At 44.6% G+C, this 69,555-nt stretch overlaps 2 protein-coding genes across 3 annotated transcripts; one reads left to right on the top strand and one right to left on the bottom strand.

Annotated features, from left to right (window-relative positions):
* Positions 1 to 21,941: 21,941 nt before the first annotated feature.
* Positions 21,942 to 47,771, bottom strand: PPP1R10 (protein phosphatase 1 regulatory subunit 10). 2 transcript variants are annotated; one of them, XM_054977336.1, is made up of 20 exons: positions 47,748 to 47,771; positions 46,927 to 47,305; positions 36,479 to 36,598; positions 35,885 to 35,971; positions 34,054 to 34,189; positions 33,758 to 33,809; positions 33,506 to 33,583; positions 32,965 to 33,135; positions 32,668 to 32,773; positions 31,788 to 31,897; positions 31,501 to 31,601; positions 31,233 to 31,380; positions 30,812 to 30,973; positions 29,089 to 29,335; positions 26,105 to 26,180; positions 25,474 to 25,665; positions 24,498 to 24,612; positions 24,127 to 24,234; positions 23,429 to 24,004; positions 21,942 to 23,002 (listed from the first exon to the last, which is right to left on the bottom strand). In XM_054977336.1, exons 3-20 carry the CDS (start codon positions 36,583 to 36,585, stop codon positions 22,893 to 22,895), a joined length of 2,682 nt encoding a protein of 893 aa, XP_054833311.1. In that variant the 5' UTR covers positions 36,586 to 36,598; positions 46,927 to 47,305; positions 47,748 to 47,771; the 3' UTR covers positions 21,942 to 22,892. The 2 variants fall into 2 exon arrangements, with proteins under 2 accessions (XP_054833311.1, XP_054833312.1); XM_054977337.1 differs by lacking the exon at positions 25,474 to 25,665.
* A 739-nt stretch (positions 47,772 to 48,510) lies between these two features.
* On the top strand, positions 48,511 to 60,628 carry MRPS18B (mitochondrial ribosomal protein S18B). Its single transcript, XM_054975211.1, has 7 exons — positions 48,511 to 48,605; positions 51,564 to 51,714; positions 54,339 to 54,436; positions 56,164 to 56,232; positions 57,368 to 57,434; positions 59,746 to 59,805; positions 60,258 to 60,628. Exons 1-7 carry the CDS (start codon positions 48,516 to 48,518, stop codon positions 60,470 to 60,472), a joined length of 750 nt encoding a protein of 249 aa, XP_054831186.1. The 5' UTR covers positions 48,511 to 48,515; the 3' UTR covers positions 60,473 to 60,628.
* The last annotated feature ends 8,927 nt before the right edge of the window (positions 60,629 to 69,555 follow it).

Genomic DNA, 69,555 nt, shown 5'->3' with positions numbered 1-69,555 from the left:
CATGGGCAGGGCCAAAACCCATGTGATTTCTGCTCAGAGCTGCTGGAACGGCGTTCCAGGCGTTCCCCCTCCAAATGAGCCCTGGACCTAGCGATCAGCGACTTGGCTCACGTGCCCACAGGGAGGGCTCTGCGTGCCAGCTGTGGCACACGTGCCATAGGTTCGCCATCACTGGCCTAGAACCTACATGGATGTCTTTTGGTTTGTGCCTTGTAGCTGAGGTTGTCTAGACATCATACAGCCATAGTTGTAGAGCTGATCTGTGTCCTGAGCTAGATGCATACAATGGTTCTAAACTGTGCCAAGAAATCCAATGTTTATTTTAGCTATGATCCCCACTCAGCACCAAGAAACCCAGTAACAGGTGCTGTGACTGCATTTGGTACCAGCTGAAATGTAGGGCTAAGAGGAGAAGTATGAAGGAGAATTCAAAAGGAATACTGAAATCTCAAGGAGAGGGAACAGGCACTGAGTTACGTCCTTGGTCCATCAAGATCAGCATTATCTACTGCACCTGGCAGTGGCTAGTATGTGGCCGTCATCACACGGCCATAAATTTAGCACCAAACTAGCGCCATCTCCCGCTGAATGCTCACCTTATTCCGGCTGTCTTGTGATTTCGCCATTCTCCCCAATTCACGCTTTGTGACTCTTTATGTCATCTTTATCCACTTCCATGTGAATGCCCTGGATCAACTATGAACCCTTTGCAACACCAAAACGTTCACTCTCCCCGATCATCTGTCTCACGTAACACTGATTCTCCTGCCCTACACTCCCACATGTCCCAACACGACCCGCAATTAAGCCAAAGTATTTTTTTTAAAAAAGTCAGCCTTATAGCGCTATAGCGCTATTCTGCCATGGGTGGGAAACCTCTGCTTTCTATCATGGTTAGCTTTTGGGTTGGCCCAGCACAACATTGGTATAATAGAAGAGTGATATAGTGCAAATATGCAAAAAACATTTTTTTTTAAGGGGCAGGATTTTTAGGGCTCCGTTTCCGGAGGCACTTTGACCATCGAATTGCGCTTTTCCCTTTTAATGTGACTGACTGGAAGCGCAAGCAGTCGTCAAAAGATGGGAAAATCTGTTCTAATAACGATAACAAAATAAACGATGTCTAGTGCAAAACTGACGAAATAAGGGCCTGTGTGACGATGGCCAGGGTCTCAAGGTCTTTCACATCACTCACTTCTGTAACCCTTTTTAGTGGAGATGCCAGCAACTGAACTTAGGACCTTCTGTGTGTAAAGCAGATGCTCTGCCACTGAGCCACAGCCCCTGTCCTTGGAGCATCATTTTAAAAAAATTTGATCTTCATCTGTGATGGATAAAAACATTCTCTTACAAAGAGAAATGTCAAAGAGCTTCTCAGAAATGTTATAGGCAGACTGGAAATCAAATACTTCTTTTTTATGTCTTTTACGTCTTTTTTACTGTACTGTTGGAAATACTTCTTCCCTTGGAGCACTCTCTTCCTTAAGCGGATCTGTATACTGAATGTATGCTGGTATATTATTGGGAGTTCCAGCAGTAAGGGTGACCAGAGTAGTGAACTGAGAAGAAAAAGGGGTAGGGAGATGGACGGCACAAGCTTCCAAATACATGCTACCTTTCCTAACTTGCTGCCTGGGGGCACAGCTGCTTTATTTCTCAGCGCATGAAGTGTGCACTGGAAGCTGATCAAGTGAAAGAAATGGAATTGTGCTTACAGTTGTATCACAAGCAACATAATCTTATTACTGCATTAGGCTTTTAAAAAAAGAAACCTGCATGCAGGTGAATACCTGGATTAGATCCAGATATCCTTGCACAGGTCAAGCTCTTCCTCACTTCCCCCACATCTCAAGTGGTCCTTTCCAACCTTGGTAGAGAACCTGTGCGAAGTATAGCTGCAGTGACAGAAGAGGCAGGAAGGGTGATATCACCCCTTTCTCTCCTCATTGCAGTCTCCAGCCCATGTGGCTATCCACCAAATGGGTCCTGTGACCATGGGGAATCAAGAATACTGGGGTTGGAAAGTATTGCTGAGGGTGAGAGGAAAGCAGTAAAGATCAACAAAGATCGGTATCTTTTGCTGATGGATCACTGGATCCAGCCCAGTGAATTAATCTTAGTTTTACCAAAACTTAGGAAAAGATGGCTAATAGGCACTGAAGCCTCTTGCACCGCCTCCACTGAAAATAAATTCAGAGCTGAAATAGTCGCAGTGCCTTCCATCTAGGTATGGCTTTGCTATCTCTGCCATAAGCCGAGCAACCAGATGGGAAGGAGAGCTGCATTCCCGGACCTTGAGCGATCGCACAGAAGAAGGGATTTACAAAACTGCAGTGCTTATATCAGTGTTTCCCAACATTTTTTTCAGGGAAGAACTAAATTAACCTTTCAAATCCCAAGGAACCCCTAGCTATTAAAACGTTTACAGTCTAGCTAAAGTCGATGGCGAGAAGTGCAATTCAGTTACTGCTAAAGAAATTTTATTTGTAAAGAGCATATATATAAATGTCAGCTGACAATGTCCAAGGGATATTTGGAATTTTTCACGACATTGCAATTTTTTAAATTTATTCCATGATTTCTTGCAGAAGCCCTTACAAATGCAACCAGAACCCTGGTTGAGAAACACTCGTCTAAATGGGTGAGGGGGAAAAGCATTACTTGCTGAGAGCCTCTCCCGCCAGTGGAGTGTCCATTGGCCTTTGCAGGTGGCCAAAAGCCAGGTGCTACTTAGGCCCTTGGGCCAGGGTGCAGATCTCCTCTACTGCTTCCAGCCACTCCTGTGTTTTCCATGCGTTTCTCTGCCTGGTGTGCGGCCTCTTGCTTTCCTATCTCACAGAGAAGCATTGCCAAGTTGAGAGGACCTTGAAATGCAGACAGGAGCCACCCACAGAAACAGGGTCCCAGGTTTCAGCCTGCTGCCTCCCTCACTGCCTTTACCTCTATCTAAAAACACCCACAGCTTCTCCTCTAGCTGTGGTAGTGAATCCCCCCATTCACTACCCCCCCCCCGGGTGTCAGGCAGGCTTGCCCAAGGCAAAAACAGGTAGCACATGCTGCTATTCTTTCAGATCACACCAGCTTCAGTCATGAATTTAAAGGTAAAGAATTTATCCATTTGTGTAGCAGCTTGGCCCTCTGCTGTACAAGCCATTCTCTCCCCGAGATGGTACTTACTGTCCCTTAAGCCTTTTGATGTCTAATCTCCAATAGCCAAATCTTCTAACCAGCTTCCTTTCTATGATTGGTTCCTCACCCCACTGCTTGAAATGGCAGGTGGGAGGGGGTGCCTGGCCCAAGCCGTGCCTATCATCAGCTCCAAGGGATGCTGCAGAGAAGTGGAACAATGTGGAAGGTGTGTGCTTCCTCTTGTCTTGTGCTGCCACTGCCAAACCTTAGGGGGCCCTCACAGCCTGCCTTGCAGCCAATGGGGGTATCTGCAAGCCAGGTAGAATTCTTTGTGGGAGAGTGCACCTCCTTTTGTGCTGTGCTTTCACTCTATTTGGGGCAACACATAGCCAGCTTTGTGGCATGGTTTACATCAGATTAGTACATCATAAAACATAAACAAATCTTGATTGTTTATTGTACAAAATCCAGGGTGTGCAAATTTATTATTGTATATGACAGGAATCATTCCAGTAGTGGATTTCAATAAAAATAAGGTATTTACAAGATAACAAACGAAGGGGAAAGGAAGGCACTCTTGACAGTAAGAGATTATCAGGTTTACCATTGCCTTCTATGCAGTACTAACAGGGTTAGCTGTCTGTGAAAGATCCACCCCTGGTGTCACCTTCCACTACTGCTGCTGCCCAGTAACTAGCCTTTGGGAATTCCTCCACTTCCATCACCATGTGAACTGTCAATTCTCTTCTGCGGATGTGACCATTGATTCCTGAAGGGGGTGGAGGCATCTTAGTCTGGTTTCTCAGCTTTGACCATTCCACCTTGAGTAACTCTTCCTGGAGTTTAGATTCTTGACCAAGTCTGTGTTCCTGATGGTATTGCTCTCAGCCTCACTGACACACTCAAACTCTCTCACTGTGTTAAGGTGCATATTCAAGAGGGGGAATAAAAACATAAAGATCTATAAACACATACACACATGACCAGGAAGGAGGAGCAATCAGTTTCCCAAGGATACGCTGAGTGAAACTAAAAAGCCTTTACCCCCCTTTGGAGAACAATGACAGAGAAAGACAAGCAAATCTCCCAACAGATAAAGTTCCAAAGTTTTGGCTCTGCTGTATGCCGGGCTTTTTTTCAGCTGGAACGCAGTGGAACAGAGTTCCGGAACCTCTTGAAAATGGTCACATGGCTGGTGGCCCCGCCCCCTGATCTCTAGACAGAGGGGAGTTGAGATTGCCGTCCGTGCCATGGTGCAGAGGGCAATCTAAACTTCCCTCTGTCTGGAGATCAGGGGACGGGGCCACCAGCCATGTGACCATTTTCTCCAAGGGCAACCCACTGAGTTCCACCATCTCTTTTCCCAGAAAAAAAGCCCAGGCTGTATGACCAAAGCAACCCACAAGTGCCTACTCTTCCCCCCTCCTTCTGCTTGCTGGAATGCCCCTCAGGCTGCCATCCACTGAAGCTTCTTTTCGCTTTCCTTTGTAGATGAAGGAAGACTGCTCCTGCGGCTGTGGTCTATGAGGAGCCAGCTTGCTCCCTCATTTCGAGAACTTTTTCATGATACTGGTAGTGCTTCCAGTGTATAGTAACTTACATCTACATCCAATCATGTAGACTACAGCGTGGGTACTGCAAGTCGAAAAAGATTTTAGGCTAATTCTCTTGCAGTTTATAGAACTCCCTTCTTCAACTAAGAGACAAATTTTACTGTGCCCACAGCGATAATGCCTTGTGGGGCTGTTCTGTGGCCCTGTGGTATCCTTAAATTCAGATGCTACAAGGATGTCCCTGATGCTGCTAGTCTTCCTGAATCCAATCAAAGAGGGAATGCTGCAGCCTGGGATATCCGATACAAGATGCCAGTGCTTCACTACCACCTTTCTGATTTTGTCAGACAAAGGGGAGAATTCCATTGCCCATTGCACGTGATGTTCCTGCTTCCTCTCCCTAGGGGCAAATAAATCTTGTCTATTCATCCTTGAAGCCTGATCTCTAGCCCTTTACACTACACGGCTGGGATACCCCCTCCTCAAAAAATCATGACCTAAAGACCGACTATATACCAAATAGTTGGCCAGGGAAGTAGAGTTTCTTTTAATCCTTAAAAACTGGCCATAGGGGAGATTGTGCCTTAAATGCACTGAATGAAAAGTGTAAGTAAGAATTTTTATCCTCCTGCAATAGGATTAGCCTAAGATCTTTTTCAATGTGCAGCACCCACTCTGTAGTCTATGCGATTGAATGTACATGCAAGTTACTATACATTGTAAGCACCACCCGTACTGTGAGGCAGAGAATTTTGTAACATCTTCACCGTATCAGACATAGGGTCAGTGAAGCGCCACATGTTCCCCGCTTCTTGGAGCATCATAGGGATGAGAGTAAGTTTAGAATCTTGGTTCTTTATGTAGCCAAACCAGGAAATGTTAGTAAAACGGAACTCCTACAAAAAGAGGCATACTGGACATTTGACAACCAGACAGTCTTGCCCTGTCTGGTTTGAATGCCCAAATAGATTTTTCCTGTTATTTATAACTTCTACAAGAGGAATGTTAGTCTATGGTCTCATCTGTAAGCATGCCCTGAATAAGTTACAAGTAGAATGTCAGTCTCTGGATGATGAAATACAGCAGACAGATCCCTGGTTCATTGTAGCAAGACACAGGTTCTCGGTTAAATGACTTTTATTCAGAAATCAGTTCTTTCCATATTCAAATCCAAAGGTCTACTTAGAAGTAAGGTAAGCAACTAAGCAGTTCTAGCAGAAAGTTGACCAGAATGGCTACATAGGAAAGGTACATCCCTTTTCTACCTACTTTCCTTCCCCCTCCCAATTCCCAAACAACTTAGTGTTGTTCTTTCTGTGTGAGAACATTATGCATATTTGTGCTATCGGGCTAAGAGGAGAGAAGACATATCATAGTCAGGAAGAAGACTTCAAACTTGTAAACATCCGGCTACCTGGAAACGTGTGAGAACTCACTGAAATGTTAGCAACAAGAAATGGAGTTACATCTGATGATATAAGATGGAGTCACATTTGACAGAATAAAGCATATACTGGACAACAGAAATATTGGCATGAATGAATGGGTACAGTCAGACATGACATAGAGGCATCATGAAATCTTTAAGTGAATATCTTTGCCCTATCCAGTATAAACACTGAGAATTGTTTCCTCAGATATTAGTATGCCTTTAAGAAATTTCATTAGTGGAAAACCTAGTAAGCATATAATGCATCAAAGGAGGATAGGTGTTACCAAGGTGGTCTTAGTGGAGATTTTCTGTGACGAAACTGTACTAAAGAATACACGGGAGTCCATTTAAAAGACTGGAATTTTATTAACATTGCAATACTGAATGATACAGGATACAATTGTCACTTTTGATTTGAATATTGTAGCTATGGATGAGTAGAGTCTGCAGGGCATGTTCTTGAAAAAGCTCTCGAAACAAGGGAGCAAGTAGATCACAGCAGCAGGAGCACTCTTTCTTCATCTACAAAGGAAATAAAAAAGAAACAACAAGGTTTATGACATTTCAGTGCATTTTGGCTCTATAGTATTTCTTGGACTTACCTATGACATTCAACTTATTTATGAAGGTCACCAATATGGCATGATTTTTGTTCTTATTTTCTTACTTCTTTTTCATATTTATTGTATTTATGACCTTCTATTCTATTTTTATCATCTTTGCACTTATGTAACTGTATTGAGGTCTAAATGGAAGAATTGGGAAACTGCTAATAAATATGTATTTGTTAGTATATATATGTAATTTACACATGACTTAAAAAAACCTTTAATGACAATGTTACTTTTGCATATTCCGTAACCTTATTTTCATGTGATACTTTTAGTCCCCGCCATCCGTCCCTGTGAGTTGGATGCAGAGCCCCTTGAATTTGCTGGTGATGGGAGACCAGATGGGTGATGCACCCCTTTTCTGTGGCCTTCTGTAAGCTTTTCTGATATAACAGTCCCAGGTCAGCCAAGGAGGCCTGGTTACCTGGCTGAGGGCACTTCCAGCTTCCATGGATCGAAACAAACAGAATTACAGTGAAGCACTGAAAATCACATAGGAAATTCCCACCATAACCACCTTAGTTACTTGCTATCAAGGATGCTTGGGGAAGAGCAAAATGGGGACCAGGACAAAAAAGAAACAAGGGAAAGGAGTTGGGGAACTTGGCTCACCTGGCTTAAGCATCACGGCCATCTTGGTGGCTTGCGGGCTCACCTCACCAAAACTCCACCCTGAGACGACCCTATAAGGGGGGAAAAACTGTGGTAAGCAGGCAGCTCATGCACCTCCATCCACCGGCATCCTCCAGGTCTCTTCCACCCCTTCGTTACACTAACATCCACCGACTTCCGTCTGCCCACATCCACTAGCTTCAATCCATTAATAGCCGCCAGTTCCATTCATCCATCTTCATTCATCCATCAACCGTACACGCCAGTGATCATGTCGACAGCGCAGGGCGCATGCCTCCACGGGACACCCCCATTCACACCACACTCAGCCCATCACATGCACTCCCTTCCATACACAGACCCTCAGCGAGCACCGCCCAGCTTAATGGATCGGGCTCCTCATTCACTCACACTCTCACTCTCCGTCCAGACCCATCCATACACAAACACTCCCCAGCTTCCATCCACGAATATCCACCCGCTTCCGCTAGCCAACTTCCATCAGCTTCCGTCAGATCACTCATCAGGAGCTTCAGGCCGTGGTACTCCGCCAGGCTTCAAGCCGCATGTCATCACTGCCGCTTACACTACAAGTCCTCCGCTTTCGCAGGAGAACTTGCCTTATTGATCCTCTGCCATCCACAGCATCGCCCTCCTCTCTGCACGGATTCTGCTCTTCTGTTGTCGGCCTTGAACTGCCTGCGTGCCTCTCTCTGGGGGAGACACAGAGGGACAGGACTTAAGGGCCTCTCGGAGAACTCAGCCCTTTGGGTTGGGCCCTGCCAAGGCATAAGGGGCGGTCCATGTGACATCAACTACCTACAGCCATCTCTCCAGCTTGATGGCTCCTCATTGTCTGGGTGCCCCTGAGATTGGCACTCACTAAAGCTTGCAGTGTTTCCAAGGCAACAAGTGCTTTGCTGTGCTGGTATTGTCATGTCACAATAGTCCAGAGGTCAGTGTTGCCAAATGTCAAGTATATGGGCCCCTCTCCTCAGCAGCTGTTGCCTCTATGATTCATTTTCAGTGGCTTCAATGAGAACTCTTGGGGAGCATCCCCTTTTCTATTGTATCTCCCTTTTCTATTGTATCTCCCTCCCCTTCTATTTCCCCTTTCCCTTCCTTGGCTACTCCTTCAGCCTTTCCCTTTCCTTTCTTCTTCCTGTGCTTTCAACAGCCCTCTTCCCTTTGTTTGCTCCCCTCTTTTCAGCTTCCCCTCCTATCCTGCCGCTCAGTGTCTCCCCATGAAAAGCCTGGCTAAGCTATGGGCTGGCTGGCAGCCCAGGGGCAGTCCCACTGCTGTGGTGTCTACTGTACTGCCATGCTGGGCCATTTTCAGAGGGAATTGAGGCTCTAGAAGTTGTCCCGTCACTGGCAAATCTCTCATCACAGAGAGTTCCAAAGATCCGGCGGTGCCATAATGATCAAAGCACCCCTCAAGAACCGAGTCCTCCCCTCTCTCCTTCTCCTCCTTGCCGGCATGCCCCTCAGGCTGCCCTCCACTGAAGCTGCCACTGCCCCCACCCTGGTAACAAGGGCACTTGGCTGAGCTGGGACTGTGATGTCAGAAAAGCTTACAGAAGGTCATAGAAAAGGGCCCCTCCCCATCACCCATCTGGTCTCCCCTTGCCAGTAATTTCAAGGGCCTCTCCATCCATTTTTGCCTGTAAGAGGCTGAGATTGATAGCAAGGCAGAGGCGCCAGCTGCTTAAAGTGCTCAAGGACAGCCTCTGTTTTCTGGCTCCTGATTTAGAAAAACAGAATTACACTGAAGCACTGAAAATGAAGCACTGAAAATCACACAGGAAATTCCCACCATAACCACCTTAGTTACTTGCTATCAAGGATGCTTGGGGAAGAGCAAAACGGGGACCAGGACAAAAAAGAAACAAGGGAAAGGAGTTGGGGAACTTGGCTCACCAGGCTTAAGCATCACGGCCATCTTGGTGGCTTGCGGGCTCACCTCACCAAAAGTCCCCCCTGAGACGACCCTATAAGGGGGAAAAAACTGTGGTAAGCAGGCAGCTCATGCACCTCCATCCACCGGCATCCTCCAGGTCTCTTCCACCCCTTCGTTACACTAACATCCACCGACTTCCGTCTGCCCACATCCACTAGCTTCAATCCATTAATAGCCGCCAGTTCCATTCATCCATCTTCATTCATCCATCAACCGTACACGCCAGTGATCATGTCGACAGCGCAGGGCGCATGCCTCCACGGGACACCCCCATTCACACCACACTCAGCCCATCACATGCACTCCCTTCCATACACAGACCCTCAGCGAGCACCGCCCAGCTTAATGGATCGGGCTCCACATTCACTCACACTCTCACTCTCCGTCCAGACCCATCCATACACAAACACTCCCCAGCTTCCACCCACGAATATCCACCCGCTTCCGCTAGCTAACTTCCATCAGCTTCCGTCAGATCACTCATCAGGAGCTTCAGGCCGTGGTACTCCGCCAGGCTTCAAGCCGCATGTCATCACTGCCGCTTACACTACAAGTCCTCCGCTTTCGCAGGAGAACTTGCCTTCTTGATCCTCTGCCATCCACAGCATTGCCCTCCTCTCTGCACGGACGCTGCTCTTCTGTTGTCGGCCTTGAACTGCCTGCGTGCCTCTCTCTGGGGGAGACACAGAGGGACAGGACTTAAGGGCCTCTCGGAGAACTCAGCCCTTTGGGTTGGGCCCTGCCAAGGCATAAGGGGTGGTCCATGTGACATCAACTACCTACAGCCATCTCTCCAGCTTGATGGCTCCTCATTGTCTGGGTGCCCCTGAGATTGGCACTCACTAAAGCTTGCAGTGTTTCCAAGGCAACAAGTGCTTTGCTGTGCTGGTATTGTCATGTCACAATAGTCCAGAGGTCAGTGTTGCCAAATGTCAAGTATATGGCCCCTCTCCTCAGCAGCTGTTGCCTCTATGATTCATTTTCAATGGGTTCAGTGAGAACTCTTGGGGAGTTCTCTTTTCTATTGTATCTCCCTTTTCTATTGTATCTCCCTCCCCTTCTATCTCCGCTTTCCCTTCCTTGGCTACTCCTTCAGCCTTTCCCTTTCCTTCCTTCTTCCTGTGCTTTCAACAGCCCTCTTCCCTTTGTTTGCTCCCCTCTTTTCAGCTCTCCCTCCTATCCTGCCACTCAGTGTCTCCCCATGACAAGCCTGGCTAAGCTATGGGCTGGCTGCCAGCCCAGGGCCAGTCCCACTGGTGTGGTGTCTACTGTACTGCCATGCTGGGCCATTTTTGGAGGGAACTGAGGCTCTAGAAGTTGTCCCGTCACTGGCAAATCTCTCATCACAGAGAGTTCCAAAGATCCGGCTGTGCCATAATGATCAAAGCAACCCACAAGAACCGAGTCCTCCCCTCTCTCCTTCTCCTCCTTGCCGGCATGCCCCTCAGGCTGCCCTCCACTGAAGCTGCCACTGCCCCCACCCTGGTAACAAGGGCACTTGGCTGAGCTGGGACTGTGATGTCAGAAAAGCTTACAGAAGGTCATAGAAAAGGGCCCCTCCCCACCACCCATCTGGTCTCCCCTCGCCAGTAATTTCAAGGGCCTCTCCATCCATTTTTGCCTGTAAGAGGCTGAGATTGATAGCAAGGCAGAGGCGCCAGCTGCTTAAAGTGCTCAAGGACAGCCTCTGTTTTCTGGCTCCTGATTTAGAAAAACAGAATTACAGTGAAGCACTGAAAATCACATAGGAAATTCCCACCATAACCACCTTAGTTACTTGCTATCAAGGATGCTTGGGGAAGAGCAAAATGGGGACCAGGAAGGGAAGGAGTTGGGGAACTTGGCTCACCTGGCTTAAGCATCACGGCCATCTTGGTGGCTTGCGGGCTCACCTCACCAAAAGTCCCCCCTGAGATGACCCTATAAGGGGGGAAAAACTGTGGTAAGCAGGCAGCTCATGCACCTCCATCCACCGGCATCCTCCAGGTCTCTTCCACCCCTTCGTTACACTAACATCCACCGACTTCCGTCTGCCCACATCCACTAGCTTCAATCCATTAATAGCCGCCAGTTCCATTCATCCATCTTCATTCATCCATCAACCGTACACACCAGTGATCATGTCGACAGCGCAGGGCGCATGCCTCCACGGGACACCCCCATTCACACCACACTCAGCCCATCACATGCACTCCCTTCCATACACAGACCCTCAGCGAGCACCGCCCAGCTTAATGGATCGGGCTCCACATTCACTCACACTCTCACTCTCCGTCCAGACCCATCCATACACAAACACTCCCCAGCTTCCACCCACGAATATCCACCCGCTTCCGCTAGCTAACTTCCATCAGCTTCCGTCAGATCACTCATCAGGAGCTTCAGGCCGTGGTACTCCGCCAGGCTTCAAGCCGCATGTCATCACTGCCGCTTACACTACAAGTCCTCCGCTTTCGCAGGAGAACTTGCCTTATTGATCCTCTGCCATCCACAGCATCGCCCTCCTCTCTGCACGGACGCTGCTCTTCTGTTGTCGGCCTTGAACTGCCTGCGTGCCTCTCTCTGGGGGAGACACAGAGGGACAGGACTTAAGGGCCTCTCGGAGAACTCAGCCCTTTGGGTTGGGCCCTGCCAAGGCATAAGTGGCGGTCCATGTGACATCAACTACCTACAGCCATCTCTCCAGCTTGATGGCTCCTCATTGTCTGGGTGCCCCTGAGATTGGCACTCACTAAAGCTTGCAGTGTTTCCAAGGCAACAAGTGCTTTGCTGTGCTGATATTGTCATGTCACAATAGTCCAGAGGTCAGTGTTGCCAAATGCCAAGTATATGGCCCCTCTCCTCAGCAGCTGTTGCCTCTATGATTCATTTTCAATGGGTTCAGTGAGAACTCTTGGGGAGTTCTCTTTTCTATTGTATCTCCCTTTTCTATCGTATTTCTCTCCCCTTCTATCTCCGCTTTCCCTTCCTTGGCTACTCCTTCAGCCTTTCCCTTTCCTTTCTTCTTCCTGTGCTTTCAACAGCCCTCTTCCCTTTGTTTGCTCCTCTCTTTTCAGCTTCCCCTCCTATCCTGCCGCTCAGTGTCTCCCCATGAAAAGCCTGGCTAAGCTATGGGCTGGCTGGCAGCCCAGGGGCAGTCCCACTGCTGTGGTGTCTACTGTACTGCCATGCTGGGCCATTTTCAGAGGGAATTGAGGCTCTAGAAGTCGTCCCGTCACTGGCAAGAGAGAGTTCCAAAGTTCCGGCTGTGCCATAACGATCAAAGCACAACCCAGAAGAACTGAGTCCTCCCCTCTCTCCTTCTTCTCCTTGCCGGCATGCCCCTCAGGCTGCCCTCCACTGAAGCTGCCACTGCCCCCACCCTGGTAAGAAGGGCACATGGCTGAGCTGGGACTGTGATGTCATAAAAGCTTACAGAAGGTCATAGAAAAGGGCCCCTCCCCATCTCCCATCAGGTCTCCCCTCGCCAGTGTTTTCAAGGGCCTCTCCATCCATTTTTGCCTGTAAGAGGCTGAGATTGCTATCAGGGCAGAGGCGCCAGCTGTTTATAGTGCTCAAGGACAGCCTCTGTTTTCTGGCTCCTGATTTAGGTCAACTGCTTGTCACAACATAGCTTAGGGCAAACTGGGTTGATCTAACATCCCGTTCCCCAAGGGAAGAAAACACACTTCTGATTTCTCAATGGACGGCTTAGAAGCTATTCCACAGAAACATCCTGCTTTGGGAATGGAGCCCTTGGAAACACGGAATAGGCTTGGGCAATGAAATGAGCACGGAGGCCTTCCAAACATGGTCCCTGTTTTCATCTTTGCAAACTCACGGGGAGGAGTGGGGGACTAAAGCTATCACATGAAAATAAGAAGGCTGCCTGGTGTCAAGGATGCTTGGGGAAGAGCAAAACGGGGCCCGTGAGGGGAAGGAGTTGGGGAACTTGGCTCACCTGGCTTAAGCATCACGGCCATCTTGGTGGCTTGCGGGCTCACCTCACCAAAACTCCCCCCTGAGACGACCCTATAAGGGGAAAAAAACTGTGGTAAGCAGGCAGCTCATGCACCTCCATCCACCGGCATCCTCCAGGTCTCTTCCACCCCTTCGTTACACTAACATCCACCGACTTCCGTCTGCCCACATCCACTAGCTTCAATCCATTAATAGCCGCCAGTTCCATTCATCCATCTTCATTCGTCCATCAACCGTACACGCCAGTGATCATGTCGACAGCGCAGGGCGCATGCCTCCACGGGACACCCCCATTCACACCACACTCAGCCCATCACATGCACTCCCTTCCATACACAGACCCTCAGCGAGCACCGCCCAGCTTAATGGATCGGGCTCCTCATTCACTCACACTCTCACTCTCCGTCCAGACCCATCCATACACAAACACTCCCCAGCTTCCACCCACGAATATCCACCCGCTTCCGCTAGCTAACTTCCATCAGCTTCCGTCAGATCACTCATCAGGAGCTTCAGGCCGTGGTACTCCGCCAGGCTTCAAGCCGCATGTCATCACTGCCGCTTACACTACAAGTCCTCCGCTTTCGCAGGAGAACTTGCCTTCTTGATCCTCTGCCATCCACAGCATCGCCCTCCTCTCTGCACGGACTCTGCTCATCTGTTGTCGGCCTTGAATTGCCTGCGTGCCTCTCTCTGGGGGAGACACAGAGGGACAGGACTTAAGGGCCTCTCGGAGAACTCAGCCCTTTGGGTTGGGCCCTGCCAAGGCATAAGGGGCGGTCCATGTGACAGCAACTACCTACAGCCATCTCTCCAGCTTGATGGCTCCTCATTGTCTGGGTGCCCCTGAGATTGGCACTCACTAAAGCTTGCAGTGTTTCCAAGGCAACAAGTGCTTTGCTGTGCTGGTATTGTCATGTCACAATAGTCCAGAGGTCAGTGTTGCCAAATGTCAAGTATATGGGCCCCTCTCCTCAGCTGCTGTTTCAGCATCAGTTTCAATGAGTTCAATGCTGATTCAGTTTCAATGAGTTCAATGAGAACTTTTGGGAAGCATCTCATTTTCCATTGTATCTCCCTCCCCTGCTATTTCCTTTTCCCCTTCCCTGGCTACTCCTTCCTTTCTTCTCTTTCTCACTTGACAACCATCCGACTTTTATTTGCTTTCCTCTTTCAGCTTTCCCTCCTTTCCCACCCTTCATTGTCTCCCAATGAAAATCTGTCTAATCTCTATTGTGGCTACCAGCTTAGGGCCAGTCCCAGCTGAAACAAAATGTGTTGGTATTTAAACAATAACATTTGATAAAATTTGATTTATATACCATTATGGGTGGAGTCACCGCCCAGAGCCCCTGGGGATGGGCGGTATATAAATTGAATAAATAAATAAATAAATAAATAATTATTTAGGTCAACTTAATGTCACACTCAGAGTGGTTTATAAAGTGTGTTATCATTATCCTCACAACAATCACCCTGTTAGGTGTGTGGGGCTGAGAGAGCTCTGAGAGAGCTGTGACTGACCCAAGGTCACCCAGCTGGCTTCTAGCAGAGGAATAAAGAATCAAACCCAGCTCTCCAGATTAGAGTCCTGCTGCTGTTAACCAGTACACCAAACTGGCTACAAGGGGAAATTGAGGAAAACCTCTTTTCTGCTTCCATTTGAAGATTGTGGCTGTATAAGTGGGGAGGGGAAGGCAGTTTAGGTTTCTACTTACAGCTGCAGCTGCCTCCCCTCCTCCAGGCCATTGGTTCATTTTTTTTGTAAGGCTTTGCGCCAAACTATATGTGATGGCTTTCTTGAGTCCAACCTGTGGATGTAACTGCCATTTTGCCACAGGATCAGGCCTGATTCTGCCCATAGAAGGCTGAGGTGCTCTTATTCCAAATCCCACCCATGCCTTTTCAATTATTGAATTTCTTCCCAGCCTCATGGCTTAAAAAGATGGAAGGGGAGGGCAACAAAAATGCTTCATCCTGTCATGCTGCAGGACAAAACATGATTGAGCCCTTACAGAATTGTTAAATAGTTTTAAAATGGTGGCAGTCACGTAGAGTTTGCCCCCTGTCATGCTTAGATGCAAGGAATTGAACCTGGCTGGGACCTTCAGCATGTAAAGCAGGTGCTGTACCTGACAGTCTAATAGCATAAAACAAAACAAAATAAAAATGTTACCAAATAATCAGCAAACTATATGTGGTGTTTTTGGTGTATGGTAACAATTGCCCCAGTGTAGGCTGAGGTATAATTTCAGAAATGAATCACGAGTTGTTTCAGAATGAAAGGAGAATTTTTTCTTTAATGACTTAAGAGATCCTATATGTGTGTCACAAATTTGTAGTGCGTCTTCCAGAACAATGCTTTGACCCTGTTTCCATATAGCCCTTTCTTCTCAAATAACAACAACATGGGGTGTTGTCAGTCTCAACTGAGAGACAGCTATACTAGCAACCTGACTACAGCCTTCTCCTAATTTCCCCAACCTAACAACAGCTCCAAAAAGGTGGGTTTGAATGCGCTGGTAAGCATGTCTTTTTAGACACAGAAAGAGAAAGCATGAGCATCAAGCACGGGGAATGCAAAAATTATAGGGAGGTAATTTCATACATTTATGAATGTTCAAGCATCAGTTTATCAGAAATAATGACTAATTCTCAGTTAGCTTTGACAACTGTTCAATGAGTCTGTTGCTTAACTGAGGGAAGGAAGAAATTTTAGATTACCACTGAAGGTATCTGAGATAATCTGACACAGAAAAATTTAATATATTAGTAAATAGGTTTCAGAAAGAAAGGGAATGGCTTTTGCACTTAGCCTTAAGAGGTTTAGAATTCCTTGGCTCATTCTGACAATTAAAGAAAACAATATACAATGTTTTCTGCCTCAGGTTTCCTGTTTGCAACCCTGGGGGTTAAGAATGGGATGTGATATATACATGTAGCTGTTTTCTACTGCTAAGCTGTAACCCCTACTTGGAGAGAGAGAGAGAGAGAGAGAGAGAGAGAGAGAGAGAGAGAGAGAGAGAGAGAGAGAGAGAGAGAGAGAGAGAGAGAGAGAGAGAGAGGAGGCAACAGCTTCATCTTCTTGCCTATTTTTGGAGATTGCAGTTTCATTCTAGCTATGTCCTTGAAACTTGCAACTCTGCTGCTTACCAAAACAAGCAGGTGTTATGGGGGAGGTGAGGTGGTAATACCATCTGAGAGGCTCCTCCTCCATGTGCCATTCTCTCACCTCAACTGTTAAAGAAGCAGGATTCTGGCTTTGTTGAGGGTGGAGGGGTGAAGAGATGAGCCTGCCTGTTTCTTGTCTCCCAGCTGTGGTGGGTTAAAATTGTATAACTGAGCACATATACATGAGAGTCTTTGATATTTTATCCTTTTTGTGAGCACCTCTTTTTAAAAGGGTTCTAACCAAGAAGGGCCACATTAAGTGGTATTTGAAAAGTGCTTCCTATGAAATCTGAAACAATCGTCTATGGTTTTGTTGTTGTTGTTTAAAATATGGCAAATGTGACAACCCTTTAAGATAATCCTAGTACCAAAAATAAACCAGAGCCTATGTTATTTTGCTCTCCTGTTTGGTAATCTTACGGTCTAAAAAGGGACAACCTCCAGATGAGGTTTGGAGATCTCCTGGAATTACAACTGATCTCCTGGCTACAGAGATCAGGTGCCCTGGAGAAAATGACTGCCCTGCTGAGGCCCCTCCCCAGTCTATACCTCCAGATTTCCAGGAGTTTCCCAACCTGGAATTGGCAACCCTATATTCCACCCTTTCTCTGAGGAACTCTACCCCATTTTATCCTCCCAACAAATCTAAGACAGGTTGAACTAAGATGGAGTGGCTGGGCATACTCCTGCTTATTTAGTTTTGACTGCTGCAGCAGCAGTAGCAGCATGGTAGACAGTGTTCACCGACAGCTTCTACTCTTTAGCAACTTCAGCACATCCTTTTTTCCTGACCTGTACTTTCTTGGCAGTTTTTTCCTCTGATGACTAGGGTGTCCATTTGTTTTGTTTTCAACACATGCCTCCTGTTTATGGTGACATGTTTGCCTGTGCTGCACTAAGCTCACCTCTGCAGAGTTGGCCACGGTGCTGAAAGTTCTTTTCAGAATTCTAGTAAGAACAAGACCAACCACGCACACACCAAGTTAGATTTAAATAGCAAACCTTTTTATTAATCACAATAGCACGCTATATTAGCAAACAGCAAATAATCAAGTAAACAGATACAAAACATCCTGTTACCTCACCCAGAGGAACTAAGGATAATATCTGAAGCTACACGGTGGCTAACATGTAACTCCAAACAGAGTCTTCTCAGGGATGGGAAGAAGGAAGCTAGTACTTGCAGTTGTACCTAACTTTGCTCCTGCTGTGGTTGGAGAGTATAATGAGCTTGGACAATGCTTTTCTGGGTTTCTCTTTCCCTGGATTGCTTTGCACTTTCAGTGGCTAGATAGTCCATTTCTAAGGAAAACGTTTCTACTGGGAAAGTCAAAAAGTTCAGTTACACCCCACCTCTTTCTGGGCATGCTCTTAGTTTGTCCAAGACACGTATGCTTCATGTGTACATATGAAACAAAGGTTTAAACAAGATATTAGCATTTCCTAATAATTCCTGTTCCATGTTCTTCTAGATTGTTTTCATGTTTCTTCAAGGAGCAGTTTTTATTCTAAATTATTAAATTGCATAAGTTACACCCCCATTTTCCTAACATTATGCAAGAGACCCTCATAGACACCTTGGCCACTTTAACCACAATTTTCTTAACTTCTCTTTCTTGTTTTTAGATACTTACTTGAGGGTTTCTTAGCAACTGCCTCTCTCCAGTTCCTGTCGATAGCCACAACTTAGCAAATCACCTGACATGTAAGCTTTTTTACAGTTGGAAACCTTTCTTTTTCTGCTATAGCCTCAATGCTTTCAATTCCTTAGCCAAGTTGACCTGGTTCTGAGATACAGCTTCTTGAGACCCTAAATTCAGGAGTTCCATGTTATACATGTCTAGTACCAATATGACACCAGACATTGTAAATCCAGGTGGGGGAAAAAGTTGCCCAGATCAAGTTGCCCAACAGATCAAGGCTAAAATGCTTCCCATTGAAAACAGTGGGACTAACTTCCAAAGTAGACATGCACCGGATTGTGAAAGACACTAAACCCAACCTCAGGAGCCAATGCTGCAGTGAACAGAGGACTTACGTAACACCAACACTGCATCTGGATCTTGGTTATTTGTGTCAGCTTTTGCCAATCACTCTCCATAAAACTGCACCTACACCCTGCCCCCCCAGCCCCATGAGGCCTAGAGGAAGTGTGATCTTGGTGTAGTCTGCTGGAAAGACTTCTTCTTGTTCAAGACCTCCCAGAGTGTGAATATTGAAAATACTGAATTTGAAAATATTGTAGACATGACTGTAAAAATAATTTTGCCCTTCACCTTTGTAAAACCTCTCCCCTACTATTATTCTTCAGCTATATACCTCTTCCCAGTTCCCCTAATTTGCTCCATTAACATTCCACAATTAATTTTCTCACACAAATCATACCCCACTAGCTTCTAAAGCAGGAGTTTCCAAACTTGTTGAGTTTTTGGGTACTATTGGAATGCAGCGGAAGAGCAGTGGGCACCACCACAAAATGGCTGCCATGGAAGTCAGGATCACAAAATGGTTGCTCTAGGGGAACTATGACAAAATGGAAGTTCCAAGTCAAACTTCGTTTTTCAACACCAGGATTTGAATCCAGTGGCACCTTAGAGAGTATTTGAAGAAGGGAGTTTTGACTTTCAAAAGCTTATACCTTGGAAAATCTTGTTGGTCTCTAAGGTGCTCAAATCCTGCTGTTCTACTGCAGACCAACATAGCCACCCACCTGAAGCCTTCCTTTTAGAATGGAAAGCAGCTGTTTCTTAACTGGTAGTTCTTGCAGGCCCAAAGGTCATGCCTCCTCTTCCAGAGGAAAGTCTGAATTGGCTTTTTGCTGTGGGGAGGAACCAAGTGGCCACCAGGAAACACATCAGTGGGCACCATATTGGTGATCATTGGTCTAGGAACATGAACATCTCCCTCTTCAGCCTTCTTGTCTTTGCTTCAGAACCCAAGGATGGAGGACAGCTTCAGACATGATCTGCTTTCTCACAGCTAGCGTTCACTCCCATTTGTATTCAGAAGTTGGTCCCTGTGTTCTGGCCCCTAGGCCTAGATACCCTACTTAGTTGAAACACAAAGGCTATTCTTTGCTAAATATTTTTTTTTAAAAATGTATATTCATTTTTCAGATCAAATTCTGCCTTAGTGCTCTTACAAAACACAACAAAAGCAGCAGAGCCTGGCTGGGATGTTCATTTACTCTTTCAAGTGGCAAGGCTTCCTCTAGAAACTGGGGGGAGGGGCATGGACAGTTACATTGTTGGGAAATAGGTTCAGGACAGACAGAAATTCTTTACTCAAAACTAGTGAACTATAAAATTCACTGCCAGCAGAGGTAGTGATGGCCCCAGGCATAGATAGCTTGAAAAGGTGGTCAGTCAGATTTATGGAGGATAGGTCCAGCAATTGCTACTAGCCATGGTGACTGAAGGCAGCCTCCATCTACAGAGACAACAAACCTCAAAATACCAGTTCTGGAAAGCAGCAGCAGGGGAGGGCCTCTGCCTCCATGTCCTGGTTGTTTGGCCCTCCTGGGCAACTGGTTGAAGATCGTATAAAATAGTATTCTGGACTAGATGGTCTGATCCAGCAGGCTCTTATGGCAGATCTTCAAAACAAATGAAATGGCTTCCAGAGAATATCAGGGTTACTGCATGGTGAATGGACAGCAAAGTTGCAGAGCCTTGCAGCTCCTTTCAAGTACTATAGTTACACAAGACCACCTCTGCTTAATCAGACCACTGGTCCAGCATCCTGTTTCACACAAGTTGTCAAGCTAAGGCTCCTATCACACCTATTCAGAGGTTTACTCTGACTATAGTGTGCCCTTTGGTCACCATGACGAGTAGCCATTAATGGACCTATCCTTCCCAAATCTGTCTAACCCACTTTTAAAGCCATCTATGCTTTTAAGGTTACAAAAACTGTAATCCTATGCATACTTTCTGAGGAAGTAAATCCTTCCTACCACAACCCTGAAACCTTAATGGAACATTAAACTAGAATTAATACTTCAACTCTTCCTCAGCAAAAAAGTTTGGGTTCTGTGCCAGCCTCCCACCCAGCATCACAGAGATCCTATCTGGTTTACTTTTAGTAAAATGGTGTTTCTTGTCTACAAATCATCCTCTAGACAAGGGTTATTTTTTAGCCATAGCTTTTAGACTACTGGTCTGTTAGAATAACTCAGGCTTTTAACCAGGGATGTGTAGAACGAGGGGAGAGAAATTACCTTCACGTTCCTATCACTTACTGAGAGGCCTAGTAAATTACTGATTTCAGTATGTCTGACATTCACATAAGTATTTCAGGATTATAGCCAGATACCTTAAAAAGATGTGCTACACTGTTAAACTACTGTGATAAAAGTTTCTGTTTACATACTTGAGCCCTTACTACCTGTCATATTTTCAGTCTCTACAGTAAATAAGGTTAGTTACTTATGATGGGAGGAGGAGTACTAGATGCGTAATTCAGAAGAACTGTATTCCTAGCACTCAACGGCAAGACAGAATCTTTGGGAACAGGACAGTTATGCAGCAGACAATTCTGGACTGACTTTTGAAACATGCGGGTATTTGTAGCAAATTGGAAAAAGGGTTCAGAAAAGAATGGTGCAAAGCAGTGGGGTTTCTTTAACTGCAGGAAGGCTGTTAACTATGTAAATTTTTAACTATTGTGAATCAAGTAGCTCTGAGAGAAGCAAAATCACAAAAGCATCCAGAAGCTTTCTAGACATAGCTAGTGGAATCCTCTCGGGGGGGGGGGGGAAGAGGGCGAGTATCCAGTTAGGAAATATAAAGTGATCTTGTTCTCTTTCTTTGAAAAATGTTAATATTAACAGTCCTTAAAAAGGGTGTCAGGAAAAAAGGAAGCAACTATTTCCTGAAGATACATCTACTTCCCATTTTTATTTCTGGCTAGCTCCCCCACCCACCCAATACAGAACTGGGATGACAAGAACAGTTTAAGGAGCAACAAGAGGAAACAATGCGCAGAAAGAGAAAACATTACAAGAGGAGATGGGTAGTTGGTTAAGCATGGAAATGAGTACTCTGGCTTCCAATTCCTGCAGATGTTAGCAGATACTATCTGGGCTAGATGATTATGTTTAAAGCATGTGATCCAATTCACATATAAAACTAGATGTTGAACAAAGATTTCACCTATTTGTGAATTTACAGAATAAAATGAATAGTTCTAGAAGGGCAGCTGTGTTAGCCTGGAGCAGCAAAATAAAACAAGAGTCCAGGAACACCTTAAAGACTAAAAACATTTATTCCAGCATGAGTATGAGCCAGAGCTCATCAACGTTTTTGTTGGAATAACCTGTATCAGTCACTGAAGTGCCACTGGACTCCTGTTTTGTTCAGCCTGAGACAGGGTTTCCTGGTTCTCTAGGTAAAATGGCTACATTGGGGAAATTTTTTGAACCTCCCTAATCCCAATTTAGTGAAATTTAGAAGCCCTCTTTCCCTTTTAGTGAAGACAATAAAGAATAACCTAGACTACTATCATGGTTAAATTCGAGAATTCATTTTTTTCCACCATGTTTATTACTAATGTACAAAATATACAAAACACAGAGGGAAACATCCCCTCAGGAGAGGGACTGCTGCACCCACTTGGGGGGGGGGAGACAAAAGATGTAGTGAAGAGTCCACCTCTTGTGAGCCAGTTTTTTTAAAAAACCCACAGCCAACAACAATGTAATCAAGAAAACAAATGTTACCCCTCCCCGCAAAATTATTAGAGCTGAGTTTTCATAGAAAACAGTTGATGAGTTCCCCCCAATGACAGCCTTAGCACCAAGGGAAATCATATCTCTGCAGTCAGTGGGGGCACCATGGGAAGAGAGGATATTGTGCAGGTGTAGCTGCTGGAATCCTGCCCCCAACCCCATGGGGTCTTTAGGCACAGTAAAGAGCCCCCTGAACACTGCCAACCGATCCACAGGCAGCTCCTTCACGTCCATCCCTACCACACACGTTTCAAAAAAGGTAATGTTTCCTGCTGTTCCTCCAGACTGAAACAAAAGTTCTCAGTGCAGGTCTGGTGCCTGGGAATCCGCAGACAGAATGCAAACACAGAACCCCGGTAGGACTGTGTGCTGGAGTGTCCCCTCTTCCTTTGCTGGTTTTCACAGGGATATTTACACACATCTTTAAAAAAAAAATCCACAAGTTTCTTGTGCTTTCAAGTCATTGGTTGCCTCCTTGCCCCACAAGTAAGAGGAAGAAGGTTCCTCCCAGTAGTTCCTTTTCTGGGGATTGTGGCATTTCACCAGTAGCAGCAGATGTGGCAGGAGGGATCAGCCACCTTCCCTTGCCCCAAGCATTCAAAGGGCCTCACAGAAGCCATAAAATGGTGGATGCAGCAAGAGTCTGAAGCTGGGGTTCAAGTCCCCCAAGTCCACGGCATGGGAATGTGCGTTGACACCAGTTAAAAGAGAGGCAGAGAGAAATGGGTCTCTGTGACTAGGGCAAGGGTGGCCCATTCACCCCAGGATGGTAGAAGGCACAGTTGTTCTCGTATCTACAGCTGCCTTTCATCGTGAAATGACGGCACACAGGGCGCTTTGACCTGTCTGAAAGGCACAAAAGAAGGTAACAGGACAGTCAGCTGCAGCAAGAGGAAGATCTAGGAAATAATTCACATATATTGTTGCCCTCGGCATGCATGCTTCTCCCCCTTCCCCCAATTGGACTTCATCAATAACCTAGAATGCAACACAGGACCTTGCTTAAACAGTAATCAATTAATATTACTGCTTCTACTTTCCACAGGTTTAAATGGAAAATTACAATTGCCAGCATGCCTTGGTAGGGGAAGGAAGGAATCTTTCAGCCTAGAATCACTCCCTCCTTTGTATAGCCTGCCTTTAGCAGCCAAAGAAAGCAGAAGAACCCAAGTAAGATATGCAGCCCTTCCCCCCATAAAACTTCATTTTGATCCAACCCCTTTTGAAATCTCATCTCATCAGAACAGAGCAATCCACATTTCCAGTATTTACCTCCTCCATGGCCTCCTCCGTGCCCCCAGCCGTGGTCCCCTGGGTGACCTCTGCCGTGGTCCCCTGGATGTCCCCTGCCGTGGTCCCCAGGGTGGCCTCCTGGATGTCCCCTGCCGTGGTCCCCTGGATATCCCCTGCTGTGGTCCCCTGGATGGCCTCCTGGATGTCCCCTGCTGTGGTCCCCTGGATGTCCCCCTCCTCCATGACCGCCATGGCCACCACCGCCGTGTCCCCCTCCATGGCCGCCACTGCCTCCGTGTCCCCCTCCATGGCCGCCGCCCATGCTGCTGTTAGGAGGTCCACCCCTGCCATTGGGGGGGCCGCTATTACGCCCACCTCCTCGCCCACGGAAAGGGGGCTCTCGGCCACCACGTCCACGGTGGTAAGGGCCAGGACCAGGGCCAGGGCCAGGGCTGCCACCCCTCATGCCTCCATGGGGCCCTCCACGCATTCCACTATCAGGAGGGTCCCAGTATCCATCATTACACTGAGGAGGAGGTGGGCCCATAATTCGAGGCCCACTTGGAACGCCAGGGCCTGGGGGCATGTTAGGGCCACCGGGGCCTCCATGTGGACCTAAGGAAGACAGAAAAGGAACATGATGAGCATGACTCAGAATAAAGGTCCCCTCCTCACTCCAGTTCCAGCACACCATGTATCATGTTGCTATTTGTAAAATTAAAAACCTCTACACTTACCAGGCATGGGTCCTGGCCCTCCAGGAGCAAAGTGCTGCATATTCTTTGGCCCTTGTGGGAATCCATTAGGAACTGGTCCAGGTCCTGGTCCAAGGAGTCCATGTGGAACTGTAAAACAAACAGAGCACCCAAATAAATAAAGTACTCCAGAACATCTTCCCTCTGGACAATCTTGTGGCAAGTTAAGTTCATCCCACTCAGGACTCAGTTTTCATATGGAGAAAAGCAGTACTACCCTGACATGTGACAGTCTCCTGCTGGGGAGAAGCTGTGTTGTACGTCAGAGAACGGTTAATGAAAACATGCAGTTCTCAAGAGTCAGTACAGGATGGGGTGTGGGGGGCTTCAAAAAGGGACCACCATCAACTTACCTCCTGAAGGACCTGGCCCAGGCTGGCCCTGCAAGTTGCCCAGGAGATGCTTGATCTTGTCTGAATAGTCTGGTTGCTTCATTAAGTCTTCTGTTTTATGATTATTTGAGCCACCCTATTTTAAATGTTAGAAAAGCCATGACATTAGAGAGAATGTTTATGGGATATCCCTAATCTGTCCCCAATTTGCTATCCTGCATTTATTCCTACTTGGCAACGCTAGCTACGGAAAACTTATTGACAATCTAGTTAAAAAATCTTGACCTAAGCCAGGATGCCAGAAAATGGGCTTCCAAAAAGAATCCCATTCGCCTGCTTCTCTTTCTGATGCAGTATGGGAATTGAGACTGGAGCAGGAGAGAAGATTTCTAGGCCCATTAAACTACACCTACTTGATAGTAGAAAAGAGCAAAAGTCCAGTAGCATCTATAAGACTAACAAAATTTGCGTTAGGGTATTATTATTATTATTATTATTATTATTATTATTAATTATTAACATTTCTAACCTGCTCTTCCCGCAAGTGGGCTCAGGGCAAGGTACAGCAGTTATAAAAGATAATACAAATATTAAAAACAATTCATAAAACAGCTCATCATAAAATCAACAAAGAGATAATAACTGTCCCAAGATGGGGTCAATTCCAGATTCCTGGTAGGAGTTTTTGTGAGTCACAGCTCACTTCAAAACTCATACCCTACCACAAATTTAGTTAGTCTTACAGGTGCTACTGGACTCTTACTCTTTTCTACTGCTACAGACAGACTAACATGGCTACCCATCTTGATCTATTTGAAAATGCTGGGGCACAAGGAGCACAATGGGCTGACTCAGATTTGGTGTCTCTGCTGAAGGCAGGTGACAAAGGGAGCTAATGTGAACACAGGCGAGGAGGCCCCATGGGTCCCCTCTTCCCAAGTCAAATGCCATTAATTATTCTGCTGTTTAAAGACTGCCCTGTGGTAGCTCTAGTTACCATGATGGAGGTGAGGATCTCTTGTACGTTGAGGTTGGGGTTGGGGCCCTGCGGGTTCTTGCCTGCCCCCATGCTGCCCATGAGGTTGGCCAGGACCGGGGGCAGCTTGGAGCCCCCAGCTCCATCCGGAGACTGCGAGGCGGTGGCTGGATCGAGTCTCTCCTCGTAGGTAGCCTCATCCATGGAGCATTCCTGAGAGAGGTGACAGAGGAGACACAAGGAGTCAGGAGGGGTGGATACTGGGGAGCTGGCTGCTCAAACCCAGGGGGAAACTGGCAAGATGGGAGCAATAAGGGAAGGGGAAGGGCTGGCTGCTCTACTTCAGAGGTGGACTGGCTGTGCTTGTGTCCAGAATATTCCTCTTCTCCACCTTGTTTCCCCTACATAGAGGGGAAACTGAGACAGAGAGAAAGGGGGAAATGGCACAGAATACAGGATTGCTGGCATCCCTGTTTTAATGGATGCTCTTCAAGAGCAGGGAACCTAGGAGCTATCAGCTGTCCTGCTCTAAAAAAAATCCTTGTCCTGCTCCACAATGTCAAGATGATCCCTGGCTATCACTCCCACTCCTGCTGCACCCCACTAGAGTTTCTGCTCAGAACAAGGGATAGAATACAAAGGATACACTTACCTCGTCCAGAGGGATGAGCTTGGGTGGCATTGGCTCATAGGATTCTGGGTCAGGCTCATGAGGGCTGTCAGGAACACTAGAATGAGAGAAAAGAATGGCTTGGATTTAACACAAAGAGAGAGAAAATGACAGAAAATAGCCTGTTTGTCCAAGGTTAGGATAATTAAGCCTGTAATGAGGGAAGGGAGGGGGGAATCAGGAAACTTAAAATTTCAGGTGGATAGAAACAATGCCCCTAATTAGACCCTTGTCTACCTCATAAAAGAAATAGAAGATAAACATGGTGAAAACTGTCAGGGACCCAGATAACACAGTAAAAATAGATGGAGAGAAAAGCAGCATTATCCAGATCTGCCCAGAATAAGACTTAGCATATATTTCCTTTTCCCATCCTAGTTATAGTTTATTCCTGCAGCAAAAATTCTTTAGCAGGGATCCTCTGCTGCAACCAGTGTTCTCGCTAACGTGCACTTGTGCGCAATGGCGCACAAATTTTAACACCCCAGCGCACACCTGAGAAAGCCCAGCGCACAGAGGGGTGCCCTGGGCCTCCCCTTCCCTGTTTCCTGCTCCAATGGCCTGCCTGTGATGCCCTGGCCCTGCCTTGGTGCAGCCATGGCCTGATGTGCCTGGTGCAGCATCGGCCCCAGGCCCGCCCCCTGCCTTCTCTGTTTCCTGCCAGAAGGGCCTGGTGTGGCCCCAGCCATGGCGCGGAGGAAAGGGCAAGCGGCAATGGCGTGGGGCGGGCAGTCTTGGGGCCTCTTTGTTGCCCATCCACAGTGCTGGGAGCCGGAGGCAGCAGCAGCGTGAGGCAGGCAGCCTTGAGGCCTTTTCACCGCACACCCGCAGCACTAGGAGCCGGAGGCAGCGGCGGCACGAGTCAGACGGCCTTGAGGCTTCTCCACCGCACATACATTGTGCCCAGCAGTGGTGTGGGGCGGGTGGCCTTGAGGCCGCTGCATGCACACTGCACCCAGCGGTGGCAGCGGTGTGGGGCAAGCGGCCTTGAGGCCTCTCCGCCGCATGTACGCTGTGCCCGGTGGCGGCGGCAGCAGTGTGGAGAGAGCAGCCTTGAGGCCTCTTCACCGCACACCAGCAGCGCCGGGAGCCAGCAGTGGCGTGTGGCCTTGAGGCCTCTCCGACACACGCCCACAGTGCCAGGACCAGCGGCGGCATAGAGTGGGCAGCCTCGGGACATCTCCCCTGCATGCCCGCAGCTCTGGGAGCCAAAGGAGGCGGCAGCGTGATGTTCTGTTCTCCAGAAATTGGCTGACTGGAGATGGACTGCTTTGATGGACTGGATGATGGATTCTCTGATAAAGTTGGCACCATCTAACTGTGAGTGATTTAACAGTGAGGAGATGCAGGCACTAATTGGTTTTACACAACAGTTTAAAAGGAAAAAACATTAAAAATGTGGAATCTCTCTCTCTCCCTCTGATTCTAGGGATCAAACCTGGGCCCTGCATCAAGTCTGCCCCACATTGTTACCCTGGTATAAATGTTTGGGAAATTAGGTTCTCGTTGCTAATTGTTTTCAAATTTCTTCAACCCATTCCCTATTGCATTGTTCACTGACTGCCCCATTCTGTTGATTGTATTGACTCACACTGTGAAATCTGCCTTGAGTCTCAGTGAGAAAGGCTGACTATAAACACAGCAAATAAAATAAATAGCAGCCCTGCAAGGTTTTTAAGGCAAGAGATGTGCAGAGGTGGTTTGCCATTGCCTGCTACTGTGAAGCGACACTAGGCGGGGGGCACCTACTTAGCTTCAGAGATATAAGATCAGGCTATCCTGGTATGGGCTCAGGTGGTATACTACCCCTAAACATGGAGTGTTCAGTTGACCATTATGCGAAAAAACCTGTGAACAGACCTTTCATCCATACATTTCTCTAATCATTTTAAAGTCTCCAATACCCTCTAGCAGTTGCCACATCATGTTGCAGTGAATTCCGTAAATTAAAGATGCAGTCTTTAATATATGGTCAAAGAAGCTGATATATTGGAGGAGCCTGCATTTATCTGCATTGAATGGGGGTAGATATGTTTTGACATATTCCATTACATGTTTGTGAGTTTTATTAGATCCCAGCTTTCTGGTGACAATGGATGTTTGTATTTCTGATAGTACGTGGTTCAATTCATTAATAAGATGCCAAGAAGTCACATTCCTTTAGATCCAAAAGCGATTCTATTAGATTTGTTTAAATGATATATATATATATATATATATATATATATTTCTCTTCAGCTATGAAACTGGTGTTAAGCTTGACTACTGCAGCAAAAATGGTCACATTGGAAGATACGGCAAAATTCAGATAAATTCATCTGACATGCAGATAAATTTATACAGACATGCATTTTCACTGGATGGCTAGAAGCTAATAAAACTCAGAAACATTTAATGGAGTATGTCAAAACCAATCTACCTCCAATCAATGCAGGTAAATACAGGTTCATCCAATATATTAACCTCTCTAACCAACATCACCTTTGCCTTGTCTGGATTCAGTTTCCCCTTGTTTTCCCTCTATCTCTTGACCACAGTTGCCATGCAGTGGCCCAATGTGGAGATTACATATGCATAAGTGGGTGATGGCACCCAGTATCAATGCCTCAGGCAATCTAATTCAAAAGTCTTTTAATCAAATGGATTCTGGTTTTGGAAAAGGGGCGCTCACAACTTGCAAGTTGCTGCTCACAAATTGGATTTCTGGCTCACAACGCTGCACCGCTTAGAGGGAACATTGGCTGCAACCATCTTTTAATGAGAAGCAAAACCCCAATTACATTTAAAGCATGTCCTATGGAGTTGATCAATGTCCCTACTAACCTTCTACTGATAGGTCTCACACACAAAACTTCAGAGTCTCAAGAAAAAGTTTGTTCCGCAACCCCAGAGATGCCAGGGAAACAGCCCTGGCATTTTGCACGTGCAAAATATGCACTTTTAAAGCTGCAGGATGTCCCACTCACCTCTCTTTTGAAAGAAAGATCTCCTGTAGAATGCCTTTCTCACGTTCAGCTTGAGTGAATTTCTCTTGGCTGCCACTTCCTGGCTGCACTAGTGGGGTCGGCAAGTCGATGGGCTTTGGGTAGATCCAAGGGATCTTCTCCTCCATAGCATCATGGCTGAGCCGACGAGCAGTCTCAAAGGCCTCCCGGTCCTTCAGCATCTCTCGCTTGGCTGCCTCACCAAAGTCCTTGATCTTGTTCACATTGACTGTGGGAGATGAAGAGAGAGGAATTGGTCAGTGAGATATGTGATCTAGCAGATCCTTGCACAACACAGAGCTAGGAACACTCATATGCCATTCTGCTCCTGGTCTAAAAAGAAAATTAATTCTGTGTTCCCTTTCCTCTGGGCAAGGCCATCCTTACTAATCTGCATCAGAAAGAACTTTGGTACCCCTGCAAAATAGGTATCTTCAGCTTCTGAAAAGGAAAATTTCTCTGTTGAGAATTCTAGCGTTGCTGGAAGCAGAGGGGGGGAAACCAACCAAAACAATTGTTTCCTAAGCCTATCTGAAGAAATTATCTGAAGAAGGGAGCTTTGACTCTCAAAAGCTTATACCCTGAAAATCTTGTTGGTCTCTAAGGTACTCTACTGGACTCAAACCCTGCTGTTCTACTGCAGACAGCACAGCTACATACCTGAAGCTTCCCTATGATTCTGAATTGCAGTATTAACATCACTAAGTTTTGTAGATTTTGGGAGCCCTTTCCTGGTTACCTATGAGGCAGGCAGTTAAATATAGGGAAATTCTAGCTGGAATATGTGCAGAAATCTCTTTACAAGATAAAGTTAACCCTTTAGCTTTAGTACCTTTCCATGCTCTTACCTAGGCGGCTGAATCATAGTTACAAAAATTAACTGAGCTCCATAAATTAAAAATATTGTTAAAAAACCCACAGAGGTTTTTTTGGGATGGGGAGGGAGAAACTACAACGAGGCCTAAACTAGTTTGAAAGTGTACACACCCCCTCACAGACCAACAGTATTTTAAGGACTAATTGGATTATTATGGCACAAGTTCGGAAAAGCCTACTCTACCAATCATATGACTTGAATGATGGAAGAATATAATATACCTATGGAAGGAAATAACAGAGGCTGAACGAAGTCCTACAAGAATTTAAAGATAACCACATGTAAGCAGTAATACATTATGCAAATTCTGAGGTAGTGGAGAAAAACTACAGACTGGGGCACTAGGTTCAGAATTAATTTTCCTTAGAATTTCATTTTTATAACGTTTATATAAGCAAGTTTTTAGCTTTTACAATTGTGAACACATGAAATAGTGTCACAGATCCAGGAGTTAGCCATGTTAGTCTGTAGTTGCAAAATAGTAAAGACTCCAGTAGCACTTTTAAGACTAGCCAACTTTATTGTAGCATAAGCTTTCGAGAGCCACAGCTCTTCATCAGATGCAATCGAAAGCTCTTGAAAGCTTATGCTACAATAAAGTTGGTTAGTCTTAAAGGTGCTACTGGACTCTTTATTATGAAATAGTGCGCGTCCAATGCCTGCAGGGATCCTGCAAGCTAAAGTGGGGCTCAAACAGAATTTCACTGAGGTGGGATGAGGGCCAGAGCCCTATACTGATCCATCACTCGCCCACCCCAACTAGCAAAGCCAAATACACTAAGATCAGTGAACTTGCATAATTTATGCAGATTCAGAGAAGCTACTCACCACGTTCTGTTTCATCCAATTCAAAGTAGAAATACTCTCTCAGCTTACTCTCTTCAGGCCAGCTCACTGTCTTCTTCTTCTTGCCCTTCTTTGTTAGCTGTGTTGAATCAACTGGGCTCTCCGCTGGTTTGGGATCTAGCAATCCACCCTGCTCAGACGAGCCTGTAAAAGCACAAACACGAGCAAGAGTAAGTTTCAAGACTTTCAAAATCCCATGTCTCAAATAGCAGGTACTGAAAAGACAAGAAAGCTCCACCAGCCTGCCACTTATTCTGGACCAAATGGCACATTTAGCTAGGATCCCTCTCTAAGAAACCAATCTCAGGGTGACAAAGGCTTGCTGAATGAGCCCAGCAGCATGGCATGGGGAGATACCAGGCTACATGCCTCTCTTCCATTACTTTAGCTGTGCCTTCCTTACTTGTCTCCATGGGCTCAGGAACCTCCACAGCTGGTACTGGGGTGCCAGGTCTATCCACATCCATGGACTCTGATGCTGGGTTCAGTTCTGGAGAAGATGGCTTGGCAGCACTGGTCTCTGGGGCTGGCTTCCCTTCAAAAGGACTTGGCTGAGGATTGAGAAAGACACACCAAACTGTAATTTAAGAGCTAATGCCACCAGGAGGCCTTGCACCCACTCTGAAAAGTCAGAAATTCTTTGCAATACACATTTAAAAGTGCCTTCTTACCTTAGCAGCTGTTGGAGACAGGACTTTCTTTTTCTTCTTGATCTTGATCCCTGGGACAGGGGCAGAGTTTAAGGCATCCAAAAAGCCCAAGCCTTCCATTGCTGGAGAGATAATGAAAAGAGAGTTTAAAAAGCAGTTCTCTAATCCAAGCCTCTTCAACTCGATGCCCACCAGTCTCATTCAGGAAGGGCAGAATACTATTACCAACAACTCTAGCGCATGTTACTCCTTAGCTCATCTCTGAAGAACAGATCTGTGAAGATCACATCAAAAGAGAAAAAACTTACGTTGTGGGGGGATGATCTTCACTTTAATTTCTTTTGTAGAATTTGGAGTGGTGTTGAGTGGCTTGTATTTCTTCTCAGCCGGTGGGTTTTCCCCAGCTGGGATAGACGTGCTGCAGGACAGAAATGGTAAAAACAATCAAAAGGAGATAAAGGCACCAGCAGGTTGTGGGAATGGCATTCCCTTTCAGGTCGGATAATTGTAGGTCACTTCTTGATTGGACACTCAAATGAACTCAAGAGAGGAAGTTGTTATTTGAATACAAACACATCGTGCTCAAAGCACAAGTTTATGATTGTCCCATTTTAGTTTCATTGCACATGTGTGATTTCATACTATTCTCTGGGAAACATAACCTAGTGGTTTCAGGTCCCTGTCCCCAACACAGGAAACCTCACCCCAAACCAGAAGACTGGATGGTGGTGCATGAGTGTTAACTGGTGGATCAATTTGCCTGACTAATTCCAACAACAAACGAGACTCTAGCAGGCTAATTACTTATGCACCTTCCGAGAAACGTGTGTATTAATTGTTAATGTCTTTTGCTGTGGTTTATGTTTTTACTGTTTTACTTTGGAAGCTGGCTTGAGCAGGGTCTCTGGAGAGGTGACACAAAAATTTTCTAGCTAAATAGTAAACAAACTACATTCTATGTCCCACCTTTAGCCACAGCCAGGGGGTCTCTTGCTCTCACCCAAAGAGTTGTGGCTAGAACCCAGTGAAGTGCTAGTTTTGTAAATACATTCATCTCTTACAGAGGGAGAAGGGAGACAAGAGTAGTTAAGAAAGCAGCATGTTCCCAGGTTCAAATCCAACATCACTGACAAAGAACAAACAAATTTCAGTTCTTTCCTCCAAGGCCATCATTACCTATGGACCTACCTCTGTCTCTTCAGTGGTATTGGCTTGAGGTTGTATTTTTCTGAGGTGACTGCTGCACTGGCATTTTTCTTTATAGGAATGAGCGATGGAGTCTCCATTTCCAAACCTAAAAATCAGAAGTTGTAGCAAAATCCCATTTTTAACATCAACTGTACCTCAAGAAATCCAGAATGTGTAGATCACCCACCTATATAAGCACCCACCTATATAAGTAAAGCTATTTCTGGAGGTGATAAAACACTACATATTTTGCTGCAATGGACTGTATTATTCCTCCAGGCCACACAACCCACTTACCAGTTGAACGGAACTTGGCATGGCTGGGTGCCGTAGTGCGGAGAGACTTTGGCTTTTCTTTCTTTTTCTCAGGGGTCTCCTCGGGTTTGGCTTCTGATTTCGCCTCCTGAGGCTTCTCCTGAACAGCTGCTTTACTTTTACTCTCCTCCTTCCTCTTTTTCTTGTCTCGCTCTGCAAGGAAGAGACAAGGTCAGAGGCCCTATGTGCAAAAGGGGTAATCTCTTCTAGCCCTTTCAGGAGGGGCAGGGAAAGACAACTAATTCTTCAGTTCAACACCCCATCACTGCTTCGCCTTAACAGAGCTAAGAAAGGCCTCTTCCATGATTAGACTCCTAGAAAGAAGTTAATCCATCACCGTAAGGGAGCTATTTAAGACTATAACCCTCTGAGTCAGATCATCAATCACCATAAATAGGTTTAATCCAACTCTATGGTCAATATATTGTCAATAGCATCTTGCAAAAGTTGTTAATTTACTCTAGGCTTGGCTATCACAAATCTTTAAGTAACAGTATCTGCAGGAGAATACAAAGCAACTCACCTGTGGGTTGTGAGCTACTCTGAGAGCGGATAACACCCATCCAATCACTGACCAGTATGGAAGCCAGCCTGCGAAGCTCTAAAAAAAGGTAAGAGACACACAAGTGCACAATGGCATGAACAATCTCCAATATCATGGCTGTATCCCCATCCCCAAGAATGGGTAAGGCAAAACTTAACAGATGCCCAAAGATTAATATATAAATATCCACATGTAACTATTTTGAATAAACAAACAAAAATAAAATTTTACCTTCATCCTCACTGGATTTGCTGAGCTGTTTCACCAGCTTGGCAGTATTATTCTGAAACAGATGAAAGGATAAGCAACAGTTAATCATATGGAATGAAGTCACAAGACATGTACCCTTAATACCAAACTGGAAAGTCTTGGATTTGGAAAAAAGAGACATGAACATGACAGAGAAGGGAGAAAGACATGAATCAAACCCTACTAAGCCGTCCACTGTTCATCACATTTCTCCCACTCAACCTTACATTGCAAAAGAACAACTGAAGAAATGAAATGTTGTTTCTTCCTTGACTTACCTGTTTCAGATGATCTACTTTAAGGGGCAGGTGTTGCAGTGTGAGCAAGATCTGCTGAAGCAGAGGCACATTGTTAGAAGCTTTTGAGCTGGTCAGCCACGTGTTGAGGAGCTTGTAGCCACCAGTATTGATGAATCTGTGGACAGAGAGAGCGAGATTTTGTTGTGGCAATTCAGCAAGATCACCAACAACTGTGCTTGCCCTTCTTCCCATTCTTAATTTTTATCCTACCCTCCCTGCCCCTCACAACTATCCTATCAGAGAGGTTACCCAGAAAGTGACTGGCCCATGATCACTTGGTGAACATTATGGCTGAACGTGACCTTGAACCCAGGTCTCCTTTATCCTAGTCTGATACTCTCGATAACTTCCATACTGCACTCCTTCCATCTGAATAGGTTTCAATGAAAGCCCAGAACGAGACAGTAATTATAAGGCTAACTGAGCAGTGAACACAGAAACTAAAAATCTGGATCTGTTTCTACCTGTTTCTACACTGAAGCAGCATGAAACAGTAGTTTAACCAAACCAAATCAGAAACTGTTTGAGGTGCAATAATAAATACACAAACACTGATGTGAGTGAAATGAATAGTGAGTGAAATGGATGAAAGGAAGTAATTAAGTAAGTATAACAAAGAAATGAATAGCAACTGTTTACATTGCAATAAAAATCAAACGACCACTACAGCATTCTATCTCCCTAACCACTACTGATCTCCCTAGTTAAGAGCTACGCTCTCTAAATTATTTTGTGTTTCAATGCAATTTCACAACTACCTATCCAGAGCGCCAGTGGCCTTCCAGAAAGGAGCCAGCAAAATGGAAAAACAAAAAACTCCCAAACATGCTTTACTCTGAACTCTGTATGCCTTCTCTATTGATCAGGGCAATGCCCATTCAGAGGTGGAGACAAACTTCTCCAACATTTTGTTTATCCTGTTTCTTTCAAAGGAGAAAAACATGTCTTTTATGAGGTCCTCTTTATCATCACATTCTCATAAGCAAGTGCCATGGGCATCTGTCAGCTTTGCTATGACAGTGCCACAAGCTGCACTGCTAAAGAAATGTCACCGACAACTCCTTATCAACCTAGTTCCCAGACAGACCACTCTCAGCAGCTCCCAGACCATCTCTGAACTGCCAGGGTTCACAGAATCTGGCTTCCCTTCCCCAGACCAGAATCCATTTTGTTTAGTTGGATCTGGGCTGCGGGAAATCCAGGAATCACAAATTTGGCAGGACCAGATTAGTAGGAACAAGGCATGGCTGTGTCTGTTTTAGATATAAAAGTGCTCCCTGCACCAGAGCCAAATCTGGTATTCTAAAACTCCATTTTAATTTTGAAAAAAAAGCAAGTCTAGGCCTGATAATCAGGAGGAATACATGAACATCTGTGGCGAAGCATTTTAAAAACAAACGGATTCTGGCTTCAAGTTTTTCCATGGTCAGGTCAGGGCTTGTTCCCTCTGCCCTACCTGCTGTTTTCTGATTCCCATCTACATTGGTATCTATTTTCTATTTGCGTTCTTTAGTTTGTTACGTTAATAAACCCTATTCATAAAACTTTTAAAAATATTGTTTAATTTGCAGAAACAAAACCATTTCCTCCCTCAGAGTATCTACATGGACCTGAACAAAGTGACTAGCTGAAAACTGAATGGCAATATGGTAGCAGCGCAAATTAAGAATGCCGAACAGTCATTACATTCTCCTTCCAACTCTTCTCAAGCCCCACACCTCACTCCCTGTTTAACTGAATTGCACCTTCTTTTTGCCCTTGAAACTAGCAGACCCAATTCCATTCTTTTGAAATATTGACCAGCTCTTACTTTGAGAGGATGTCTTGTGTCCGGGTCTGTAACAAGATGTTCAAGTAGATACAGCGACTGACCATCTTCTGAGCATCTTTCATTAAACTAAAAGGGTGGGCGGGGGGAAGAACAAAGATACAGCATTGATTCTACTAGGGCTAGGATACCCTATTGGATGAATGTCAAGAGTCTGGCTTTTGTTAGTTCTCAGTAACTAACTTTCAACGTTCCTATGCAAAGAAAAGACTAGTCAGCTAATCTGAGTCATTTAATTATTCCCCACCTGAACAGCTGTCAATCAAGTGGGTAGGTTCTTATACCCAATACATTGCAAGCTAAAGGAGAGAGGATTGCTGGGGGAGGGGGAGAGAATTTGGGAAATTCCACTACTAAAAAAGAACAGCATTCTTCATTGGTTATTTCCAATCATCCCTCTTGCTAATTTCTCCAGAGTAGTCCACAAATTACACCATTGCTAATTTCTCCATAGTAGTCCACAAATTACACCAGCACAGTGCAATAAAAATTGTTATTGGTAACAATTAAGAGACATCTAAAACATTCTAAACTTCATCAAGCACTTTAATTAGATCCCTTATGCTAAATACCTACTTGAAAATTTTAGTGATGCCTTCATGGGTTTTGACTTCTCCATCTTTACCAAGGAAACAATCCAGCCCTTTCAGGAGTTCCTTTGGGTCTATTGGTCTGGAGCCCATGGTGGGAAGTAATCTGTTAAAATACAGGGGAGGGGAGATTACTAGTTACTAGACTCCACCCCAAAATCAAAATATAAAAGGCTAAATATATGGCACAAAAATTCCTGTACAGCTCTATGCCCTACCAAGTGCAAAGTATTACCATATTTCCATTTTTTAGTAAATCCACAGAAAACAAAGTACTTTAAAGAAGGGTTCCGGAATTGTAACCCAAAAGGTAATTTATTCTTTACTTATCAAAATGCAATCACAAACAAAATTTCTGGAATGAGCAGGCAACTCATGTTTTACAACAAAGGAGTTTTCAGTGTAGAGAAGACTCTTAAGTGAGAAAATCATAGCCTTTTGTACTGCTAAAGCTACTATCTCTACCATGTTGACACAGAAAGCCAACTGTAAACATCTTTGGGCTACTGTTAACATCTGAATCTTTATTTGGTTGTAAGTGTATTGGAATGAGTTGGCTTGTGGGTCCATATCTTATTGGTTACCTAAATTCAAAAAGCAATTATCCCCAGTATTCTGAACGTAATAAAAATGCAGTACCACCCTTAGCATAATTACACCCGTCTAAATAACCCTAATTAATATGGTGCTGTTACTTTTTCCTTTTATTAAATTTTATTATGCTAAGCCCAGTCATGTCCCTAGAATTAGTAAATAATTTGTCAGGACGGAGACAGGTTACAATGCCCTCACCAAGTATTATGTGAAATTAAACCAACAAATTTTATTGATGGCACAGCATTTGCGATATCCATATTAATTCTAAAGCAATACAGCACACAACTGTAACACACACGTGAACAGGCAAACAGCTAAAGTTCTACTATTTTGTTCTTCACTGCATTGTTGGATCTTAATAAATCCATATTGGACTTGGCTTATATTGTTGGCAAGATGAAGAGACAAGCCCCAGTACTTCATTTCTCTGCTGATGCTAAGAGAGCAAGCGGTTTCCTTCACAGGATTATGCCAGAATCCTAAGAGACTGGAGTTATAAAAGGCTCCATTCCACTGGCCCTCCTCACTTACTCCACAAATCAGCACCTCAAACTAACATTTCTAGTGATCAACTGTATGTGCCTCTATACTCCACAATAGAGTATAAAGCCAGATGGTTCAAAGGGCTTTGAAATTATGCATGTTCCCACTTAGGTGCTTGCCCCATGAAAATAATGTAGGAAAAAACAGCCTTTTTTGTGTAGTGTTATGGGGAGGGTCCAATGTGTAGAATACTGTTATACACAATTTGAGTATCAACTTTTGATTGGGTCCCTGTGTGTATGCAAGATAGACCAGTATTCAGGAATCCTGTTAAGTGTTGACTGCCTTCCCTAGTATCGACGTACTCCTTAGCGTTGCAGGTCATTTGCTCACACTGGCGATGCTGGGAAAGCTGGCTGCCTTCAAGTCCACATTAAGGGAATCACCCAGTTATATTAGAAATGGAGCTTCAGTGGCTTCACTCCGAGCAAGTTACTGCTTTAGAGCGTGTATGGAACACAATGATAAATCAACAGACTGCAAAACAGTCCTCGGCTATAGCAAAGTCCCTACTTTACCTTAGTGATTGTGCTGTGCACACACGACACTTACAGGTTTTAAAGCAGAGTACAGACCATCTCTTCTTCACACCTTTTTACAATTTCTGAAGAAAACCTGTGTATTTCACTTGCAGTGTATGCATTTGCCAATTCCATGGTATATTTTCAAGTTACTAGCCACACTGGCAAGTGCAGCTGTTGAGATACTGAAGAAACTTGCAGCTACCCCAATTGCCTTTATATTGTATTAAGCCCAGTCACTACGATTAGTGCGTAGAGATGGCTTGAGTAACTCTACTATGCATCTTGTTTCATGCAGTAAAGAACTGCCTGTGTTGCTTAATGGACCAAAGGAACACCCCCCCCCCCCCGTATTATCTTCAATTCAAATTCTGAAAGAGGTTTGATGCCTAGCAAGGACACCAGGTGATAGCACATTGCTGTTGCAGTACCACTTCACTCAGTAAATTGTATGAGCTGAATCCCATGGAAAGTCAGTCAGCATTCTATACTGCACCCCAGGAATAAAAGTCACCCCCTGGTCATCAAATAAGGAGGGGTCACCTGAATGGGCCTTCAGCTCTTACTGTAAGCAGATTGATAGCAACACAGAATCCACCCTACCTTCACATTTACAACAGAGAATCAACTCAGCCTAAATGCAGGGTGGTCCTACATTCTTGTCTTTTGAGTTCTGTTAGACTAAAAAGCAAGTGTATCTATTAACAGCAGGGTTCCATATACGTGTATTCATATGATGGGAAATAAAATCCAAGAATTGCGGACAGTTGGGTAGGAGCGAAAGCAGGCATTACCAACTTGCATCTGCTTGCAGAACAGTCTTTTTATGTGGCATCAATAAAGTTGTGAAGTATTTGCATTGAAGATTCACATGTTCATGTCCGTTCACTCTGTGGTGGAAAGGCCAGATGACCAAGTGGGCTTTGGAGACTGAACTCCTCTTTCACCCCACAATAATGGCCTGCCACATGCAAGGCTATGCACTGGTGAGGAAGACTTGAACTGAAGATGCTTGAACTCAGCTTTTGGTAGTAGAGAGGACTTCAGTCTCCATAGCTGGCAATCTGGTACTTTCCAACTACATTCCCAGGAGAGATTAAAAAACACACACACGTTACTAGGGCACAATTTAAAACAGCATAATTTGTTGTTATACGAATTGTGCAAGCAGTCCCTTGATACTCAAGACACCCACACATATGAAGTAGGAAATGGGAGTTTGGTTATCCCAGAATGATGAAAAGGTTGACCTGATAGTAGTTTCACTCCAAAATGAAGTCCCATGTCAGATCAATACATAACTTCCTCCACCCCATCCCCTCCAAAGACCAGCCCAGCTCAATCTAGCACATGAAACATTAAGTTGCTGTACCTTTTAACAGTTCATACCCCCTCAAGAGAAATAATTGGAACAGGTGGGTATATTGCCTTTAATCTCTCTGCCTTTTCATCTGCTACAAACAGGAAGTGATTTTTATAAAATTACACTCTAAAGGTAAAGCGCTTTATACAGTACTGTGGGCAACCATTTTTATAGACCACCATACACTACTTAGCAGGTTTGTACCTGGAGAAAGTCGCTAACATTTTTTAGCCTCCATAGCTACTGGTCTGTGGCAGAGTTTCCCACATCAAATTTTATTATCATTTTAGACCCTCATGAACAATTTAAATTATGTTAGTGAAATCTTGTTTTAGAACTTGCTGTAGCTATCGAGACCCTCAGGCTCCATACAAATCCCCTGTAAGCCAATATAGAGTTTTATCAGATACAGATGAAGAACAACCCTTTAAGGTGTCACAAGACTGTGTTCCTTTGGAGACCAACAAATGTATTACATCAGAAGCTTTCATGAACTAGACCCTTCTCCCTCTGCACCTGATAAAGTTGGTCTGATCGAAGTATCTGTTAGCTTTTAAGATGCCACAGGAATTGGAATTGATATAATACTGTAATACTGTTAACTCTGAAAGTTATTTAGATAAAGAAGATTACTAGTCTGGTCTCAGTGCTCAACAGACATTTGTACATGGCTATGAAACACTATCTACTCCCATTTACTATTAGATTTTGTATGTTCCTTTTTTAATACAAATGCATCTTCATTTAATTTTGTTTTCTCTTCAATTTCCTTCACATTTACAAAGCTGCAGTGTTTGCATTGTAGAAACTATACAATTAACTCTTAAGTCATTTCAGCCAAAACACTAGATGGTTGATCAAGAGCCAAGACTGCAACACAGGACCTCAACTCACAGTGTTCTTAAAAGATTAGGTACTTGGGGTTAATGGGAAGACTGAAAAATTCTCATAGCTAAAGCTCTGCTTAACATTCTTGCCTCTCATACTATGCATTTGTGCAGTTATATGGGTTGCGGCATGTTTGTCATTTATCAAGAGTAAGTGACATTCTGTAGGTGATCAGGTCACCAAGGCTAGGCAGTTATTTCTCCCACCAATTTTTTTGCCTGTTGCCTTAAACCAGATACTTTTAAACTTACTGGAAATCAATTTGGACTACTCATAAACCCACAATGTGTTATATTCTTAAAAATCAAAGTTGTAACACTCAACTCTAATTACTATTTCCCCCAATTCATTTCTCCTTCTATAACATCCCTCTATAAAATAATTTGCACAAAAGCAACATTAGGATCTATCTGTCCAAGCAAAATATAGTTAAGCCAGCTTAGTTTTTGTCATCTTTGCTACACTGGACAGATTTAACAAGTCAGGCAAGCATCTCTCTATAGACGCACTCTAGAAGAGATGCAAATTGCTCATTCAAATACAAGCTCCAAAATTACTACAATCCTATGTAGTTACTTAGGAGTAAGTCATTCTGAATTTGGTGGGACTTGCTTCTGAGTAAGCATGTGGAAGATCAGGCTGCAAAAAGACATAAACACAGCCTGAACCACCACCACCAAGCAACAAGCCAGGAAAAGATCTGGCAATGCTGTGATCCAAGTTGACACCAGCAGAAGTCTCTCTCAACCAGAGAAATTATAGTCAATAGTTTGTTACTGAATGCCAACTGTCCACTACGCTATATTGCAGGAAGCTCAGCTTCCCATGAAAACAAGGATCTAGGGTCAAAATCATGCTTCATGGGAGAAACCTGCCAATTGATTGTGTTATTTAATTGGCAATCTTCAAGCTGCTTCAGTATATAAGCTAAACAGAACCACGTATCATTCAGAAAAAGTGTAGTTAAAGGCTCAAATCAGGGTCCAAATTTCAGTTACCACCATCTGGCAACATAGTTGAAACAAGTGACCAGGCAAGCAAATCCAGCATGAAGCAAAACTGACACATCAAACCCGCTCTCTTCCAAACCAGAGAGGTCACTTCATCCCCAACTAGTTAACACAGAGGTCAACTTCTGAAATCTGAAATACTGAACTACGTCTACATGGCTTCAGGATCAAAATTTTCATTTTTAACAACTCTAAACAATTTGGGTTGGATCATGTAAACAAGATCCTCAAATGCAAATATCCCCTCTCCTTGTAAAGAAACCCTTCAATTTTCCCCGGAAGTCTCCAGCTGTCCAAGAGTAGGATTTCAGGGGAAATTTGGGGCTGCTTCAGGAGGAAAAAGTTGCACTTCTATGCATAGAATTGAGACTTGACTGCACCTGTTGTGTGCTACAGAAACACTTTTTAAAGAAGAAAATGTTTCTACTCAATAGTGCTACATGTAACTTGAAATGTGGTAGCTCTACCAAGACACCACAAAATCTGGCCTCGGATCATGCCAATTCTTTTTAAATCTACTCTCTACTTAGGAATCAAGGATTCATTTTAGCAATCCTTAACAGTAAATACATATGGCTAGACATGCTTCTAGTGAAGCACTGTATGAACAGAATGCAGCTGAAAACATTTAGCTGTCATTCCAGGCCTAACCAGTAACCATCACCCCATCAAAGTTGTCATTGAAATTAAACATACATTAATCACTCTATCAAAAAGCAAACCCTCAAACAGGCAGTCAACACACACTTAGCAGATTTTAAACAAGGGACTAATGACATTTACTGTAATTAAAAAGTTAACCAATTGTAAACACTAACATTCAATAAAAACTCCCAATTTTGCAATATAAACACTGCAGCTTATTGTACAATGTAAAGGAATAAAGCATTTTAATTTTCTGACACCTGCTAGGTATTTATACTGAACATTTTAATGCCAGTTTCATAATACAGCTAAGAGAATCAAACTACTCTCACTGAGCTGAAACAAAAGCACAAAGGGGCAGAACTGATGCAGGGAACCTCAAGCTGTTCCTAATAAGGTATCCCCATCAGAGTGCTTTGTTCAGTGCTGCCAAATGGAAGGCAATCATTGTCAGATGAAAGCCAATCACCTACAGCTGTGTTCTTCCATTATATTGCCGAGTGAATCATGCAAGGCATCTTAAAGACCTTTTCTCTCTAAAGTTTGGGCTCCCTGAAGCAGACATAACGGATAGGCAAACTGCAAAAAAAACAGGGGGGTTGCTTACAGGTGGTGGCACAGGTAAAACCACAAGCAAAGCAGTTCTAGTAATCTATTCAGCATAACCTCTTCCCAAATGCTCCAATCCACCTGAAAATAAATTCCCTAGGATTGGACTCCAGGGGGACAGTCATTTGGTACTTACAGTTTAGAGCATGGGATCAGGATTTTAATCCAATGAAGACAAGTAATCTTCATATCCTACAATCCTATTAATATATGTTAGCAAATCAGGATTTTAATCCAATGAAGACAAGTATCTTCATATCCCACAATCCTATTAATATGTTAGCAGTGTGTTTTTTTAAATGTGTTCCCAAGGGAATTACTATGGATTGAAAGTTACCATTGCATAGCCCCCTACTGCACAACAGTGCAATGAAGGCACAAGTACTCTTCATTACTGTGGCATGCTGAAGGCCTCCAAGTATTTCTTCTACTCTTTTGAGTATGGAAAAATTGAACTGTAGCAGCCAAACAATTCACTCAAGGTCAACATTTCAGAACATGTCCCAATATCCAACTGTAAAGCAATCAAATTAGTGGCAACCCCCACACACTATATCCTCTGGCTGTACAATCATACTGGTGTTTAACTGAGACCATGAAACCCCATTTCTGTGCTTTTTATGCTAACCTCTAAATTAGCTATACAGCTCTTCACACAGTACCAAGATTCCAAAGAGCATTCATGTGAGGCAAAGTCCTGAAGATGCTCTAAGTAAATCCCATTTTACTCAGACCAATTTCCAAGTAGAATCAGCTTTAGCAAGCTGTTATGTCAGATGCAGCATAGCTGCTCTTCAGTCACCTACCAGGTGTTTATGCATAATGCTGTATAAATATCTAAAATATCCCTTTCTAAAGGATGCTGGACAAATTACTCAAGCTACTCATAAGGGATAGACCACAAACCTGCTTTCTGATTTGCAGATCAGTTACTTGGAAGTTTGGGTTAATGAAAATTCCAGCGTGTTCCAAAATGCTGATTCTGTTCTTGGCTAGTGCAAACTGGACTAGCTATTTACGCACAAGGGAATACCTCTTCCCTCCCTAATTCCTCTAAGCAGAGGACCAGACTGAAGGATGTATTAACCCTCATCAAATCTGTGACAAGGTTCTTAATTCAATTGCCTGGCCTTATACAATTAGATGAAGCAAATGGGATGCCAGAGACTCGTCTTTTCATGGGAGAGTGCCCTCAACTTTCCAGCTGTTTTACACCATGCACAAGCAAGCACGCTGACCTGTTTTCCCCAAGTCTTATGACATTTCATTGCCTCACTAAAGGAGCTGACATAATAATGTAATATCCAGCAAAGGAATTAAGATACCCACCCCAAGACTCTGGGAGTACATCAAGCTGCTTAACAGGGCTGCAGCACCCAAGTTTTAGAACCTTGAACAAACCAAGATTCTAAAAGCATTGTTTTCCCTTCAAGCTAAGGGAATCTTTTGAATAATGAACTGAAGGGAACCTTTCCGTGTGCCTCCCTTTCACTTGCTTTTGAAAGTAGTTATACCACTGTTCAAGCAACTGACTCGCCACTTGTATTTTTTGCTTCCAAGCTACTGTCCCCTATACACAGCTTCAGTTTAAAGATTAGTAATAAATGTACAGCTTGAGTTTATCTACTCTGGGCTAGTCACTCAATGATGTTCACTGAAGCTGTAAAAACTATCATCCCATTTTGATTAAACTTAAGATGCAATTAAGATGGCTTGTTGTTATCTTGTGCCTATTGTGGACAGTAATGTACTATTTCCCAGAGATCACTACTGCTCTAACATTATCATGATTGAAGTTAAAGCATACACTTGACTAAAATGGGTTCATGATCTAACAGACAACCTGTTTTCTGGGCCAGAGTTGAGATGCGGCAGTCTTTCACCTTGAGTACTGTCCTCACAGCAGAGCATGCCTCTTTGTTCCTCACACCCATGTTTAAGTTAAATCTGAAAGGGGCCTGGCCCTGACAGAGCACTTCAAGGATTTTTTTTTAAACTTCAGGTTGAAATAAGAAGTGCTTCAATTAATTCAAACAGGTGCACATTTTCCAGCCCGAACAATGTCAATGATTCACTTGGAAAGGGACTTGCAATATGAAATGCTACCACCGGAGGTGTAGATGGAGGCATTAAGTTCTGCTTTGTGAAACATTTCCCCCCAAAACAATGAACCAAGACTTAAGGGGAAAAGTATCATAAGAGCAGCATCTCTTAAATGCTATTTGACGCACATGCAGACCCGTTTAAGAAACCAGACTTCATCAGTTTTTAAATAAAAGACAACTAATGTCCTCAGCAGATTGGCAAACATTTAACACCCTTAACAGCCTGCATGCATCAGTCGGTGTCACTGCATGGCGTTGACAATGGAAGAGAACAGTAGCAAAAAAAAAAAAAAAACTTAAGACAAAGTGGTCTGGAACAGAAATGAAGGTTGTGAAATGTAATTAATACCAGAAAGATTTTGCTTACCAGGTGGAATTGTGGCTGTTTCCCTCCCATTGATGAGGTAATACAAGTGCTGGCTTCCCTTTTTTCCTAATGATCACTTCTTTCCTAGTACATTGTACAGGAACTGTGGAATGTGGCAAATTAATACAAACTTACCTCCCTGGCCCCAGACATTTGTGTGCATGCGGCCAGAGAATATGCAGAAAGCCCCCCTCCCAATCTTTTGTCATTAGTTCCAGCAAGTGTCACTGACACTTACTAAACATTTGGGGTCCAGTGGTAGCATTTCATCTTTTAAACAATTTGATTCAATTATGAGATCTGCTTTCCTGACCAATCCTAGGGCTAAAAGATGAAAAAAAGGGAGGGGGAAGAGAAGAACATACAACAGTTTGCCCGCCTGATACTAGTATCACTTCAGGCTGACAAATTTGTCTTGATACAAAACACAACATTGGAGAGATCATTGAAATCCATAGCTTGCATGTGATGTTGCAACCTAAAAAGAAACCCAGTGGATTTATGATTATACTTTGCACTTAAATTGTACCTAGGTTTCCTGTAGATGAAGTGGGAGTGGAATTTCATTAGATCATTTTAGAAGAGAAGGTGAAGGGTAAGCTAGTACTGCCCTCCCCCCACCCCTCTCCTTCCCTCCATTCCGAGACTGCTTGCTCTGGGCACCAAATGAAAGCCATTCAGGGGGAGGAGTTTGCTACAAGCTGCTTACATCAGCTCCCTGCCCAGCAAGCCTTGTGGGTTCTCTTGTACCAGAGGAAGAGCACTAGCGCCATTTTAAGCACAGGACTAGAAAAAAAGCAAGAGCCTTTTGAATCTATTGAGGAAACTACAGCAATACAACTCCCATCACATATACAGATTTGTATCTTATTATGTCAGTTCTATATGCTAGAACCTATTTAACATACAATTAAGAAAAAGAGCTATTTCTCTTTATAGTGCCAGAGATTCAAAAGAATCTCGCCACATTATTCACCTTTGCAGGCTTAATAGCCCCCCCCCTCCCATGCTTCCCCACTACACATGGGGAGGGGGGAGATGGAATAAAAATGGAAACATCCTGTAAAGGAAAAATACAATGCTGCTTGTCAGGGACAAAAGACAAAATAGAACCGCCATATTGCAGCAAGGAAGGGGGGGGGATTAAAAAAGGATGAACATTTTAAAAGCATGTTAGACCTCATTTGAGTCCAATAGATCTTTCGACTGAGGGTTTTAAAAGATATTGGACCGGTTTAAAACAATTTTCCCAAGTCACCTTGCAATCTTTATTTCTAGATTGCCACTTAATTTTTTTCAGTTTTACATACCTACACATACATTATTAAAGTTTGCAAGTAAAAAAAACACAAAACTTCACATCGACATCAAATTTAAAAATAGACGAGGCTATGACAGATCATCCTGTATTTTAAGCTGACTCATTGCTGGCTATTACTGCTTTCTTGGTCCCTTCAACTAACCCTGCAATCTTTATGTACAGATTGCTTATTTAGCTCAATTTCCACGTCTCCCACACAAAGAAGTAGTACTTTATGGCACAGTCACCACCATCTGTTATGTGGGAGCTCATTAACCCTTGACAGTCCTGGAGACGATGGATTATCTAAAAAGACCATCAGACTCCTTATAAATATGCATTTTTGGTAGCAAAATGCCCAAATTGTAAGGGTTAACACCTCAAATAATCCACCCTTTCCCTCCTTTGTCTTTTCTTCGTGCCATTAGCTCACTTCGACATGGATGAATTTTTTTTTGGTCAGTTGGTTGAAAATGCGACACTTACTATCCAATTATTTTTCTCGTCGACAGCGCCTCAAGGTTTAGCTTTTTTGGATTAAGCTTTGTTTTTAAAGAAAAAAATGAATTTGGTTTTGCTCATTTTTTAAAAATAGCAACTTTTTTTGATGGTCGATACGGCAGCAAAAAGTTGCTTGCTAAAAAAGCTCAGGGAAGATTGTTGCTAAATATTAATTTTGATTTTTTTATGTTTTAGTGGCAGTTGTTGTCCTTCAGGTCACAAAGAACTTTAACAGCTTCCCAAGACAGGCGATCGAAAATGTAGCTGGCTTTTTTTGTGTGTCTTCTCAGAGGCTCAACTGTGGGGGGATTTTTCCCTTTGTTTCGCGAAGCAAATTCAGCAGTTTCTCACGACCAACGAAAACCTAGAACAGGAAGAAATAAAAAAAAACAAGATTAAGATTTTTTTTGTTAAAAAAGCTAAAAATACACTATTTACTATAAAATATTTTATTTAACAAAAAAACCCGTAAGCCCATTATACAAGACTAATCTAAAGCAAAACACTTACTGGGGGGAAGGAAATCCGGAAATAATTTTAAAAAGCAATAAAAATGTGAATTAGTTTAGCTGGTCGCTAGGGAGGGACTCGGGCTTCCTTTATTGAAAACTGAACTGAGACCTTCTGGAAGGGGCAATTTACTTTCAGTACAGCCAAACAAATAATTACTACTAGTAGTAGCAAACATTAAGTACGACGTCTTTTTTATTCGGGGAGAAGGGATCAAAAACAGTAATAACGTAACCCTTTTTTGTCCCCTCCCAAGCCGTTTCCCGCGACAACGTACCCAGAGACACCGTACTCACCTTTAAACAGACGAGAGAATGGCCGACCCGGGCGCGCGCGGAGAATTTTATACGAGGCCACTCCCTCGCCAACATTCCCCCGCCTTTCGCCCGCGCTGCGGGTAAAGAACAAAGCGTGGAGCGAGTAACCCCGCCCAAATTAACCGTCAGATCATTACATAGGTTCTTAAATTTAAAGCTACACATATCAAATATATTATAATTTGAATTGAAGTTCAATTTTTTTAACAAAAATAAATTTTGAAGCTTTAAAAGCTTGTGACGCAGTTTGGCGGTCGTGAATACGCATGCGCCAGAACTTGCCAGCTCATCAACGCCCGCGACGTGCACGCGCAGCATCCGCCCTTGTTTTCTAAGGAACTGGAAAGAGATATGAGAACGCATGCGCATAGTTTGGAAGGCGGACGCCGCAAGCAGACAATAGCCATTACTTTGCGCACGCGCAACAATGTATAGTTGGTATTCCATGTGGCTTGTGGCGCAGTTTTTATTCTATCAAGCTTTGTACGCATGTACAAACTGTACTGTAAAAAAACCAAAACCCATTGCGCTTGCGCATATTAAAATTATTAATTTTATTTCTTACCGTAGAATAATTGTTATTTCTTCGTAAGTTATCTAAGTTGGTGAGCGCATAAAAACAAACGATAGTTTGAGTAATATATGTTTGAGTTCAAAAAGCATGAGGAGTCACGTAAAACCCTTTTCTGAAGGTGACTTTGTTGTGTCTGTATATGGCACATGCGTACAATGAGCCGCTCTTTCAAGATGGCGGCTGCCAGTGGCTCCATGCTGCTGAGAAATATAATGGGTCATTTGGTAGTCCGAGCGGTTCTTAGGAGGCCTTTTTGGGTCCAGGTGAGGAGTAGTTGGGTTTATATTAAAAGATTTAGTTCCGGAGTTTTGGAATGGATTTATCACGGTGTGGTGTGTATAGTTGCTGTGCAAGTTGCGCCTATTAATTTGGCTAAGGATTTACTCTTCTCAAGTCCTATTATATTGGAGTTCTGTAAGTTTTTGTATTATTGTCCTTTTTTAATGCACAATCCCCCCCCCCTTAATGAATTATGCATGTAAGTGTAGGTTTCCTTAAGTTTGTCTTGTAGATTCTGTGTATGTTTATTTTAAAGCAAGATTCGGCTATAGTAGCCTCTTTCGAGAGTTAAGAGCTCTCGCTTGGCTTGTGTCATTGTTGCCCCATACCATATCGCTCACCTCTGGATCAGCCCGAGTAAGGTACTATGTTTTTAAGCTGTTTTGCGGTTACAGCTTAAAATGCAACTTTCTATTACCTCCCCACCCCCCACCGCTAAGTTCATTCAAACCAGTGGCCGTAGACTGGAGTCGCTATATAGAATTGCATTAAGTTAAAGGCAAACACTATTGACCGTGGTTCTCACCAGTCTCCATAGAGAAAGAAGAATGATTCTTACCCAAATCCAGGAGGTTGGCGTTCTGTTGGATATAATTAATATTAGAACGATCAAGTTATGTCTGCCAGATTTGGGTTGAGACATTCTTGGAGATTTGGGGGTGCAGCCGGGGAGGGCAGTGTTTGTGGGGGAGAAAGGACTTCAGTGAGGGATAATAGCATAGAATTTGTCCTCCAAAGCAGCCATTTTTTTCCGGGTGAACTGCTCTCTGTTTGGACAGCAGTTATAATTCTAGAAGATCTCCAGGCCCCACTTAAAGGTTGCTAACTGTGTCAACAGTAGAAGAAATGTGTGACCCACAGACCCAGGTCCAAATGCCAACTCTGCCATGGAAAGATTGCTGGATGACCTTGGACTGCTCATACCATCTCAGCCTAATTTACATTGTTGTGAGGATTATATGGAGGACAGGAAACAGTGTGAACTGCTGCGGGGGGGGGGATGCAGCACAGGCAGGGAGTGCGGAAAATATCCTTTGCAAAAGAAAGGTGATGGAGCTATTGGGACAGTGTTGTGTAGTGGTTAGAATACTGGATTAGGATCAAGGTTTGAATCCCTACTGTCTCACAGAAGGTTGCTGGCTGACCTTGGGCCCAGTCTCACACACACTCCAGCCGGAGCTCCTTCACAGGATGGAGATAAGAGACTGTAAGGTACTTTTGAGTCCCTACTGCAGAGAAAGGCAGCACAGAGACTATGGAATATATCTACTTCCTTACAAAATAGATGGGGTTTAAGAACATCCTTGAGCTATCAGAGCTAGTGTGGTGTAGTGATTAGAAGGTCATACTAGGGTCAAGGAGATCCAGCTTCAAATCCCGACTGTGCCATGGAAAGCTTGCTGGGTGACCTTGGGCCAGTCGTCCTCTTAATCTAACCTACCTGACAGGATTGTTGTGATGATACAGTGGAGGACAGGAGAAAGATATAAGCCACTTTAGATCCTCTTTGGCTAATAGCGTAGAGTATAAATGAACTGAATAAGATATAGATGTATGGTCCACAGTGGCAATTTTTTGGTGTCGCTAATTTGTCTCTCTTTTACCTACTGATGACTATGTGGTGACATTTACATTACTCAGACTGAGCCTGCAGCTGTCTTCTCCCGCCTCCACTGGAAATTGCTTCCTCTTCAGCATTTTTGGAGAATGTTTGTACCACTGAATCATTAGGATGTTATGTGCAATTGGGTTACTGATGAGAGGAGGACAGTATGCTTAGAGATTTTCCAAGAAGTCACAGTGTTAAAGGCAGAGAGTGAAAGGGGAACAGATTATACTGTTACTGAGTGCTTTGCCTCCCTCCCCACCCTGCAATCCTGGAGCCATTCAGATAGAAAGTTCTGTTCATCTAGAGCTGATGGTCCAGTGCTGCATCCTGTTGCAAGGCAGAGACATTGCAGATATGTTACATGGTGGAATTATAATATAAATTCTTTATAATCTGGGTACTTGTTTAAGTGGGAATCGAAGTCCTGTCCAAAGCTAATGCTAGTTATGCAGACGAAACGGGATACAGCCTTTGTTGGGAGAAGGGGAGGGAGGCTATCTGCCTGCCCATTTCTGCTCTCTTAACCACGGTTGACCATACTACCTTTTTAGTGTATCATAATGTACTGGCCTGGCCTGCGAATCTTTTAAATTCCAACCCAGCCGTAGACTTTGTTCCCATTTGGTCATGTCATCCTGCACATATCCAACCATGCAGTTCTGCCAACAGAATTACATTTCTTAGTTCTGAAGGATGGTGATTCCTGCTGATTCTTATCGCTGTAGACCCCCTTTTGCCCCCATGATGTTCTTGAGGATGTGTTGATCGGGGGCGGGCAGGGCTGCAGCAGGATGGGGAAGTGGGAAAGTCCCATTCCACAAAGTCTGTGGTGTGATTGTATGCATGCCATAGTCTGCATATTTGTTTACTTTTATATCTACTTGTTCCATGAGGAGCTCAGTTACAGCAATGTGTATTGGTTGTCCCATCCTCTCAACATCCCTGCTAGGTAGGTTAGGTTGAGAGAGAATGACTAACCCATGGTCATCCAGTGAGCATCCATGGTGGTGTGAGACTTTGAACCTTGGACTGGCTGGACTGAATCTAACACTGTAACCGCTATACCTTAATGGCTCGCAGAAAAAGCATCTGATATTTGTCTTTGAAAATGAGGTTAACTTCTGTTATTAGTTCTGGATGGGAGAAGAATTTAAATTCACTATTGCCTGCAGAAAGGGCAAGGGAAGTAATACGGTGCCCTTAATATCTGAATACTTGGTTGGGAAATCTATCTGGTTGAGCTGATTTTGCCTCTTATTTCTTTCAAGGATCCATTAGCAGTTTTGTTGATACTTGTCTAATGCTTCTCCTGTTCTGCTTTGTCTTCCCTCAGAACACACCCAGCACTTCACTCCTGCAGCCGAAGCAGTTGCCTTTCCGGATTTTCAGTACTGAGGCTGGCCAAGATGGATCTGCAGAACCAGCTGCTTTTGACTCAGAATCACGGTTTAAAGAGAAGCCGTGGGAGTACTTGGAGTCTGAAGGTATCGGGTGGTGGAGTGGTATAAAGCCAGCGTACATCAGTGTTCTGCTTATCAGCTGTATCCCAACTTTCCTTGAAGGTGTTCGGGGTACCATATATTTTATCTTCACAACAGCCCTGTGAGGACTGGCCTAAGCTCACTTAGTTTCATTGCAAATGGATTTGTCCCAAAGTTTTCCCAGGACCTTGGTCCATCAATCTCACCGTCACACCGGCTCTTAAGTTGGGGGCATAAACAGTCATGACATCCATACCGTGATAGTGCTAGGGTTTTAAAAAAATAATTACAAATATAAGTGGATCATGTCTGTGGCTAGAATTTTTATTCCTTCCTAAAAAGTAATAATCCTGTTACATGCTGTTGAAGCCAGCCCCCTCTCCCCCACACACCACCGTTCCAGAATTAAGCTGGAAATTATTATACAGTCCACCCTCAGCTTGTTTGAATTTGCCATTTACATAGAGATGAGTATCTTTTTGAGTTGAAGTACTTCTGAGGAGATTAAGGAAAAAGGAAAGACCTTGATAGAGGCAAGTATCTGCCCTTGTTTCAGCTTGCAACAGTGTCCACAACCTTATTCTATAGATGCTTTTGAGCTTTGAGAAAGAGTAGCAGGCCCATCACAAAATGGCTACTACGATAGTCATAGTATGTTGTGAAGTTTCAAGCCAAGCGTTGTTCTATAAAGTGGGGGATAGCTGTTCTGGAATGGGTGCTCCCCGCAGACACAAAGATGATATTTTCAGTGAGATAGAGGAAAGCCAGGGCTGGCTCTTTGATTGGGGAAGAAGCAAGTTGGCACCTGGAAACATCAGTGGACACAATGGTGCCCAGGTGTTCCATATTGGAGGGAAACCTATTGGTTAACAATGGATATTTCAACCATGAGGGAGACAGAAGAGACAAGAGTAACATATTGTCATACTGAGCACATTGTGCATATCTTTTGCATCATCTGGAAGGGAAATCTGATTTTAAATGTGATGCTGGGGGGTTAGAAGGAAATTAACCATTGTAACATTGCACACACCCAGAATCTTGTATAAATTCTGATGCTTTCACCAGCACAATATCCTCCAGGACTGGTCTATCGTAACCTGGGTAGCAGATGAGAGCCCGCTTTAAATGAGATACTGGCTGTGTACAGTGTTGCACAGAACTTCTCGCCTACCGGCTTTGCCTTTCAGTCAATCCAAAGAGGTTACAGCAGCAGTACAGCAAATAAAGCAAGAGGTGGGGCTGTTTAATGGAAGGTGCCATTTGGGCAACTGCAGATGTTTGAGATGGCGGAGCAGAGGAAAGGGCAGCAGGCAAGAGTGCGGCAACACCATGGTCATAGATCCAGAGGAGTTAGCCATGTTAGTCTGTAGTAGCAAAATCGAAAAGAGTCCAGTAGCACCTTTAAGATTAACCAACTTTTCTGTAGCATAAGCTTTTGAGAATCACAGTTCTCTTCATCAGATGCACGCATCTGACGAAGAGAACTGTGATTCTCGATAGCTTATGCTACAGTAAAGTTGGTTAGTCTTAAAGGTGCTACTGGACTCTTTGATTTTGCAACACCATGGCGAGCTTAAAGATAAGGCACTTACTCAGACTTGGAAACATTTCTACTCTTGAAGAGGATAATTTAAAAATGAATAGCAAAAGTAATTTTACACAAATTAATTACTGTGTATTCCTAATTATGCTTGTTTGGAAGTAGAATGTTCTATGAGGCACGCTCCTTCCAAGCTAACTGCCTTTGCCTCTTCTCTTTCTCTAGTTCTCAGTATCTTCCTTCTCCCTCCTTGCCTGTCTAATGGAGATAGTAAGCCTGTTGCTGAACAGGTTTCTTAATCATTGAGCAAGCTAGTGTTTAGATGTTCTGGAGCTGTATATGAACAGTTGTGCTCAACCTTCTGATAGGCACTTAAGCATATGCTTTGGATATGTCCATTTTATTCGGTCCTTTTGCAAGGAAGTCATTACTCATATTTATTTTGTATTAGAATACTCTTTTATTTTTGAGGATGTTAATGTACTTTTAAACTATTTACCTGTCTCTTGGAACCTAACTGATGGTCAACGGAAATGGACCCTCCGTGCCCTTACAGCCGCTAAAAGATTTATACTACAATACTGGAAAGACAAAAGCCCACTTCGTGAACTCATTGGATTAAGCACCTTATAAACTTACCAACATTTTAATGTATTGCATATAGACAGCAATAACGCATGGACTTATTTTTAGATATTTGGAAACCTTCTATAGAAGTGCATGTATAGATTTGCCAGCATGTTTTTTTGTTGCCAGTATTGTTTTTCTTGTTCTTTGTTTTGCGCTAAAAACGTTCTGATATGCCAAGATTTCAAAGGTCATTTGTAAAAAATGTGTGGTGTAGTGGTTAGCATGTGGGGGTTGGGGGTGGACACTCACTGTGTTGTGGAAACTCACTGGATGACCTTGGGCCGGTTACTGTCTGTAAGCCTAACCTACAGGAGTGTTGTGAAGATAAAAATGGAGGGAGGAGAGAATGGAATTGTGAGCCACTTTGAATACTCATTGGAGAGGAAAGTGGGGGGTAATCTCTAAATAAATATAATGCAACTGTAAACAACTCTGTTTTCTCTCATCCCTTTAGAATACATAGAAAGATATGGCAGTAATCCGGTCTGGTTTGGCTATAGGCGCAATCACAAAGGACAAATTCCGCCCCAGAAGACCCGGAAGACTTGCATTGTGAGTGAATTTCATTTCCTCTGTATAGTGTGAGTCAGGAGAATTTCGCAGTGTAGCATATGCTAACACATCACCTCAGCACAACCAGAATTTCCTAGTTCTGGGGAACCTTTAATTTTTGTTAACAAAATATAGTCGAAATAAATCATACTTAATTTACAGGCCTCTCAACATTATAGCAGTTGTGCTGGATCAGAAATGGTCTATCCAGCCCAGCATCCTGTTTTTGACAGTAGTTAACCAAATGTTTTTGGAAAGCCTTCAGGCAGGGCATGGAGGCCAAATCCTCTCCCAGTTATTGCCTGCGGCACAGGTATTCTGAATGTCCTGCCTCCGATTATGAACTAGCATAGTGGTTAAGAGGTTGAGCTGTGAATCAGCACTCTGCTGGTTCAACTCCCACTACTGCCATGAACACTGCAGGTGACCTTGGGTAAGCCGCTCCTCTCAGCCCTAGGTCTCCAGCTGTATTGCAGGGATAATAACAATACTGACCTTATTTTCTGCTCTGAGTGGGGCACTAATCAGTCTAGAAGAGCAGTATATAAGTGACTTGTATTGTCAAAGGCTTTCAAGGCTGGAGAAGGATGGTTGTGGATTTTCCGGGCCGGAGAACAATGGTTGTTGTGGATTTTCCGACCACAGCTATACAGCCCGGAAAATCCTCAACAACCATCTATAAGTGACTTGATCAGCATTGTGTACTCTGGAGTACTCGTACCACTACACCAAACTGGCTCTCCAGTTTGGTGTAGTGTTTAAGAGCGTGGGACTCTAATCTGGAGAACTGGATTTGATTCCCCATCCTCCACTTGAAACCAGCCGGGTGACCTTGGCCAGTCACAGCTTCTAGGAGCTTTCTCAGTCCCACCCACCTCACAGGGTGTTTGTTGTGGTGATAATAATAACATACTTTATAAACTGCTCTGAGTGGGTGTTAAGTCGTCTTGAATGGCACTATATAAATCAAATGTTTTTATTATTATTGACTCAGTATAAGGCAGTTGCATGTATGTAAGCGGAAAAGTACGGTATAATTGAGGTGGGAAGAAAAATATCTGCCTTCTGTGCCTGGCTGCTGTCCATTGTCTTGGTGGAACAGCCTGTGCTTTATGTGCAGAAGGTCCTTGCTTCAGATCCTGGCATATCCAGTTAAATATCTCCTGAAGTAGTTACTAGGAAGAACCCTTCTCTACCTGCGATTTTGGAGGGCTGCTGCTAACTGGAGTAGATGAACTTGTGGTCTGAAAATTTGTATTTCCTGTAAGTTCTAAGAAAATTAAAAGTTGGTTAATTTCTCATCTGGTAGAGAGTTGACATGTTTTGCAGTTACATTTAAAAGTCTGTTACCAGCAGAAATTAACTCTTGTTGAGGCTTTTATGGTTATTTCCCCCTGTAAAATAATGTACCAGTGATGATTTTAGCTTTAATGTATTGGTCTCCTACAGGTATTCTCTTCCTTAAAACAGAAACCAAGGGTATCTAAATTGCCATGTTCCCCAAAGATCTCAGCATGTGTGGAGCTGCTCGATGTTTTTAAGGGGGAGGGAGTAATGGGGAGGCCTCACGGTGTGTTCTACCATCTCTTCATTGCAAATACTGGTCTGCAAATGAACTTCGTTTCTCCCATATTGATTCTTTTCTAGTTTGTCAGAATATCTGGCCCTTCTTTTGAGTTACTTACTGACAACTGACAAAATTGCTTTTGACTGTTTCTTTCCACCAGAGAAGAGAGCATATTTGTGGGAATCCCTGCCCCATCTGCAGAGACCAAAACCTCTTCCTGGATTACAGGGTAAGAGGAACAAAGTGGGACAGTCTGAAATAGCTTTGTAGTGTCTGATTCTTTTTCTGACTTGTCACATGCAGAATCTGGCACTTCCTGATCTGTTTGTAAGATCGTCTTAACAGCCCCTCCGATTCATGACCTTCTTATTGAGCCTCTTCTCCATTAGCTTTTTAAATCCTCTGATGCCCTTTGCTTTCTGTTGATGTACTTAACTATCCTTGTTATTAAAAGCATCATGAGAGGCAGTAAAAACTGTTCTCTTTTTCTTTATTTGCCCCCTTTCTATTTAAAAATAGTGCTTATAGTTTGGAAACCACTACCTCAGGTGGTGCACTTGGGCTTGGGAAGGTTAAGTGAATGGCCTACGGTTGTATAAGTATCCCATGACCAATGCATTCTAGGAGACTTTCCTAAATAGGGGGGGGGAGGGAGGAATTACTCTAGATGGGATCTCTCTCATTGCTTTGATCTCAGAGCTGGACAAGTAATAGACCAACAGGGCAGTCTGGGAACTTTACCTAAGTTCTCCCAGGTTCATGAGGTGGGTAGAACATAGGTAAGTACTCATAGATTCCAGCACTGGCCCCACATCTTGTTTATGGATCCCAGCTACCACCACCCCATCCTCAAAGCACTGTTTTTATTCTGTACCAGAAAGAATCAGAATTATATGCTTCTGAAAATCCTGTCCTTTTACCCAAAGTGACATTCAAGGTGATTTTAAAAATGCCATATGTTCATAAATTATTGTAAAGCAACTCAGTCAGCTAAAGCAATCAGATGGCAAAAAAGCTGAGTTGTTTAACTGTTGAAACAGGAGAAAATACAAATCATGTGAATGAACCAGGAGAGGGGACAGGAGACTTGCCACTGGTGACTTGAGGAAGAGGCAGTAAAAGATCTTTTCACGTAGTACCTGCATTATGGTGCCTGGAGCAAATGACTGTGCAATTACTATATGCCTAGATCTGGTTTTGCTTTCAAGCTTTATTTTTAATGCAACATCGAAGTGTATGTTTTAGTCGTTTGGCCTGCTAACTTTATCAAAATTGTCAGCATGGCTTTTTCATCTAGAAAAAGGGCCCCCTCTCAAACCTTCCCAGATACTACTTCAACTTAAATTCCTCATTTTTTCCCACAGAACGTGAAGCTTCTAGAACAGTTCATTTGCCCCTACACAGGCATCACCTACCACCCAACCCGAACAGGTAAGTCTGCGGCTTTTATAGTGCTTCTTCTGTACTTGTTGAACACTAGAGTTTGGGCTCTCTGGCTTTGTGAGCAGGTGATGTAACTATTTATTCCCCCCCTCATTACTGGCCAGAGACCTAATGGGTCAGCTTTGTAATACTTCTAAGTTTCTTCTTTCTCCATCGTTAGTTGCAAAAACCTTCTGTTAGAACTTGCTCAGCTATCAAGGTGTGCTTGTCATTCTGAAGTCCAGAGAAACTCTTTATCTACATGGATGGACAAGCATCTTTGGGAAATAAGTTATGTACAAACGTAGCTTCCTGAATAGCAGCTCTTTGCAAAACCAGTGGTCTAACTTGTGTATGTTGCTGGATTCTTGAATGCATTTACATAGGCATGCAGAAACAGGTCCTCCTTAAAGGCCATGTGAAAAAGTAGACCTGAAGAGACTGGTATCATTTCACGGTTGAGCTCCAGTAGCATAGAGATGACAAAAGGCTGAAAGGCATCTGTGTGAAGGATCATTAAACGGACAAAGCAAAGTGGAAGGGAGAGCTCCAGGATTTGTCAGCTGGGCGCTGAGAATGAGGCAGTGGCAGATCGGGGAACACAAAAGTTAGGGTTAATTCAGGAATAACTTTAAAGAAATACTTCAGGAGAAAATCGAGAAGAAGCTGTTCCCGATATCAGAAGTGACGTGGAGATTAAGAGAGTCCAGTCGATAAGTTTGTGGGGCATGGAAGGAGGGCTGTAGGACAGGGAGATCCCTGCTGGTCACTTTCTCTTGACCTTGGTATTGGTGAGCTAGAAAATATGCAAAAGGCCATCAGAATTCCCAAGGAGTTAGAGTACCTTCTCTGTGACGAAGGCTAAAGAATTGGAGGGGGGGGGCGATGGGGAGACGGTTAGATCGGGGGGGGGAAAGCAACTGAGCAGGAACATAATATTGGCTTATAAAATTATGTACGGTGGGCAGAGTTCTCCCCTAACCCTTCCCCTCTAGACAGCCAGTTTGCCCAATAAGCATAATTGTAGAGTTCGCTGCCATAAGATGTGGTAATAGTTACTGGCTTAAATGGCTTTCAAGGGGGAATTAAACTTCTCTGAATAATATTCTGAAGGGCAAAAAGCCGGTGTAAGCTGTTACCTTAATGTTCTTTTTATGGGCTTTATGGAAGAATCTCAGTGGCTACACCAGAAAATAGGATGCTGGACTAGATAGGACTGTGGTCTGCTCCATCCAGGCTATTCTTCTGTGTTAGAGAGATGGTGTCCTTTTCTCCCCAGTATGGCTTTGGAGTCATATGTACATTTTGCCTTGCTGCTTAACCTACTCAGAGATAGTTGCACTATGTAATCAAGTTTTGTGGTTTAGTTGTAAAGGTTTTCAGTCACAGAGCAGGTGTTCTGGTATATCCAAAACATTGAATACAAATACAGATAAACCATAAGACTGTTTGGATCTCTAACAAATGCACTTTGTTTTTCTTACAAGTTAAATTTGGGCCAGTTACTTATCAGATTACCTTAATTAAAATCTATTGAGGCTGCCAGAGGAGGTCTGGATAACATTTGCCAGTTGCGCATTCATGGTCTAGGGAAAGGATGACCTACCAGCAGCCAGTGAAAGAATAGTTAGGGGTGGAGGTTAAAAATCAACCTTTCTCCAAAATGTGAATAAATTTTAAATGAGAGTATACAATATTGGAAACAAAGCATAACCATAATATCAGTATAATCATTAAAAAACCATAATAAAAATGTACCACTAACAACTTACTGCTTGCAGCTTAAATTTGTGTTCAATTTTACAAGAATTTCGAATAGGTACTAACCTCTTAATCCCCCCCCCCCCGCACATTTATTTTAACATAATGGAAGTCAAAAGAGAGAGAACTTTAATAGTGGAGTTTATAGTCCACAAATAATTTTTATTAGTGCAAAAGTTACAATTTCAAGACATTGTAAACATTTTCCTCATAGTTTCACTCGTAAATAAAAGAAGCATTGCCACAAGTTGAGGGAAGGAGCTTTCATACTTTAATATCGCCTTCCTGGATTTTCTAATTTCCTGGAGTCCAAGTGTGTGTGTTCCGTAAATGAAGTTGTTTCTGCTGCTAGACTCCAGTGTCTTGATGAAAACTGACCATCCATGAAAGGGCTATTTGGTATGGGGGGGTATTCCACCCCCATAGTCTGTGGAACTGAATGGCTCCCAAGAATATGGCTGTTCCTAAAAGGTAAAAAAAGTGTGTCATCAGGGTGACGTGGTCTGCCGCTGTTGTGAACTACGACACCCCCTGAGATGTTTTCCCTTTTCCATTGCAGGGATCTGCATGAAGAAGTATAAACAGCTGACAGAGGCCATTCAGCAAGCTCAGGACAATGGTGAGGAGTAAGGGGGGAGAGGGGCTGGTCAGTTGTAGAATACTTCCAGGTCCCGGTGCAGCTTTCTTTGTGCCCCCACCCCTCCTTGCCTCAATATCCTAGAGAACTTGGTTGCTATAGTTGTTAGGTTCAGCATCAGACTAGGACTGGAAAAGTCGGCCTTAAAGTTTCCACTCTGCCACATAGCTACTTAGATGACCAGACCCAGTCCTTATCCTTGGGGTAATATAACGTGCAAGGTTGTTGTGAGAATAAATAGTAGACACTGCCACCACCCTGAGCCGCTCAGAGTTCCTTGGAGGAAGGGCAGGATAAAAATATGATCAGTAAATACAAATTGCAGGGTGAGGTTGTGCTGGAATCCCAGTGATGGACATGGTAATTTAATTCTATCTTTTTGGAGATATCCGGTCTTCTCTCTGATGCCTTTTATTCTCCATCCCTTCTTTCAGGCCTCCTGTTCTTCCACAGCCCCTTCATCAGTTTCCAGTATCAAGATTACAGTAACCAGCACCCAGCTGTTACCACAACTCCTCCATCCCCAGCTTTGCAAAACAAAACTGCTTGGTACGACTGGTACGACTGGCAGCAGCCCTCTGAGAAGGATATTGCATTGATTAGGAGGATTTACAAGGACTACTTGAAGGAGGAAAGCAGCCCTCCTTGAGGCTGACAGATGACATTGGACAGAACTGAACATTCCTTGGTAGCAGTAGAAGGTCCTCATAAGCCCACTGAAGGGGGCGGGGGGAGATCTACTTTCATCTTGACTGCCTTTTTAAAAATTCACCTGTATTAATAAAGTCATATCCCATTTCAGCAATTTAAGGTGTCTGAACTCTTTCTGACCTGGCCAAGTGGGGGTGGGAAGGAATACAGAGGTGGACAAAAAGTGTTTGGAACTTCGGGGTGCAGGTTAGATCTGACAGGTTTTGAAAATTCTACAGAGTGAAAAAAATGGACAGAGAATTTTTTTTGGCCTTCTTCCATAGTACTAGACTTCAGGTAGTACAGTGAGTAGATTAACAGAAAAGGCAAAGAGAGTACATTTCTTTACACAACACACATTGATCTAGGGACTTCATTACCACGTTGTGTTTGCTGCTGGCTTAGATGGCTTCCCTAGCTATCAACATCTATTAGTTGTAAAAAAACTGTTGCACTATAATCACTAATGTTTCTTCTGCTGTTAGATATTACAATCTCGTTACACTATCTCTTATCCTGTAGACTATACTAGTGTTAATGTAAATTGATTCACAATATTGTATTTTATAGCAGCCTTGTATTTGTAATGTAATGTTTTAAAATAAAAATTAAAAAAAACTATTAGTTGTGATAGCTTGATGGAATGCCGAGCTTCAGAGACAGTATACCTCTGAATGCTACTTGCTCAGAGGCAAAGTACAGCTACTTAGTCCCCATTCCAATTAAATCTGGGGTAGAGGAAACTAATGCATATTTTTCCATGGCTTTTTCCCATGCTTTCACTCCCTGTACTGTCTCTTGTGTCTAATTTTAGATTGCAAGCTTCTTGTATACTCTGTATTGCATCACACACATTACTAAACATTACTAATTCAACATTAATAACCTAACAGCAGCAAGGGAGCACTGTTGCTTTCATGTTCTTGTAAGCTCAGAAATATGTTACTGCCCAATAAAGAAACAGGCTCCTTTTAGATGGGATGGTTCTGGTCCTAATGGTTGCTCTTATGTTTTTAAAAGTAAAAGGTTTGTATGGAAAAGCCATCAAAGAACACTTATTTCAGTTCTGTCTGTAAAGCACATTATGCTTTTAAAAGTGCTCACTTCTTTTGTCCCTTTGTGACAATTTGCCATTCTAAATCAGGTACACATACTCAACCAACAAGATGTAGAGGAGTTAGCCGTGTTAGTCTGTGGTAGCAAAATCAGAGTCCAGTCGCACCTTTAAGACTAACCAATTTTATTGTAGCATAAGCTTCATGAAACTATGTGTGTTTAAAGAATAATCTGCAGTGTATTGCATATGAGGATTGTCTTTCTTCCCTTGCACTGTTCACTGAATGGTATATAAATCAAATTGGATGGGAAGTGAGGGGGGGGGGGGAGTAAGAAAAGGCACAAAGTAGAATATGCAAATAAATGAGACTTATTCCGCATGGTTATTTTTCAGCATATACTCCATTCCGTTTCCCATGTTCTTATTTTCAGATGTCCACTGTAGACATGGGATGCAGACGGGTCATTTTGTAGAAAAAGAGCTGGAGGGACTCATTAGCATAACTCATTAGCATATGCCATGTCCCTTGACATCAGTGTGTCATTAGCATAACTGATTTGCATATGCCACACCCCCTGACCACCTATCCTGGCTGTTTTGGACCCAATCCTGGCCATTCAGGGCCAAAATTGGGCCCAACATGGTCAGGATCAGGCCGCTGCTGAGCGGGAGAGTGATCCACCACCCGTCGGGCTGGATCCAGGCCATTTCAGCCTCAATCCAGGCTGAAACGGGCCCAAATGACCGAGAGCTGGGTGGGGCCACCTGACATGTGACCTCTGGGGAACTGTGTTCCTGCGTGTCCCCCCTCAAAATGAACCATGGATGCAGATATGTTTGTCCATCTTTTCCCCATATTTTTCCCCTGCACATATTCCTCTATTTTTGAAGCTGATGCCTGTCAGGTCCAATATATATCTTAACTATACTGACTCCATTTTCTAATGCTTTTAGTGTTTAAGTATTTTCTCCTCAGGTGCACCAGTTCCCAAGCAGCATTCCCACCAGAGGAGACTGTTTTGTCTAACACCGTTCCACCAGGCATTGGCCTTGAAGGAGAGCAGCTTCCCAGGACTGAAAGATGTTGTTTTGAGAACTGTGGGGGGAGGCTGTTCCAGATGGGTATTGTTACTCTGTATCCTATGCTTGCTCTTCATTGGTAACAATGATCATGTACCATCCTGAGTCTCCTATTCAGGACAGTGGACTATAATGGATCTTTTCTGCAATAAAGCTTCCTTTGCCAGACATTGGACTTATTCTTGCTTCTAAAGGGAATCTTGCAGAGAGTACCTTATTTAGCCACAGTCTGACATTTTGTTACCAATCATGTCTGAGTCGGGCCCAGCGGAATCCAAGGTTGTCCCGGACAGGGATCCTTTGTTTGATCCGTATGCGTCTCCCGACAATCAACCGGTGCAAACCCAAGACTCCCAGGAGCTGGGAGCAACCGGGAACGGAACCGGAGCCTCCATTTCTACCCTGCCTCTCATCGACTTCAGTACTCGGAACGAGACCGACAGCAACCTCGGGGCAAGGCCGAAAGCAACCGCTCTCCCCTTGATCTCGGTACCCACCCCGTCGGAGTGGGGAGCCAGACCCCGAGAAACCAGAGAGCGCCGGGCAGGTGGACTCCATCCACGAGTCTCGATGGACGGGCGCCGAAGCCTAGAAACCGTCCCGGAACTAGATAGCAGCCAACCATGGCGATATTGGAACAGGACGTTTGAGCAGATGGAGGGGGACACGTCTCGCCGAGGCGCCCTGAGTTGGGATTATTCCGAACTTGCCCCGTGGAAGGAGCCAACGGAAGTCCCTGAACAAAGTTGGGAGCAGATACGAGGTCGCACCTATGCGGTAGATACCAGCATCTCGGCCGTGACGGGTATGGCCAAGGGAATTCTAGCCGCGAGGTCGCGAATAGTCCAAGGGGACCCTCCTCCGTGGGGCCCTTTCTCCCCGGTGAGTACAGCGAATGAAGGTTCCCTGAGCGAACAACCAGGGCCAAGTCGTATACAACAATTAGAAGCTAAGCTGATGGATATGGAAGAAAGTTTGGCTCACGCCATTCATTTAATTTCCTCAATGGGGGCAGGGGAAAGACTGTCTCCCGAAGAGATGGCGATACAGATAGCTACCCTTCAAAGTGTCATCTCCTATCCGATGGAGGAAGTTCAGCAGCGGTCGTCGCCTACCGGCGAGGGGGGCACCTATCCTGGCGAATCGGGAGAACAACCCAAGGAACTTCCCACTCAGCGAGAAACTCCACCGAGAAGGGACCACCCGGTTGTGCCATCCGGTGAGACTCCCATCGAACCTCCTATCACGGGAGGGGATGTGCCGCCAGACGAGACCCCCGTTGAGAGGCCTACGGAAGGGGAGGAAAAGCCAAGTGATACACCGGTGATACCCCCCCATACTTCCCCTAAAACGGTCCGGCCGGACCAAGCGGGAGCACCCGTGGCTCCATCAGGGGAGGGAGCCCCTGGTCAACCGCGCGAAACTGTTCCCGTCGGGCAACCTCCGGGAGATGGTCTACCAGCGCCAAAAGGCCAGCCGACGCTTCCCAGAACAACAACGCATGGAGGGGCAAGCCCGCGCGGCCTTCCACCCATTCGGCCTTCGCCGCTGCGGCCCCTTCCGCTTCGACCACAACTAACCCCGCCGCTGCAGCCGATACGTTTGCCACTGGAACAGCCCGTAAGACCACCTCCGAACCAACCGATGGGGCCTACACCACTACGCCTCCACCAACCCACCCCTCAGCGGCCGATTATTACTCCGCCGCACCGACCTCAACCGCTACGGCCAGCACCTCCGGCATTGCCACCAGCCCAGCCGAGAGCACCACCGCCAGCCCAGCCGAGAGCACCACCACCAGCCCAGCCGAGAGCACCACCGCCAGCCCAGCCGAGGCCGCCACCCCCGGCTCAACCGGTGATGCCACCGCCAGCACAACCGGGTCCCCCCATACCTCAAGTGCCATTGATGCTTCCGGCGGACTTCTACCCAGCACCGGCTCCGAGGCAAGACCTCCCAATGGGTTGGGTGAAACTGGACGCCACTTTTGATGGGGATCCCTCCAAACTGGGCTTTTTTCTAGTGCAAGTCGTGCAATTCTTCAACCGGTGGGGACACCTCTTCGGCAGCGAGGCCAGCCAAATTGAACATCTCGGCTCCCGCTTACAAGGGAAAGCAGCGGACTGGTACGTAGGACTATATAATATCGGGGCCCCAGAACTCGATACTCTCCAGGGGTTGGTAGATGCTATTAGAGCACAATATGAAGACCCCTTAGAGGAAACCAGGGCCCGAACAGAATTGCAAGCCATTAAGCAGGGCAGCATGGCAGCGAGAGACTATATCACGAAATTCCGACAATTGGCTGCCAAGTGCCCCAGGTGTGAGGAGTCCACAAAAATTATTCTGTTCAAACAAGGACTTAATCCGAGACTTTTGGACAGAGCCCTCATGCAAGACAATCCCCCTACGCTGTTAGGTTGGATTCAACTTGTTTGCGAAGTGGAGAATCGCATTTTAGAAGTCCGTTTGGTTGAGCAACAACAACAAACGGGACAAAGAAAACCATTGACCTTACAGAAGGGAGCTCGGGGAGCTGGCTACGCCACCCGTGGAGCGAGAGATGCTAGATGGCAACAAGGGCTGTGTTTGCAATGCGGACAGGCTGGTCACTTTGCAGCACAATGCCCCTACCGGCCTGTGCAAAGACCTCCGCTCCAATTACGGCGTCCAACCCTTGCTCCGTTCCCTACGCTCCAACGCCCGACTCCAGCTCCACGAGCAAACAGAGGCCGCGGCGCTTCCCAAAGGCCAGCCTCAGAAAGAGGGCTGGAAGCGGAAGAAGTTATGGAATACGATCCCGCTTCCCCATCTGCAGAAGTCAATCCAGAAAGTCCCCAGTCGGGAAACGAGATGGATCTGTCGTAAAAGGGCCCAAACGACAGATCCGCCCCAAGCCCGTCCCTGCACGGAACCGGCCACCTGGGTCCATTTTATTCATGCCAGTGACTTTAATCAACCCAGAGAGAAAAATGCACATTCGGGTGCAAGCTCTTATTGACTCGGGTTGCTCAAGAGATATCATAGCCCCAGCTCTAGTCAATGGACTAGTCTTACCAACTCGGGAATTACAAAATCCAGTAATTTTTGAACAAATGGATGGTACCAACATGAATCCGGTCACAACTGAAACCATCCCGGTGATCACGGGCATGGGACAACATTGGGAAAAGAGGTCCTTTGTCATCAGCTCTACTGCCAAGTACCCGTTAATTCTAGGCAGCAAATGGCTATGTGATCACAATCCCTACATAGACTGGGCTCAAGGATGTATTACCTTCAATCATGCCAACTGTAAACTTCACCGTTGGAATCAAAACTGGGGCGAGGACCCAACTTACAAAGAAAAGGCCCTCCTCACCCAAGAAGAAGTCAACCAAATACCCGAACCGTACTGGCCTTTCCTAAATGCTTTCTCGGAGGAGGAAGCTGATACTCTACCCCCGCACCGACGAACGGACTGTGCGGTGGAAATTTTACCCGGAGCCTCATTGCCTAAAGGACGACTCTATCCCATGAGTCTCCATGAACGTGAAGAGCTCCGGAAATTCATCGACACCAACCTCCAACGAGGGTTCATCCGCCCAGCCTCTAGCTCCCACGCCGCTCCAGTTCTCTTCGTGAAAAAGAAGGACGGGGGACTCAGACTGTGCACGGATTTCCGAGGACTAAATGCAGTGTCCACCAACAACGCCTATCCTATACCGCTCATCCGAGACCTTCTCAACGTCGTGGCCCAAGGTAAGATCTTTACGAAATTAGATCTAAAAGATGCTTACTTCCACGTTCGTATCAAGGCAGGGGATGAGTGGAAAACCGCGTTTAATACGCCCCTCGGACAATATGAATACTTAGTTATGCCTTTTGGATTGACGGGAGCCCCGTCTGTATTCATGTCCATGATAAACGAAGTTTTACATGAATTTTTGTACAAAGGGGTGGTGGTGTACCTTGATGATGTTTTAATTTATTCTGATACCGAGGAAGAGCATGTTCAAATGGTACAAAAGGTCCTGGCCACCTTGATGAAGAATAAACTGCCCATCAAATTGTCCAAATGTGAATTCCATAAAACCGAACTCACTTACCTTGGGTATTGTATCTCACAAGAGGGGTTGAAAATGGATCCAGCCAAAATACAGGCGATCCAGGATTGGCAAACACCCACCACCCGCAAAGAACTGCAATCCTTCCTGGGTTTTGCCAACTTCTATAGAGACTTCATAGCAAATTTCGCCCAAATCACACTCCCCTTAACAGAATTGCTGAAAACCAAAGATAAAGGGGACCAAGCCAAAAAGCCCTCTGCTAAACTACAATGGACCCCCGATTGCCAAACGGCCTTCGAATGCCTTAAAAAGCAATTTGTAACGGAACCCATCCTCTCCCACCCCAACGAACAGTCCCCCTTCATAGTACAGGTCGACGCCAGCGATACGGCGATAGGGGGGGTTTTGCTGCAGAAGGGGGAGGATGGGAAATTGCGGCCTTGTGCATTCTTGTCTAGAAAGTTCTCAGAGGCAGAAAGGAATTGGAATGTGTGGGAGAAGGAGGCCTTTGCAGTGAAAGCAGCTCTCACAAACTGGAGGCATTGGCTGGAGGGGGCGAGATACCCTTTTGAGGTCTGGACAGATCATAAGAATTTGGAGGCCCTCCGAAGCCCACGCAGACTGAATGCCAAGCAATTGCGGTGGGCGGAATTCTTTTCCAAGTTCAACTTCACCCTCAATTATCTCCCGGGCAAAACTAACTTTTTAGCGGACGCCCTGTCGCGCATGCCCCAGCATAAGAGCAAACGGGCGGAGACTATCGACACGGTCTTCTCACCTAAGCAACTTGGGGGCGTGGTGACTACTCGCAGCCGTGCTAAGCAGCCCCTCCCGGCCGACCAAGAATGGAAATCGAAACTTAAAACTGAAGTGGAGAAGGAGGGGGATAAAGCTCCGCGAAACAAACTAACCCAATCCCCACAGGGGGATTGGCTAGCTGGGAGCAAGTTTTATGTCCCGGACAGCCTTAAGCTGGAAGTCTTGCGGCGCTGTCATGATGCTCCCACTGCTGGACATTATGGGTATCTGAAAACTTTACACCTAGTTCAAAGACAATTCTGGTGGCCGGGCATGCGCAAAGACATTTCCCAATACGTTAGTTCCTGCCCTGTTTGCCTCAGCGCAAAGACCAGGAAAGGGAAACCTCCGGGTCTCCTGCAACCATTAGAAACGCCGAACCGGCCCTGGGAAGTAATCTCCATGGACTTTATCACTGATCTACCTCTTTCAAAAGGACATAATTGTATTTTAGTTGTGGTAGATCTGTTCTCCAAACAAGCCCATTTTATCCCCTGTACTGCTATACCCTCCGCTCGAAAACTAGCGGATCTGTTTCTAAAACACATCGTAAAATTACATTCTTTTCCGTCCAAGGTGATTTCGGATCGCGGCGGACAGTTCGTTGCCAACTTCTGGCGGGAGCTTTTGAAAATGTTGAATATTGAACAAGGTATCAGTTCAAGCCACCACCCACAAACCGACGGGCAATCCGAAAAAACAAACCAAATATTAGAACAGTTCCTTCGTTGCTACATCAATTTCCAACAAGATAACTGGGTGGACCTTCTCCCTCTAGCCGAATTCTCCTATAACAACAGTGTACACGCTTCAACGGGAGAAGCCCCCTTCAAAATTGTATATGGGACTCACTTCAATCCCTTCCCATTGGACGCACCCCCTCTCCATTCCTCCAAATTGCCAGATGTATCCTCATGGTGGGGGGAGGCGGTGCAGCAATGGACTATCATTAAGAGACACCTCGAAAAAGCCAAACTGGATTACAAAAAGTACGCAGATCGCCATCGTGTGGCCGAATGGGAATTACAACCAGGAGACCATGTGTATATTTCCACAAAGAACCTAAAGCTAGCTCAGACAAGCCGCAAACTCGCTCTGAAATTCTTAGGACCTTTTCCTGTGCGCAAAGTAATAAACAAAGTGACTGTTGCTGTAACATTGCCCAAGAACCTTCGCCATGTGCATGATACGTTCCATGTCAGCCTTTTGAAGAAAGCTCCCACCGACAACAAATGGCATATCAAAGCTCCACCCATTCCAACTTTAATTGACGACCAAATACACTATGAGGTACAACAAATTTTGGACTCTAAAATCAAGAGAAATCAGCTTTTTTACCTCATTAGATGGAAGGACTTTGATTCTGGTTACGATGAATGGGTGAACTCTGCACATGTTCATGCTCCTAGATTAACCAAAGCTTTTCATACTCGCTACCCATATAAACCAGGGGGGGATCTATTTTAAGGGGGGCAGAAATGTCAGGTCCAATATATATCTTAACTATACTGACTCCATTTTCTAATGCTTTTAGTGTTTAAGTATTTTCTCCTCAGGTGCACCAGTTCCCAAGCAGCATTCCCACCAGAGGAGACTGTTTTGTCTAACACCGTTCCACCAGGCATTGGCCTTGAAGGAGAGCAGCTTCCCAGGACTGAAAGATGTTGTTTTGAGAACTGTGGGGGGAGGCTGTTCCAGATGGGTATTGTTACTCTGTATCCTATGCTTGCTCTTCATTGGTAACAATGATCATGTACCATCCTGAGTCTCCTATTCAGGACAGTGGACTATAATGGATCTTTTCTGCAATAAAGCTTCCTTTGCCAGACATTGGACTTATTCTTGCTTCTAAAGGGAATCTTGCAGAGAGTACCTTATTTAGCCACAGTCTGACAATGCCTAGTTGATGCTGCCACGTGTTATGTCTGTGTGAAACACTATACTCCCCTGGAGCTGATTGGTCTGTCTGCTGGTAACGCGGTAACCACTCCCACCCTCTTCAGCTCCTTTTCTGCCTTTTTTATCAGTAAAGTGAGCTAAGGGTCAAGGCTGCTTCTC

The sequence above is a fragment of the Eublepharis macularius genome, chromosome 4 (genome assembly GCF_028583425.1).
Source record: "Eublepharis macularius isolate TG4126 chromosome 4, MPM_Emac_v1.0, whole genome shotgun sequence".
In the NCBI taxonomy this organism is placed as follows: domain Eukaryota; kingdom Metazoa; phylum Chordata; class Lepidosauria; order Squamata; family Eublepharidae; genus Eublepharis; species Eublepharis macularius.
This window is presented reverse-complemented; position numbering and strand designations above follow the sequence as displayed.

Bases quoted from the DNA above. Each gene is read 5' to 3' on its own strand.
- PPP1R10 (XM_054977336.1), bottom strand. From the start codon at position 36,585: ATGGGCTCCAGACCAATAGACCCAAAGGAACTCCTGAAAGGGCTGGAT. The intron at 32,774-32,964 runs GTAAGTGGGTTG...TCTGATTTTTAG, and splicing joins TGCCAAGTTCCGTTCAACTG to GTTTGGAAATGGAGACTCCA. The intron at 31,381-31,500 runs GTAAGAAGGCAC...CTCAATCCTCAG, and splicing joins TGTCTCCAACAGCTGCTAAG to CCAAGTCCTTTTGAAGGGAA.
- MRPS18B (XM_054975211.1), top strand. From the start codon at position 48,516: ATGGCGGCTGCCAGTGGCTCCATGCTGCTGAGAAATATAATGGGTCAT. The intron at 54,437-56,163 runs GTGAGTGAATTT...TCTTTCCACCAG, and splicing joins AGACCCGGAAGACTTGCATT to AGAAGAGAGCATATTTGTGG. The intron at 57,435-59,745 runs GTAAGTCTGCGG...TTTCCATTGCAG, and splicing joins CTACCACCCAACCCGAACAG to GGATCTGCATGAAGAAGTAT.